This window comes from Ylistrum balloti, unplaced genomic scaffold, assembly GCF_031769215.1.
Source record: "Ylistrum balloti isolate Yb309-2 unplaced genomic scaffold, AGI_CSIRO_Ybal_v1 Utg371132, whole genome shotgun sequence".
NCBI classification, from domain to species: Eukaryota; Metazoa; Mollusca; class Bivalvia; order Pectinida; family Pectinidae; genus Ylistrum; species Ylistrum balloti.
The window spans coordinates 187,216-242,798 of record NW_026782621.1 but is presented as its reverse complement, the minus strand read 5'-3'; the positions used below and the strand labels follow the sequence as shown (position 1 = coordinate 242,798).

General features: G+C 34.1%; 3 protein-coding genes across 4 annotated transcripts; 2 read left to right on the top strand and 1 right to left on the bottom strand.

Moving 5' to 3' along the window:
- Positions 1-3,625: 3,625 nt before the first annotated feature.
- On the bottom strand, positions 3,626-28,294 carry LOC132560967 (cyclic nucleotide-gated channel rod photoreceptor subunit alpha-like). Its single transcript, XM_060225675.1, has 25 exons — positions 28,196-28,294; positions 24,616-24,690; positions 21,044-21,108; positions 14,163-14,334; positions 13,949-14,023; positions 13,384-13,461; positions 13,113-13,220; positions 12,388-12,493; positions 12,175-12,219; positions 11,948-12,029; positions 11,566-11,665; positions 10,299-10,363; positions 9,288-9,366; positions 8,916-9,034; positions 8,310-8,402; positions 7,521-7,617; positions 7,200-7,308; positions 6,884-6,921; positions 6,387-6,496; positions 6,177-6,246; positions 5,976-6,031; positions 5,664-5,815; positions 5,079-5,137; positions 4,634-4,669; positions 3,626-4,249 (listed from the first exon to the last, which is right to left on the bottom strand). Exons 1-25 carry the CDS (start codon positions 28,292-28,294, stop codon positions 3,626-3,628), a joined length of 2,712 nt encoding a protein of 903 aa, XP_060081658.1.
- Positions 28,295-33,495: 5,201 nt separating this feature from the next.
- Positions 33,496-35,511, top strand: LOC132560966 (uncharacterized). Its single transcript, XM_060225673.1, is given in 1 exon segment — positions 33,496-35,511. A coding segment is annotated over 1 exon segment (2,016 nt).
- Positions 35,512-39,100: 3,589 nt separating this feature from the next.
- LOC132560955 (uncharacterized) lies at positions 39,101-45,400 on the top strand. 2 transcript variants are annotated; one of them, XM_060225662.1, is made up of 3 exons: positions 39,101-39,194; positions 40,175-42,256; positions 44,340-45,400. In XM_060225662.1, exons 1-3 carry the CDS (start codon positions 39,170-39,172, stop codon positions 44,363-44,365), a joined length of 2,133 nt encoding a protein of 710 aa, XP_060081645.1. In that variant the 5' UTR covers positions 39,101-39,169; the 3' UTR covers positions 44,366-45,400. The 2 variants fall into 2 exon arrangements, with proteins under 2 accessions (XP_060081645.1, XP_060081644.1); XM_060225661.1 differs by lacking the exon at positions 44,340-45,400 and having other exon boundaries at positions 40,175-42,394.
- The last annotated feature ends 10,183 nt before the right edge of the window (positions 45,401-55,583 follow it).

Below are 55,583 nucleotides of genomic sequence, written 5' to 3'. Positions count from 1 at the left end.
CTAATTAATTCTAATTAGTGTAATGATCCTGATAAAAGTCATACACTGATGTAACATCGGATAGTTAGTCTTGTTGACCTTTGGTTTTGGTAAATTGTTACGATTTTTCCATTTTTCCAAATGTTTCTTTCATCATCATTATTTTTTGTTTTTCTAATTTGCGGTCATATGTTTATATAACGATTTATTTTTTTACGAAAGGAGACAAATTATAAATTGTTATCGTGTGGCTGATCGCATTGGTATATTTGCAAATAAAACATGTTTAAAACAATACCAACAAATACAATAAGAAATGCCTAGTAAATTATCTCTGCTCTATGACCAAAAAGTTCCGAGATCGAAACTTTATGAATTTTAATTCCAATTAATAGAAATTGGAAACGTCAATTTCAGATTTCCGTTTCGTTTATCGCATATGCATAATTATAAGAATCTGTTGGATGATTTTGCATCGTTGTAGCGCTAACAAGCATGAATATATGACAAAAGAATACGTATGATATATTTGAGATTTAAAAAAATGCACGTTATATTGTACACCAGTCCATTTAGCTAGTATATTCACGGCAATGGTACTGCAACAATATCACAGCAATGAAATTACACTCGAATTTTTACCAATTGCAAAACTAATTCTTATTTTACGCTCTTCAAAGTTTTGCTAGTGTGTTGGGGAGCTGATATACTTAATTGTCTGATACGACTCTTTTCAGATTTATACATGATAAAACATTGATTTTGTCACTGAACTTGTGGAAATAATCGTTTTGTTGAAAATTTGGTTAAACTTTATTATGACAACTTCAACTAAAAATGCAGAAACAATCTTCCTTTCAAACTATATATTTCCAAATGTTTATTAGTATTCATTAGCTATATGTGATACCTATGGTTCTTGTTGTACACGGATATTTATTCATATTTTCCCCCTCAAAAACAACGAATTATGTGGTCGAATATATTCTCTTTCCCAACCGGTGGTCGTCAATATGTCCAACCATAATATATATGTGTAAACGGCACACAAGCTCAAATCAGGTTGTAATGATGCGGTTCTTCCACGTCTTATTGAAACTTTTATCTCGTCATAAAATTCCAAACATACACATACATACCGAGGTGCAAAAGGAAGTGTACATGCGAAAAACATATTTCTTTTTTAAATTGAGAGAAAGATCGGTATAATTTATAAAACATGATATTCCTGACACAAAATCATGTTCTGAAATGAAAACAAACGAAAAACCATCCAAGCGTAAAAACGTCTTACCGAATGTTGCTGTTTTTCTAACTTTGCACGTGCAGTGCACGCTATCGGTGTGTATCTTGTTACCTGCGCTTACATCTGTACTACGGAGGTCCCCCGGCAATCCGCCATTGATAATTGACAAATACAGATATACCACGACTTACAAAGGAACAAAGAAACAGGGCAGTTGGAATGCTCCTAGTTAACGTCAGACAAACTGACGTTGCCTGAACATTCAATGTGACAAGACTGACAATCGTTAAATTGTGGAGAAAGTATAGGATTCACGGAACAAAAAAAGATCTTCTAAGAAGTGGTCGACCGCGTAAAATGTCCGCCAGAGAGGACAGGTACATCCACCTTTGTCATCTCGGGGATCGTTATTTGACGTCACGACGTTATTTTCGGAATCGTGTCAGTCCATGGACACTATGAAGATGGCTGAAAATCTTTTTGGTTGAAAGCTCGACGGCTATATAAAGGTTTGGTTCTGTCACAACGTCATCGATGTCAACGTCTTCGGTGGGCTCGCCAACGTCAATTTCATCACCAACGGGTCTAGAATCGTGTAGTTTTCACAGACAAATCGAGATTTTGTCTCGGCATGGACGATGGACGCTGTACGGTCTGGCGACGTCGCGGAGAACGTTTTCACGATAACTGTGTACAACAGTTCGACCGTTGGGGAAGGGTAAGTGTTATGGCGTGGGGAGGAATCAGACATAATGACAAAACAGATCTGATCACGATTCCGGGGAATCTTACTGCAACAAGGTACTGCGCCGAGGTACTGAACCGAGAGGTTTTACCATATTTCAGACGTCATGGCCCAAATTTGACGTAAATGCATGACAACGCCACCCCGCACATTGCGCGGGCAACAGAAAATTACCTGAGGACCAATAACATTAATGTGTTGCTGTGGCCATCAAAATCCCCGGATTTAAATCCGATAGAGCACATTTGGGACTTCTTAGGAACAGTATCCTACCAGGTCCATGAGGAGAAGAATCAACGCTGTGATTAACGCAAATGATGGTCACACGCGATATTAAATAGACTTTGTATTGGACGTTTCCATTAATGACCCCTAATGAAAATGAATGAAACTAATTAAATGAAGTTTCCAAAGATACATAATTTGTATTAGGTTGACATTTCTGCCTTAGAACGATTTTGTCCTAAACTCCAAATTTAAAGTGAACCGGTTAAAACTTCGGAAAAATTTGATTTTACTAACTGAATGACAAAATGGTTTTAACTCCATGTAAGGGACGTACACTGAAAAAGATTCAAGTTACAGATTTGAAGTGAATCAATTCGGTCACAGCATATTATTAACTGAAATGGCAAAATTGGCATAACTACATGAAAATAGTAAAGTACATATTAATACTACATGGAATTGAAATAAATTAGATTAAAGCTGTGGGAAAGATTAGGTTTTAACAACGGTCGGCAGGAGGATAACATTTCCTAATAGATCTAGATAACAAATTCCACTTCGTATATAACTTGAAGTGCCGTAATCCTATATCTGTGTGTTGATGGGATTTTAGTTTATGTTAAAAAAAATCTTTGCTAATTTTAGAAGGGAGAGCACTGTCCCACTTCCTCTGCACTTACGGATCACATAGCCATCCAAACATAACATCACTTACCCATGTCTGCTCCGAAATAAACTGATCGGACCTTGCATTCTTTCAATCTTTAGATGAATCTATTCACTCTCGACTTGAACGGGTCTTTTATTGGAACTCAAGTTAAGAAATTTATCGTTGTGATCTTACGATAAATATTCCTAGACACATTTTTAAAAACTTAAGCATAATAGAAACATATTTAGACTTAAAACTTCACGGTTATTCCAATAGTGACTTCAAAAATTAAAAAAAAGAACAGAAATAGTCTAAATGTTATAATGTATCCAGAAGTTCGTTTTAATTAAGATACAGTGACATTTGACCATAAATCAACTTGTGTTTGGTATACGTAGATAGTACTGTGTTGTTAGGTGTTCACCATCCGAAAGCCAGTTGTATTTATAAACAATTTTATTATTAAATCAAATGAAACATTTACACACAAGATCGGTATTTTTCTATCGTTTAACTGCAAATTCACTTTCTGTGAGTACGGAAATATTCGTGGTTTGTGTCGTTTTTTGTTGTGGAATTAATCATTTCTTGCATTCGTCTTTTGTAATATAAAAACCTGTGTACATATTCAGACTAACTAATGTATGGAAATTGAGAAAAGATATCCCACAGTTCCCCACAGTCTTGTTTCTTGATAATGCCATCAGTGACCACTGAGCTGTTATTGTATGTATTGTTCAAAGAATGAGGCGATTTTGTTTCGTTTTATGCATTACTAGACATTGGTCTCCTTGAAAAAAGATCGACGGCGTGTACTGTTAGCCTTTGGACTATTTGTCAAGTGTGTGAGCGGAATGCTGTTGCTAATGGAAACCGGCTCCCAGTCTGAATCTAGATCTCCATCAGTGGACACGCTTGAATCACAATTGCTTTCTGAATTTGTTTGTGATCGGTGGCGCAATCGCAGAGCACTACTGACGCGCAGCAGTGTTGCCATGGTCTCTGTATCACTTGAATAACCGCTACTCTGTTTCACCGGTTCCATGTTGTCGGAATGTGTTACGTTTAATTGTGACCTAGTCATCAGGGTCGAGATTTTGTTTGAACCTGGCTTTCCACGTTGTGACTGTCCAGGTTCTAAACCTGTGAACGGTTTCATCCCTCGACGTTCTAAGTAGTGTTCTGAAGCACATTTCTTTCTTATCGATAACTTGCAAGATCTATCCGAAACGGAAGAACGCGTGATTCTATTTTTAAACGGACTCTCTGTGTTCACGGCCCTGGACGGTCTTCCACAGGAGCAGGGCGACCTTAAAGCCACATGGAGTTCTTCTAACTTAGCGTTTGCCTTTCGAAGATTAATGTCGTACTGCTGTAATTTCAGTTCAAGTCGTTTGTTCTGAAAGGACAAAATTATGTCATGAATCGACAAAAAAGTACTGAATTGTCAACAAAACGCGTAATGCAAACTAAAATAAAAAACCTGAGGAAATATGAAGCAGATAAAGATTTACACGGAGGTCACCGTAGAATCAGAAAGATAATGGTATTCTGCGTGTCATGTAAATGTTCGTTCGTCAATCAAATAAGTATCATGTTCTTCAAACAAGGACATAGCAGATAAAATCCCCAAATCAATTAAATCGAAAAAAAGTTATTTGATATAATCTGCGATGTGTTAGTAGAATTATTGAAACGTGCATTTATATACATGTTTAAATTAACGAAAATTTAAGAAGAAAAATCAAATTTACTCCACCATGCTCTTCTAATGTATACAAACCTTTTCTACACAACGCGTATTGGTTTTTTCTTGAATCTACAATACAATGAATAGAATTAGCAAGATGATTATTACTCGATACAATTTCAGACACAAAAATCATTCAGCTGAGCCACTTTCAAGTTTATAACCTTGTTGAACCTCAACAAAATCTAGGAATTTGATTTTATAATGATTTCATTAAATTTTTTCAACATGTATGGATCACATATTTCATCATATCTATTCTTGGGAATGTTCATCAACCAATACTATGTAATACTTATTGTTTTCGTTTTGTAGATTAAATCCAGGCAAAATCTTCACAGAGGAGCATTCACAAAACTCCTTTTTGCGCTAACTAGGTGATTTGAAGTTTCCATGGATGTTATATAATAAATATATTTATGACATTGGTCGATTCAGATTTGAAGAGAGTTTTTTTTAAACACAACACGATACAGACCTGTGCTTGGTAATCCTTCAACTGGGCTATGATCGTCTTCAGTTCTAGCAACTCAGTGCCTATGTAAAAGTATCAAAATAATTTGAATCAGTTTATTTTTTATCTTATCTTAAACGAGTTTTCATTTCATATCAGAATTTATGAAACGAGTCTTAGACCTTTTGTCTTTGTCAGACTGGGCTATATACTGTTTATCACTCAGAAAAGTTTTAAAGTCAAAATGTTGATGATAAAAGCAGTTGGAGGCATCCTTTTTTGGCACCATTTTCAACTCATGACATAACGTCATTTTTCATATCATGACATCACAATCAATGTCTGACTGGCCCAGCCAATGAAAAACACTCCAGGGAATATAACACTAATGACATACGCTAAAATATTACCTGGGCGATCCAGCTGGATGTTTCTCCGTGTAGAAACGATAATAAATCATTTGAAGATAAAAACTTGGTTAATTATAAACGATATATATTACAAATATGACACCCGTGTAGGAATATAGAAAGAACCTAGTGGGATGAGATATTATATTGAATGCAACATGTCATTTATCCACATCAAAATGATAGCATATAATTTTACCTTTGCTCTCCACAAGTTTCTTAAATCCATCTGATTGGACAATTCCTGTGAGCCAGTCACGTTTTTTCCTAGAAGGTTCGTTTGTTTGCCGTTCTGAAGGAGGAGACGGTTCTTCCCCATTGGTATTTCGAATGACCATAGTTTCTTTCATTCTGAAAACGAAAAGTTGTAAAATAATTCAAATAATGCAGCATCTAAATAAGATAAACGTGTACTGTAGTAAATAACAAGAATTTTAAAGTATTTGTATCACTCTTTTACCGTATTCGATGTCACAAATGAGATGACATTTTCGTTGAGATAGTACTATACCTAAGCTTAGCCTGTGTTTCCAGTATCAGCTTTGCTTCAGGATATTCCACCAGTGCCTACAACAGTACACAATATGAAAATTTAATTAATTAAAAAGTAATAACAACTATTTTTTTCTTATTAAAGAAGAAACAATCTGAGTGTCATCAGTGAATGCTATGTAACGTATCAATATCCATGTTGTCCTACCACAACACTCACCGTAAGGAGATCCTTCCTGGAAAGCCGTAGCAGTTCCGAGTATCCAACGGACCGGACATCTGCGGTCCTCCTGCCATTATACGTTTAAAATGTCGTTTTAAAACTTCATTTTCACCAGCATTTTTTTACATGCATTGGAAAATACATAGATGCGTTTATCTAATTATTGCTGATATTTAATTTCACGAGCCTGCTTTCAGATCTTTTTACCTGTTTTGTCCGGAATCGAGTTTGAGCAAACTGATCTCCCCAAAGTAATTACCAGTTCCTAATGTTGCAACTCTCTGTTTCTGTCCTGTGTCGGCACAAGGAACTATGATCTAAAACAATATGAGTTCGGGAAAACTTTGTTATGAACGAGTGAAATCTAGAAAAGAAATCTTTGTTTTAACTCAAAGTCATGAAAAAAATAACAACGTTCAAAATATGGGAACACAAAACCCGTCGGAACATGTTTGAACAAATTCAAGATCTTAAATGATTTCTAACGAATAAGGATACCGAGAATTTCAGTCCTAGCGATGTAAATATTGATGATCAAAACGTATAGGTGCAAAACTGTCTTGAAATCTCATCCTGTGATCAACTGAGAGATCCCTGCATGCAAACTAGGAATGGGCGAGTCAGACTAATGAAACTTATATATCAATAGAACTAATGGTAAAGAAATCTTAACTTCAGATACCATCTATGAGGGACATTTGTACCTCTATCTTTCCATGGTTGATGATGTACATCTCTCGACCTGCAATACAATAAAAGTTAGGTAATTGTGAGTATATAACAAGTGATACTAAAGTCAGTCTTCAATTCACATTTACCTGAGCGAATGATTTAGATCGATCTATCGATTGACTAAACAGTCCCAATCCGTGATTAGAGTATGTAAATGAATTATCATATATGTTAATGTTAAGTGAATGAAACGAATGGAAAAATGCTTTTCAACTAAAAAAAAAGAGGGATATAGAGAAATGAGGAGTGAGAGGGTGATTTGTTTCCAGCTATCAACATTCCACACACCTATGTCTCCGATGTGACATATGTAATCACCAGGGGAAAAGATCTGTGGTCGAAGTTTCAACACCAACTCCCTCAAAAGTCCCTCCTCACATTCTTCGAAGATAGTGACCTAAAAACACAGTGACATTAAAAAAAACCATATTGTTATTTTCGAACATCACTGACGCGGCCTTTCACAAATTTATAGACTGATACTAACGCAAAGGATAATAATTGTAAAGTCAGAAGTCATTCCGTTTGAAGGAGTAAATTTAAAACTTAATAAAGGCAAATTATTGCCATTTTTCTTTTACTTAAGGTCGCATATGAGGTTTGTTATACTTTTTTGAGGGTATCTAGATGGACTTGTATGGCGATCTCCATCTGCAATCTCTCGGGTAACATCTGTAACAACTGAGGCTCATCCATGGCTTGATTCCTGTAATACACGTCGAAATAGAAGTAAGAATAGAATAAGTCCCTCGATCCTTCGTATATACTACTGTATTACTGCTGTTTTCTTTATCTCTTGCATAATCCGTTTCGTAAATATAGCAAAATGTCCTGTTATTGTTTTCCTTCAAGACACTTTTCTTTTTCTATTACAATTTATGCCAGGAAGTAATTCTCTAACTACCTTAGATTTCTCCTTTGTAAGCTATGCAGTATATGAAAACTGAAAACATTAAGTACTGCAACAAAACAAGTACAGTCAGCCTCTGGATACTGAAAACATTTAGTACCACGATTAAACAAGAAGGGCCAACATATGTGTACTGAAAACATTTTGTACAATTACTGATGAAGAACATCCAACATCTGGATACTGAGAACATTTAGTGCCGTATTGTTGCCAAACAAAAACAACATTTATATACAAGAAACCGGTAATGTATGGAGGGAGAGGTGGCGAGGATAGGAAGAAATCTACAAAACACTGTGATGTAAATATATTTCCATTATTGAGCAAAATGAAAGCAAATGTGCATTTGATCTTTGGGTTATCCGTTTTTAGGAGTCTAGTTTCAACGACGAGGACGTAAGTACATCATTGATTTACTTATGTTACAGTTATCCTACTTATTATTGTCAAATCATGGACCACTTCATTCCAAATTTATATAATCATACTTTGCCCATGTATAGTCGGCCCAACGTTTGACTCTGTTCTGTAAAGGTATAGGGACATTTCTGTGCCTCAGGTAAAACTTTATCTGGTCCATCCTGTGAAAACATGAACAGGTTGATTATTACGAAGTGATTGCCGAAAACGTCTTGCAACCGACAACTTCTATTTGTGTAAACAGTGTAACATTTTATAAAATGGAAAATACTTTCTTTGCAATAAGGAGATGTACATAAGAATGCGATCAGCGGTTTCACAGTAAATGAATCGCTACCGTACAGCTGGTAATTTTCAGGGGTCAAAATTTCGCAATTTTCTTCTATAACCATCGAATTTTATCTTAGAAAATTTATATTTCGTGATCTGGACATTAAAAGAACATGTTATAAGTACACATATTTCACTATTACGCAAATCATTTTTACGCGATCTCGTTAATGAATCGCGAAAGAGCGAAAATATTCCCGCGAAAATAACCGGCTATATGCTATGCAAGATATTGAACATCTTTGTAATGGATGACGAAACACAGGAAGTAAAATGCTATTCTTTACGTGAAATGCAAATTTCAATGCCAGTAGAGATATCATGATTTATATAGGGATCCTCACCTAGATTGAAATTCTTGTCTAGAAGCATTTAGATTACTGATCACATCGCCGACGTTACCGACAACGGCAGCAAATATAAAAACACCAATAACAAACGTCAATCCAGTAAACACGTGCTCCTGAAACAATTAATCTGAAATGTATGACTTCAAAGGAACAATAAATTTTTCGTACTTGATGATTAACTATGTTTATGTAAGATCATGTAGGAAGCACGTGTAACAATCAGAAGAAAAAAGAAAAAAATCGAGACTTGTTGAAATAAGACAACAATAAAATTATATTGGCAGAAAGTTTAAATGAAAATTAAAAAAGTGTGAAAACACCGAGATCATATAAAATCGCATCAATACTTCATTGGCAGTACCTTACCAAATTAGTCTGAGGCGGCGGTCTCTCCCCTATAGTGGTCAGTATCAAAAGCGACCAGTAAATACAGCAAATGTATTTCCTATGAAAGTAACAAAGGAAATTTTAACGGAATTGTAATTTAAATTGATAGTCAGTGAAGCGAGGTTAAGAGAGGCTCCAGAAAAAGGACGAGGAAAATAAGATCGGGTGCTGCTAAAGATTAAGCGTCTTCTGCTCCATGTTATTGTTCGTCAAAGTAAGCCCCATATGACAGTACAAAGACACAGTAACTTAAGACGCATTAGAGAATACTATACAACACTTGTCCACAAGTAAGGGACCATCAAATTCCGTATGGAAAGTGAAATCAAAACTTATTGTTACTTTTGAAAAAAGTTGTTCCACATTTTGATGCCCTCTATCGACAGGTCCGCCTATCCTAATTGATAACAATTCAACCACACAGAGCCCGCCTTGTATGAAACATGTTCTTATGGCATGCAATGTCATCAGATATGAGTGGGGTTATCTCAAACCCAAACTCAATGGACAAAAGAATTGTACCAGAAAAGTGGTAGCTTTACCCGAAGTTGATATTTTCAGACCCAACAGAACTAATTAATTGTTTAGGTAATTTGATGACGTATCTGTAAATAAGAGTTATATTAATTACAGTTATATTTTTCTATAATTTAGGATTGCTTTTTAAGCACGTCTTTATGAAAAGATGCAACACCTCTGGTTATGTGAATTTCGTTCCCTGTTGAATGTGTATCCTTCGTTAAATGCCGAAGAATCGTATGTATCCTGTTGAGTTGTCACTGAATAGTTTTCTTAAAGCCAAATCTAAGATATTGGTGGTTCCTTACTGAAGACTGAGTGTATATATATGATTTTTATACATATTTATTCGCTAAATCAAGTAAGAAATAAACACAAAATCAACATATCATTGTCTAAATGTGTCATCAGTTTATTAAAACATTTAGAAAAGTGACAAGTGTGGTAGTGATTGTGTCAGTGATGGGTTACCTTATGAAATTATCTGGGTAGTTTCCACTGGAGTAGGCCCATTCAGTAGACCCTATCCCCTCGTACTGTAATAGACATTGAAATGTCGTTTTGGTTTACAAGGCATATATTCAACAAGAACAATGTTTTAGGGCTGTGATCTTTAACAATTACGGATAATGCGTCTTTATCTATTGTGAGCGTGAATTAAAATTGTAAAGGAAACAGTTCTCGTTAAGGATTAATTAACGTATTCAGTTAATTGGTACGCTTGTTTATGATTCGTTAAAGATGTATCGATTATAACAGGACCATGCGTCATTTGGTTTGCAAATATAATCAATGTTGCTGCGATCATCCGCCTCGGTTGTAAGTGGTAAGTGAAACATACCCAATTTCTCAACATTCAGGTTCGAAAATATTTTGATTCTTTCCTTTTCATGCCACAACTGTTATACAACATAACTTGAAATTCTAGACATTGAAAGAAATATGCTTTTTTTACACAGGTGATCTATTATCAAATAGTGCATGGTACACTATACATCATACACAATATATGATACTATTTAACACCAATATATATCCTATTCTCTTCTATGACATTTTCATGTAAATTCACGAACACTTGTATGATTTTGTGTACGCCGGATTGGTATGCATAACCAAGCGTTTATCAGTAAGCTAGTCCTGTGCTCTTCCCGTAAGATATTAGTGGGTCTTGTGTTCAAGATGTCTATACGATCGATTTGCTTGTTATCAACATCATTGACATGAACGAATCAACACATACAAAATGTTGTCCAAGTCACGCAAAGACTGTGATGAGTGGAATAGGCATAACGTCGGAAGTAACTAGATACATTTTACAGGTTGATGGAATTCTTTGGTAAAAAGGCTATATACAGCGAGTGCCACACGCAGAGGAATGACGGGCTACACAGGAGACACGAAATGGAGGACCCATCACCCTTTTGTGACTAAGTTCTTGGTAACAATATATGCATTGGTACAATTATTCAATCTTGCAGAAATAATTTATTTGTAATGATATATTTTATTCAATATGCTAACATCATAGTATCTAAACAAAATAATGCGTAAGAAAGATTTCTGTAGGGATTAATAAGTCTTTCATAAGAAAAAAAAATTGTTTGAAAAGGTCTCAATTAAAATAGCTAGGGGTTATAATTAAATCTATTCATTAGATAGGTAAATCAAATTAACAACAATAATAATAAACAATATATCCTTTTCTGTAGCGTATCGTTAAACACATAATACTTACCAAGGATACGATGTAATATAGACACCCGATCCAGTGAATAACAAGTATTAAATACAAAGAGAGCTTGATCGCCCGGACACAGTTAGGGTTGGACGTGCGACTGCGAAATGTAAAACAAACAGGCAATATTATTCAAGAACAATTTTCACTTTCACAAAAATCGCTTGAAAGAGACTCTACCGGGTTTAGAAAAGCATGATCAATTTTTTTGGTGATATTTAAAGAAATAAAACAAATTTTAAACCATATCGATTTATATTTAGTTCTAAAGCTAAGGCCCTACCATCAGTGGACATTGGCGATGTATACTTTGATGAAGATTGAAAATCTAATAAAAACACTATGAACTCGTAAGGACGTGTATTATGTCAATTTTAACTACCTGTCAGTAATGTCGAAGAAACCGGAAACAGTGTGAGCTTTAAGTAACCTTGGTAACCGTGTCAAGGAAACGTAAACCCCTTCTGTCAAAGCCAAATAAAGATGTGTATTCATAAGTTTATTGTAGTAAACAGACAAAGATAATGTGTGTATAAAGTAAAACAGGCAGTAAGTTAGAATAAATAACACAATGTTTTGATAATGTTAGGAATGAAAACAAATACGTACGATATTTATCGAAGCCTATGTATATCTTTATGCACTTCAGCATTCCTGCAAAATAAGCAAACACCTCTTGGTTAATTGTATGTTTTCGATAGTAATGTGTTTACTCAAAAACTTCATATAAAGTTGTTTTGCGTTGTATACGATGCGACTGTACGTGCAATTCACACGTGTGTGTGTATAAACAAACATCGAGCGTCAGCAGGTGAAAGTTACCTTGACATACGAAGATGATGGTGTGAAGTGGAAGAATTGATAACACATCAAGCTTAAATCGTGGCCTACCCCAGTACTCCTCATACACCTTTTGAGTATCAGTTACCTATAAATGGCAAGACGATGTTAATTATTATCTTTTCTGAATTCATTTGTAATTTGATGTTTTATAAAGAAGTTTGAACCATTGCTGCGTTTCTGCATATGTCTTCAAACACATATATTAGCACATTTGAATCAGTCGTATGAAAATAATGCTGACATTTCGACAAAATCTTAATTCAAACACAAATTCGATGTAACCACGGCAAAAAAAAAAAAAAAAAAAAAAGCTTTACACAGAGACTCCTCATAAACGTGTAAGGAGAATAAGATTAAAGGTTCTGGAAAAGTAACACGTGTATAGGCTAGCCAATCCAAGTGAGTAATGTTACGTTCCCAATTGAGAGCAAGGTATACAACAAATAAACCACCAAATAAGATAGTAGACGGCCCATCAAAACGTACATTATACACTAAAACCTAAATGGCCATATAATGTAACTTAGAAACATCAAAGATTGTCTGACCAGTGCTGTGTTTGCCTGGTTTTGTAACGCCACAGTAAGTGATATTAATCATGTTGCACACAAACACAAAAATACGTGATAATACCATTACACTGCATATCAGTCTTAATTTACAACAAACAAGTTCTGACCGTTGATATATTTCAATGTTCTTACCAGACAGCCGTCCTCGTAGTAAGACATACGACTTTGTACTACCATGTCAAACAAGTATACCACATCACATCCAAGGTCAAGGACGGTAAATATCGTTCTTGGTAACACCTAATACGAAATATTATGATCAGACAATTATGCTTTACATAAAGAATCAATTCCATGCATAATTAGTACATGTGATTGTAACATAGAATAAACACTAAAATATTTAATAAAATGAAATAACGAATATTGTTAATATGGAAAATATGAATCCATCATTACTTACATGTTCCCTCATCTCTGTAAAGGCAAGCCGAAGTATGATGACAACTATGTTGTAAAGGGCTGCTGTGGTGATAATGATCTGGAAGAACAACGCAATGGAAATCAGTGAAATAGTAATGAATACTCGTTATTTAATGAATATTCATTATTTGTGACTAAATAGGAGAAACTCGAAGGATATGTCAGAAATTACCAAGTGATACGGTGAAGTATAACTATTTCGGATGCTTTGTTGTTGGAAACAACTAACAAAAGAGAAGACCGTTTCTAATGATATTTGGGAAGCTCAAGGGTCGTTCTAATGTACCGTCACGCTAAATGTTTACCTGGACATTACTTTACAGTTAGATATGCTGTCAGTTTGAAATACTGCCTAAAAGAAACCTATTGCACGGAGTGATTTTGATAAAATTGTCTAAACATAAAATGTTGCAAAGTTTTTTAAATGTATTCTTGAGCATACAGGGGAGAAATTATTACTTTGGTTAATGCATTTTATATTTGAAGGCGACACCAACATCAAATCATTCAGTCCTAAATGGTTTGTCTTTTATTGGAACACATACCATCCAGTTGTAGCAATTGTTTCCGTCGGGGTCCAAAACTCCACAGGACATTTCACTATGCTGTGATTTTGTTGACTGTAATAAATATTAATAGTTGAGTATTACTTACGGGAAGTTCAATTTATACACGAACTGAACGTTATTATTGTACTTATGTCACGCTCCCTCTGTATGACATTATGAACAATGAAACTCACTAACCCTAACCACATACCTTGTTTTCATGTGAAGCTATTGTGGTGTCCATGGTGCAACTTCCTTCCGGAAAACCTTCACCTGACCGCGCATGACGCCCGCTGTTATCATGGCAACGCTTTACAGGTGAATCAATGTTTTGGTATACGGTATCAGGCGTTTTGCAAGTCTCCATTAATCCTTCAATTCGTCTGCATGGCCAAACAATAAAATATTTCAGACATATATTTAATGGTTTAACTGCAATGATTAAAATATAGTATTATTTGTTGTCCAGTTAAATTCGCATTTTCGTAATATCTCAAATATAGTCTATCGAATAATTCTCATAAACACGCTTGGATAGATTCCTAAATTAATTACAAACATGACAGTTATGGTATGGCATGGTGCCCAGGCCTAATAGAAATATTGCAGTGTCAGCTGGTTTTAACGCTTCTAATAAATATCCGCACAAACTGAGTAGCCAGATTGATGCATATTGTATAACCACTAGTCGACAGACGATGGCCTTTAGTTCACAAATGCTTAGATTCTACGTAGATATATAGGACCTAAACACGAAAATCACATGGATGGAGACAAAAAATCTGTATATCCAACATGCTACAAAATCACCCATAAAACAAGATTTATTGGACACGTAATATGTTAGGGGGAGAAACAACCAGCGCAGAGCCATTCAACACACCCACAAACAAATTGATGCAAATAATGAATCTCATAAACGACGACCATTTAATGTACAGAATTCATAATATATTTGCGTGAAAAAAATCCGATTAAGCAAATTATTTATTTTACATTGCAGCAGTGTTTTGATTTCTTTAGTCGGCATCACCTAAGGAAGCTGTGTTAAAATGGTTTGTATTTTAGTTTATATATATATATAAAATAATTATTATGATGTGAAGAAGTAAAGAAATGAAATAGACAGAAATGCTATTTTCAATAGAGGCTGAATGCTTTTTCTTTAAGGTGCGGTATTATACACCAGCAAAGCAGTTATATTCAGGATTTACACCGCTCGCTGTAAAATACCACAGTATATACATAAGCTGTTTATATACTTTGTTTTCGGGATTTAGCAACCCTTGGACAGCCAAGGTCGTTTTTAAGGTTAAGTCTTTTCGTAATGGATGATGACTAAATCACTGAATACAATGCGGGAGTCCGTCCACAAACACAAACAGCCATGGACATGGGGGCGTCGAATCACGACCCTCAAATATATATCTGGGCATTCATAAGTCAACGCTTTACTAAGCTATCGCGGCCTTCAGTTTATAGATTAGTAATGTGCATACTCTTAATCGGCGTGTATTGTAGTGCTGACCACATATGTTCTTAAAATTGTAGCAAACCCAATGGAATTTCTATTTGTACTATCACAATGCCTTTAATCTGTCTACAATTTAAAAACATCAGACGTTGGAAGCATTTTATGAATGCAATTTGTCATGAACATAGTAATCTTTTAAAAGCTCAAACTTACAGACGAAATTCTATTGCATTTTGTTTTAAAATGAATTTTGACCTTTTTTTAAAATATGTTTCTTCTTTGACCTCAAATATTTATGGTAATATAAGTTTAAGAAAGTTCAGTATACCCAGTTGCTACAGACGAATAACCTTCAGCAATTCCGACTGTTCCGGCTTTTATATACAACGACAAGAAAAAGTAATGTGTCAAGGAACTACTGTTAGGTTGTATTTTGACAGTAACCGATATTCATAGTTGCACTTAGTGAACGTCTCTGACAAGTAATTCCAATATATTTCTACATTTACGGATTAGCAGACTCTAAATTTGTGTTAATTGTCCATGAACATCTGCCTCGAATCCTCCGTGTCTTGTTAAGGGTTTCACATTGACATCTGATACATTTATATTCTAAGTCATTTCTCCAGGGCACTCTAGAACTTTCATTAGACGCGAGAAACTTGGACAACGTGCCTAGACAGGTCAATAATGCAACGTATATCAGGCTGAAATAACATGAAATGATAAAAGCATGTTCAGTTTCAGGGATGAAGTTACACGAGACTAACTAGTATAATCTAGTGTATCAACTTCGACTTTTGTAAATTTCGATAAAAGACTAAACTATAATCGATTATGTATGAAAAGTTAATGAAGATTGCAATGCGTTTTGCCTAAACCCTCGTTATTGATTACGGAGTCAGAGGTATATGAGTAAGATAACATTTATAAGGAGTGAAAGCATCTGCTGTTATGTGTATTTAGGTAACGTCGTCACAAATTACAACCTTAACAAACGGATAACAACCAAGTGAAGGCAAGGTTCCTTTTGAACTTTGAAACGGTAAATGTAAAACTTATATTTTATTCAGTAACACATTGCTCCATTTCATTTATGTGTGCGAGTTGTTTTTATTTCGTGTATTTATCTTTTCTTAATCTGTGAGTAGTAGGCACTGATTTTAGTCACAGTTAAAGGACACGTCAGTGATGTTATGTCCTAAATGTTTTAAAAACATAGAAGGCGACTGAGAAAACTCCAAAGTGATCTACAGAAAAATCGAAATCTAGATGGAGAGGTGTACTAGAACTAAGAGACTTGCACATCTCGCCATCTAGATTTTGACATTCCTTTTAACTACTTTGGATGATCTAACATCAATACTGATTAGTAAATTCTTAAAGTCAATATTTTAAAATATGACTAACACATTATTTTGTTCAGAGAGCTCACAGTTTGAAATGCAATCTTTAATAATCACTTTTGTAAAAATCAATACGTAGTGACAACAGCAAATTTATATACACAACACGTAAGACTCGAATTGAAACATAGAGGAATATTAATCTATCATTACAGTTACATGATGATAATTCTATAGATAACTTCATACCGAATGTTTCTCTTTTTTCAACCAATCAAATTTAGATTCAAATGTTTTTAAAGATATAACCGAGGACATCATACGCGGGGTTGTTTTTGAAGAGGAGTGCTGATAATGGATACAATCATAGTCTCACAAATGGAAATAGCTCGAATTCAAATCCTAATATGGATCACATTGGTATCGGCAACGTGACAAATATAGTAGTTGTCGGATACACTGCAGACATCTAGGTCTAGCATTGATGGAACAGGCAGAACACATAGAAAAGCTTACCATAGTGTATCAACACGACAATGTATAATTGGTCTTTAGAACAATAGATTTGTGACGTCATCCGAATGTCACGTATAGTTTTGTATCTTTGTTCAGAATAACATTATGCACATTTGACCGTTTGGTTTTATAACGTCGAAACCAGATATAGTTCTTACTGTTGGAAACTATCCTACTGAAAGAATTGATAGAATAACAATAGACAGAGGACAATTCAATACTGTACTGAGATTTCGTATTTCACGAGAAACAACTGACGATAGCTTCAAATTATTAGCAATATACCAATATTTTGTATTGGTACTTGATGGATAACTATTACTCAAAGTTATTAGTTAATCAAGAACGAAACAACTAAATGACACAGTTTAATTCATTTTTTATATGTACCATATCTACTTTTAAATTTGTATTGAAATGTGCAAATCAGAATACACTCTTCTTTTTGGTTATAATCATGATGTCTGATACTGCTAAACGTAACCATTTTGTTAATTAAGACTGCACCACACTAAAGTTCGTTTAGAAAATGCCGAATTTTGACAAATATCTATCCCGCTAGATGAAAGAATTTATCTTAAAAACAATACGTCGAAAATTCATTGAAATTATCCTGTGTAGTTGAAATTATTAGATATTGCGATTAACTAAAACGACAGTTGCGTGAGGTGATTTAATAATGACAGGAAATCATTATGATAATGAAAACGAAGTTGAATGCTTAAATATCGGCAGAAGAGTAAGATTCCTAAATGTTGACGTCCTACATCAAAACAGTTTTCCTTATAGTCTGGCTTCCAAGCTTAAATAGGGAGAGTCTTTATTAGGTAGAAGGAAAGAAATCAAATAGAAATAACTATATTCTAAATTATGCACCTGTCATAATTTGTGTTTCATCAAATGTAATTCAATAAAGAAAGCTGACGTTTATTCAGCAGGCGCCGTCAAGAGATCATGAAAGATATGAATAATGTTATGTCTGGCTACTATAACCTCTTACAGCACCGGCATAATGGTGCAATGCACCAAACCAAAATGGTCGTGGTTTCCAGGCTCGCTTCATGCGTGATTGAAAGTCAATACAGCAATATCATATTTAGCTTGACCTCGGAGCATCATTGACGTTGAAAAGCAGCATATCGTTTGTTTGTATAAATGCATCCATTTGAAGTTATGCCGCACACGATATGCATTGCAACAAGCGATTATATTATAAATGGTATGTTGGCTGCTTAAACCAAGCTTTAGGGTATGCTGAAATTTCCCTTATATTCCCATCAATTGTCGAAATAACAGTGCAGCAGGATGTAAAACAGTATATATATTCGCCCAGAATACGCTCCACGACTGTCCTGCTTAGTTATTCATGAGACGCTAATGTGTACCAGTAAACACAAACTATTGCCTTTGCATTTAGGTCCGGCAACTTAATAGTACTTCGGTAGTCCAGATTACGAGAATGGCTCCAGATAAAGGAGAATGCAAATGATTGTGAAGTACCACGTCCTCACTGAATAATACTAAACAATTGCTTTGCTCGCTCTCCGTGACATACTTTCACTAACCATAAAGAAGATTGTACAAAAGGGACACGTGTGACTTACAGATTTTAGTACAAATTCAGAAAAGACTTAATCGGAGCTCCAACTCACCATCTCAAGATTACAACTCACATAAAAAACAAAATTAATAATGATAAAACATTATTGAATCAGTGGACTGCAAGAAACTAAGTTGACATTTGATATTACATAAAGCCAATGTCAGTAACAAAGGGGAAAATGGGAATAATAATGAACATTAAATATGGGCCATCAAGAGAATCAGAGGGTATATAAACAACCATTCAACTTTAGTATAAGGTGTTAAAGTCCTTTCATAATGATTCTGTTATTACCCGACGCATTGGCTCGGCGTTTATATAATCCTTGACGTACACATTTCATCATGATGTAATATCACGTGATAGTAATGGAAAACGTAGAACGCCAATCTGATTCTAACTCGTGATGAACCTATATAGATACATTGTGCTAACAGAACGAAGGAATTCATGAGTCGACTTGTATTAAAGAATGGTTATTCCACCAACGAATCTGTGAGTTCTTTATCCTGTATTAGTGCCGAGTAGCAAGGAGACAAACAACACATGCGCGCCGTGTCTTTAAGAATAAACGATTTTGTACTTGTGTTGTAATCCAGTAGATTGGTAATGGCATACTAGAGCGGAAAGTAATTTGCCGAGTGTATTCAAACTCCAAATGAATTGTATAGTGTTTCGAATCCAAAAATGTCGTTTCCAAGAAAAAACTTAGTTTCCACATTGTAAGATTGATTCTTAAAGTACATTCTAAGTACACCATTAAGTTATATTAAAGAAAATGCTTATTTTTAAATGTTGTATGATAAGAATAACAAAAAAAAAAAAAAAATGTGTATAATTCTTCAATTCAGACATTGCCATGTCTGATCTAGGCTCGTAAAAATTACACACAAAATATGATCGGTAGTAAAATTTGAGTTTCTAAATAAACAATGAAAGTTGTTTAATTTTACAACAACTGCAAAACTAATGTCAATAATTCTTGTTGTCCCGGTTGGAATCACTTTAAGGGTCTTACTGTGGAAGGAAACTGAACAGGGGAAGCCCAAGTGGGCGGGCAGGTGATACCTTACCTTTACACGTCCGTTATGGGAATTAAACCCCACATGATTGTTCAAGTGTATGGTGTGGAAATGAATCAAGTCTATTTTGGGGCTCCTGAAATAATTTTGAACATGGTCTCAACCGAGGACGCACTTACTGGCATAATCAAAATTCATAAACGGGATATAATATTAACACATTCACGTGTATTCAGACAGTGCCATTTAAAGACATATTTGCAAAGACATTTTGAAATTTTATTTTGATATAATGCTGTATCATATACAATAAAACATGCGATTCGATCGCGATACACCTGATTATGGACACGTTTTATCGTGTATTTTTCATATTCTCACTACACACTTGTTTATGTCATGAACTTGAGATTAATATGTTTTTTACCATACGCTGAGTACAGATATTTACAAACTTTTTCTATCAAGCTAATTAAATATTTACCAAGACATGAGACGTTATATAATTTCATTGTTCTCTTTATTTGGCAAGTCTAAAAGGGAATGGCGTAAATTTTACGTTTCGCGTCAGGACCTACTTACAAACTGTGATTTCAAGAGTACAACTCATGGTAAAAAACATTTTTTTTTTGAAAATTAAAAACAATCTGTGGCACACTAATTATTTTACTTTTATTGGATTGAACACACTAGTTTTCTATTACTTGGGTAGATGTTAAGTTACCATATCCCTCGATTAATGAACACAAATCATTATGATAGCAGATTCATTTATTTTGATTTTTAAACCAATAGTCAACATGTGTTTGCCATTTTTCTTCTGACGTGTACGAATAAATAGGCTAAATAAATAGATAAGATGTATTTGGTATATTGCACTGGTAATCACGCGGCTTCTGTTGCATATGACAGATACAAAACGATTGTTGAAATAAATCATAGTGACTATGAACTGATAGACATCTTGGTATATGTGGTACCAGTATTTGTCCATATTTGCCTTTTTTCCCCAAGTGAGTTTCGATTTCATACAAACGAATTAAATTATATACACAATCTTCAATGATGTATTTGTGACACGTATGAATAGCAACTCTGTTTGATATGGACATATTTATAAAATTGACATACCTTATTTTTGAATTAACAGTCTTGGTATCCTCAACGTCGTCTTCATCTTCAAATTCATCGTTACACTGCAACATATATAAATACTTTGTGTTTAGTCTATTCTCCTTAGTGTAATCCGGAACGTTTGTGTCTCGTCACACCGGTTCCGGCCTAACTGTTACTCTGCCCTTTGGTTTGTAGTGTGGACGCGTTGTGACAACATTAAGTATTGACAGTCCTCTTGATAGATAGTTCTACCAGTATTTGATCATACATGCCTTTAATTTTCTTTCCATGCGGATATCCTTTTTATATGAATAAATTAAGTAACTTATATATTAATCTGTGGTGAATTATTTATTTTAAAGATTTAACTGTTGACATAATAAAATCAAGCTAAATTGTCAACAGATCAATTCAAATTGTTGTATCTTAAAACGGTTTCTGAGCGATACAAATATACAGTTCCAATTTATTGCAAGAAGGAAAATGATTTCGCACGCCATAAACAGCGCCTGCCATATCTGTGGTCGATACTGGTCAAAGTAATACAGTCCCACTTGTATGCATATCATTGAAAACGCGACACTATTGTAATTTGCTTCAAGACCAGTAATTGGTAGAGAAGGTTGAGACCTTTGGTTTGACAAATGAGATATATTTCAGAGGGCAGCTACTTGACTATGATTACTCATACTAGTCCTCATATAGACAGGAGTGGTTTGATGGTGCAGGAATAACGAAATCGCCTTTCACCTAAGCCACAAGTGTGTAAAATATATAATTACATGACTTGTTTAGGAATTGTTGTTAAATCAATGAAGTTTCAACAATGCTTTTTTCAGAATCTAAGAATTCTGTATGTCATATTAATTGATTTAACTGCTTTTTTATAGTTCCAAAATCGGACCGAAATTCGCCTCGTATCAATAATAAAACCTGGGTGATAAAAATTTTCCAGATTATGATATTTTCTATCTTATTGTTTAATATAGAGTCCTAATGCTGAGAAACATTGTATATTTTATATGTAATCTTCAACTATAACAAATTGTGACATGTACAGGAAGATGCATTCCAGTGTCATTTCTGTCGGCTTTATTAACGTATATCGAAGGCTAGTTATTGTGGTTTGATACAAAACATAACATGAAAGCCATAAGTTTTTTCATCGTTATGAAGTTATTCAGCGTGAACAGGAGCCATTAAAAGTGAAGAGATTCGGTTTTGATATTTCCATAGGATATAAAATGACAAGTAATAGACACGGTATGCAAACACCAATAACAACCGCTAACAAGACAACGCTGGCCGATCAAGAAAGCCTGCATGAATTACCATTTGGACGATAATACGAACACCTAGTATATACTCTGCCTATGTTTGTAGAGGAGTTTATCACTTAGTGATGTGTTTATTGTCACTAGACGTATAACAAAGTACGCGGGATCGACATTAATCTCTTCCCCACAATGTAACGACATCTTCCTCGTTTCATGAATTGGTTAATGTAAATATTTGCCAAACCGTGATGAATCCAAATGGATTTATAATCGGTATTCGATCCAGCCATGTTACTTCAGTGGTTAGAAAATCATGCAAAATTTACCACGATATATATATTGTTGAAATGGTACTCATGAGCTTCATTGTGCTTCCTTTTGTGATTTTGTAAATAGATTGCAAATCGTGCAAAAGAATCAATCTTTCATTTCAATCATAGCAATCAGAACAAAAGGAAAACATACTTTTTGTGAAAGATTAAAATAAGAAATTATAGAGTGTCAACAGAAGATAACGAAGCGCAAACAGGTTGCATATCAGTGTGAAAAGAAATTAACGAACGATATATAGACATCTATTTTCACGATGATAATATACACGAAAGACAGGACGCTAGTAAGCATACTGGTTTGCTTACTTTTAACATTGGTCTCATTCTCGTTGAAAATTGTAGAATGTGCCATCACATTCTTGACTTTACCAAGATGAGCAGGGTGGATGCATTTACCATGTTTTGAACTCCTTGTACTTGTTTGAAGGTTTCTACATTAATCTTACGTATTCTGCCCTCGTTTTCTCTTTTTGACTATCATTAAGATTCTTTTGATAAGTCGATATTTTCTTCTTGTATTTGTGACAACCAAACCACACACTCTAACGAGAGACATGAAATGACATTCATGTCGGAAAGGAAATCAAAATGAGCCCAAATTTTGAGGTAGAACTATTTCTATACTGTCGATATTTCATTGATTTAAACACTAGGAATTGTAGACGTATTATGGTGTAACACTAAAACTGCGACGGAACCTGACTAACCTGGCCTCCCGCATTTCTTCTAAATAGACTGACAATAAATAAATAAATAAAAAAAGTAGAACTTACACGAGAAAAGTATAATTACATTTAACATTGCTCTTTGACATTCGATAGTAAATAAAGATAAAACTTAGAGACATGTTGTTAAAACTTATATGTTTGAAAAGTGTCGTGTCCATGGGACCTTATATCAAACAATGACAATATGTCAATGGCAGTTTTACCTGAATAAAAGGACATTGAAATGTTTTATATGTGTAAATGCAAAGCAAGTTCATGTCAAATTGTATGGACTTGCACTAAACTGTTTCTAAGAGTTGAAACGATAGTGTATGTTACTTCTGTGTACTCAGTACAAACAAATTTTCTCAGTTTTTGTCATTTTTTTTTCACAAAACTTGAGATTAATATTATGACATTAATTATCTAATCTAATTTTCAAGTATAGAATAATTAAGCTTAATCAAACATCCGACGGCATTTGAGAGTCACAGGATCAGTTTCAACACACCACTGACACTATAATGCGCCATCAGACACATGGGATGTTGATCGGGATTGATTTGTAGTAACGTCAAGATATAAGCCCCATTCTTTCCATTCTCTTAAAAAAGCAACGTGTGGACTTCCGATGATCAACAACAATCATCATCAATTCCCATCATAGTAAACATACACAGGTCAAACGTATTATAAATTATGTTGCAGAATTGGTTAAAGGATTGGGATAGCATTCCGAAATGAATAAATATTTGATTTTTAAATCAAAGGAGTCGGCATGAACTTCCACATATTTAGGTTTACTTCTGATTTCCTTTCAAAATATTGTTAGATTTAGATCAAATGGAGTAATAGATAGATCATATTCTAGTTATTAATAACATATTGCAAAATATTTAGTAAACATGCGTTCCGTATTTTTATATAAAAATGTTGAACATATAATTATAGATGTTTTGTATTGACTACCCGTCGAAGTATGTACATTTGTTTGCTAGTTATTCTATTATCAGTAGTTATAAAGTTTTGATCAGCGAATATAAAAAAAAAATATGCAGAATATCAAGACCATGAATATAAAGTCAATAGATATAAGTGGCCGTTTTATACTGATAGTTATCATGCTGGTGTCAGAATTTTGATACCAATTTCCTGAAAACAAAACAAAACAAACACCGTCTACAATTGTCTTAAAACTACTCACGATTATCTCTACATTGTCTACAATATGAACAATTTTTTGGCGATAACTATGCGTAAAAAAATCTCACCTTTGCCGAATGCAGAACAGGAGCCCATCGCCGAGGTATAAGTGTTGGCCTCCTGGAATTGAGCTTTTTCACCGGCTGAAACATTGTCACAAAAAGTCACACATTCCAACTTTAGTAGGAGGATATAGCACAGGAACACGCAACATGTCTCATTCAAATTGTAATACTCCAAGTAAGTCCATTATCCGCAAACTGACCATCATCCTTCTGTTTGACAAATTACATGCTTACAGTTTGTGATTTAGGACTTGATAAATATGTTTATAATATATTATTGATAGGGAGTCTTTTATGTATAGCAGTGTGTAGTAACGGCTAGCTCTGCCACATCTGTCCGTCTAGGGTAAATCCAGTAGCTAGTTGCAACACACAGTGTATGCCGATTTGTACATGCTGGATATAATAGGTAACTATAAACAGCTCTCTAGGGATCGTTATTTTACATAAATAGCTAGATTTGATTAACCGAAGCCATAAATAATTTAGATGATTGCATGTTTTTATCCGGAAATCCATTGACCATTTTATGATTCATATCTATATCTTCATGCTTGATTCTATAAGTGCAAGAAGGTCATGAACATGTTTTCAACTGTGGCGAGACATTTATCTATCTATGGGTTAAAGAAATGAAAATAAAATATTCATTAAATGCATAGAGATTTATCTACCTGTAATACACAGGTACCGTTTGTATTTGGAGTAAAGGGTTTAGCTACTCTCTGATTCATCAAAGATGTGATATTTTTAATTAGGATCTATAAGTTTGGATGGAATTGAAAAATCCGTAAAGCTATTTAAAGAAGGATTCACTTTGATGCAGTAAAATAGAGAGTGGTCACCTTAACATTTACATTGATAAAGAAATATCGGTCCTGTTAGATTGACATTTTAATGATAAAAGTATAATCGATGCTGTTTGTATAGTCTTTGATATATTACACCTGGATAAAAGAGTGTTTTGAAACGCAAAATGTAAAAAGGGATTATATTCTGTTATTCAAAATATAAAAATCTTTACAAATAAATGATTTTGGAGATTTTTTATGTTAATGTCAAGCTGACAAATCTGTTACTACATGATCGATAGATGTAGAAATTTATCCCCCGCTGTGTCGCTGTTTTGTATATATACGCCTCACTGCATAACAAACGAGTAAAAACCAAATAGGCGTAGTTAAAACCCGTCTGGAATTGATCTGATATTGAACTGTATATACGTGTCCCTTCTTCCTAATTTACAATGTATCGGAAGTAACAGAACAGATTGCGGTATGTAGACAAATATCTGCGTAAAACATCACGTAATGGAGTGCAATGGAGATAGATGGCAATTCCAATATACCATCACGAGCAGATCAGAAACACATCACTTTCAGTTACAAACATTTGCTTCTGTTACGTAAGCCGGTACGCATTCTTTCATCATCTTTCTTGCTGAACGATCTATGTCAAATAGTTTTTTTTAATTGTAAGAGATAAATAACACTATTACAAAGAATTAAGATGTGTGTTTGAAAGATTCTATCATCTACCTTCAAAATAATCAAATTTGATCGATGATGTTGCAGTATAGCTGTATTTCAAGAAATGTGTTTACTGGTTGATATACTCTGCGCTGCTTTATTTATGAATATATGAGGTATCAAAACTCTAATTGATATAATGATGTAAATTTCTCGATCCGTATTCAGTAATCAGAAAGTATTTGCGGCATCTTATTTCAATAATTTGGTAAAATAATCAATATAATATTTCGGTTTTACACAAGTGAAAAATCACATGAAATTAATTGATTTTTCGTAAAGTGTCTCTCCTCTTATATAATGACTTGTTTGAAGAGGATTTAGTTTGTTTTTATAAGGGCCTGTTCCGTTTATCGCGATTTTCGTGCAAGATGTCATCAAATGGCGGATAAATTCATAACAAAGTGTTTCAAAAGATGCAGATTGAGGAAAATTATGGAGATGTTTTACAGTCGTCATAGAGATCTCATTAGAAATGTTCTATTTTTGTAAGATATGAAACTGGACGTGTTTGATGTGCGTTTTCCCGTTGTTTCCGCTGTTGTTTACCTTGTCCTCATTTGAGAACGTGGCATTTCTTACTTGGATTGACCATTGTTTCATATCGGGTGTCTTCGATTTAGGACGCTTACTCTCCCGGAACACTTCGTCTTATTCTTCTTGTACTTTTTCAAGTCTCCGTGTAAGTCTTTCTTTCGTTTTTATAAAACTCGTATTTTATTGAATTTGAGTATGGGTATGGATAATGATTATGTTGACATTTTTGTTTGTTTGTTTATTTTTCTTACTTCCTTTCCTGATATATCTTAGCGCCTAGTTTCACCGAAGAATGCTCAAAACCGAAATATCTGTGTGATACAATAAATATGAATTAACTAGTAGGAGACATTGTGTTTTATTTAGATATTCAAAAGTACATTCACAAAACAAAACCACCACCACCGAAACAACAACATCAAAACGATGCTGAATTTAATCAATGACAAATGATTAAAGCATGTTGGCAAGATTTTTTACATACACTATTCAGCAGTAAATTGGAACAACAACTATATCTGAATTCTGAAACGATTTGGTGACAAGATTAAATTTGTTCTGGAGCAGTTCACTCATTTAGTACTGCCAAAAATGTAACAACCCCCCCCCCCCCCCCCCCAAAAAAAAAAAAAAAAAAACACACACTTACACACACAGAAAAACAAAAATAAATAATAATAATAAAAAAAAACGTGCCCTATCATACTGCCTGAAGGTAAGGGTAAACAGGTGAAAGAAATAGGCCGATGAAACTATGATACTGACTTGTTGGTGAAGGAATAAAGTCCACTTCTGTAAATGGATTAAAGAGACTAAAAACATGTTACTCAAAATTTGTAACACCGACAAAAGGCCCGGGTGAAAGGTTTCTTGAACCCTATGAAACTGTCCGAAAGAGACGGAATCATGTTACTTGAAATCTATAACATTGACTAAAAGTGAGGAAAACAGAGTGATTTCAATAATTTAACATATCCTGAGATTGAGAGGGAAAAGGTAATTTGAAACCTATGATACTAACTAAAGGTGAGGAAAACAGGTCACATAAACCCTATGATACTAATTAAACCTTATAACACTGACAAAATGTGATGGAAAGCGAATCACATTATAATACTGACTAACGATAATGGAAAATATCTCACTTTAACTCAGTAATACTGCTGGAACAGGAAGGAAATAAGATTAGTTCGGACATATTTCACCAGATTCGATTGATATGAATCTGTTGTTTATTTACAATCGCAGATTAATTTGTTCATGTTGTTTTTTCCTTTCACGGACATATAATTAATTGCACAAAAATTGATCTGGCATATCCACATCATTGTTAATATCCGTGGCTGTCTTCGATATATTTTATATTTAATATCAGAAGAGTTACTTCCCTTCATCAATAAATTGATTTGGAGGATTTCAAGAACAGTTCAAATGTAATAATTAATAGACGGAATATAAACATATTAGTGTCCCTTACTGTCTATCTGTTATTCTCTGGCATTCCCCACACTTTTTACCTTATTCTTTTTTCGTCCTTTTTTCTTCGTCCCCTCCGTTATTCGACCTTCTTTCATTGGAGATCCTACAGCGGGTGTTGGATTTCGCACTGAACACATCGGGTCCCGTCTATGCTTTGTATTACTTCCTGATGTCTAGCAGGTGAAGTAATCCAATAACTATTATTTTTAAGAAATTTTCCGGTAGTGATTCTTCCCAAATTCAAACCTACAATTCGGAATATCATTAACGTAATATCATAATCATGTTAATTGTAAGACAACATTACAATGTATTTTAATAGTATAAATAATTTTTAACAAATTGTATTAATTTTCTACTTACATTTTTATCAGTATAATGTATGACTCTGTCAGGTATTTGCTGCATTGTAATTACAGAGTTAATGTTCGATAATCCACTCGCATTTATAGCGACATATCACATATCACATATCGCCGATAAACAAGCATCATTTGATAGCGTTCAAGTAGCCGGATAACACGTGTGAATTTCGGAGATAATATAGATACAGGAAAAGGTCCTTGTGTCCGTACTTATAAATAAACGTGGATTCCTGTTGTATGACCGTAGATATATCTTATATCTACATGATATAAAATCATTTATCTTACAAGTATATCATGGAAGGCTAGAAGTGTGCTCTATTTGGACAATGATTTAATATTTTCACTAGATGATAAACTATATATTTCTTGTAGTATTTTCTTTCGGAGTTTGCTAATAAACGTTCTTATGTTAATGGTATGGTGACAAAAAGAAAAAAAAATCCACAACAAACATTAACCAGTTCAGCATTTGTCTAATTGGATGATGTTGTCAGTGATGCTTTCGAATTTGCAGCTCTAGAAATAAAACGCTGCAACTTTTCCCATATTGGCAATTTATCTATTAGATTATTTAATACTTCTGGCGTGTAAAATCAGTCATGGCACGTTTTATTTAAAGCCTCCATACAAATCGAGTTGTTTGAGATAAAAAAATACAGCTGATATCAATGTCTATACTGATAAATATATCCTTTCTACTGATAATGTGACTTACCTACCAGTGGCTGTATATATATATAGTAATGAAGTCATATTGGTAGAGAAAGAAGACGGATGGTGTTACTGAAGGAAAACATCGACAATGATTAGGAAGGAGAAAGATTCGCTGTCGTCTGTATAAGAATTGCTAAAAGGTGAGGGAAATCGGTTTACTAGCAATTATACCTACACTATAACGGATATAATAATACCCGATGTAGTTAACGAAAAAGATGAAATGGATATCTTATCAACATCCTCAATACTCCGTTGTCTTTCCGTCGTCCTGCTTACAATTCCTGTTTATTTCTTGCAAAGCACTCGACGTATCTTTATCGCACATATGATGTAGGACGGCCTTGATGCCTGGATGTGCCAGGTTGATTTAAATATTGGTCTGGATAGCCTTTTTCGTATTTGACATCGTATTTGACAGATAAAGTTTGTTATAAATTTCTTAACATGGAGTCCTACATGGGTCGTTCTCAAATATCACCTGTAGTTTTCCTTGAGCATCTGGTTGTAACAGCAGGCTAGTACGAATGCTTTCATTCTGAAAGGTAAGTGATATTTCTGAAGAATAGCAGGATGAAGTATTTCAAAACTTTAATTGCATGTGTACTTGTTGTCTTATTACGTCGGTTGTATTTTGAGGCAGGTAGCCATATTAGATTTTTACGCTTTCAGTTTGTAATCGTTTCTACTTGAAGCAATCTGAATTTATGTTTCTGGATATCTGAAGAGTTACTTCCCTTCCCTGATACAAGTGATTTTGAGAGTACATTAAATATTACAACCCTTCACACAATGGTAATACATTAATAAAGATATTACATTACCTATGATGTGTCAAATCAATGCACATAATGCTGTTAGGTTTTCCGGGGGAGCATATAGTCGCCGCCTTTTTCGTCCGTCCTTCCATTCATGTCCAGAGTATAAATCTGCCCTTATTTAAGCAAAGATCATGAATTTATACATTGGACATACTAAAGGGATGTGTATTGTACCAAATTCAGGGGCCTTGTTCCCTCAATACATGTCCGCAGCATCATTTTGCTTTATTTAATTTAGATAACGAAACTTGGTATATATATTGATCATATTAAGACGATGTGTAGTATACCAAATTCAAGGCCCGCAACCCCTTGATTCAGAGATATTGCCCTTTCTTAAAAACTGGTGAGTAGAGCGCATCATATTACTTGCATCTAAAATTGGTAAATAAGCTTTGTAGATACTGCAACTCCCTAATTACAGAATTATTACCCTTTGTCAAAATTTTGTGTCCAATAAAGCAGTTTTCGGGAGCATTCATCAGTGTGATGCTCTTGTAAACAGTTGTGTGTGCATTGTATATTTAGATCTGCACTGCATATTCGACAACCCGATCACAAGTATAGCGACAAAACCGAAAACTGAAACAAAAATGATTTTTATACGAGTATCTAAAGGCGGACGGGAGTAATAGTATTGGTGGCTTTACATATACTATTGTGGTAACAATGACACCCCCCCCCCCCCTTGTTAATCCAGTTAATGAAATGGATAGCCTATCAACACGGCTTGTGGCTCGTTATCTCTCTGTCGTTCTACTGCAAACAAAAGATTATTGCTATAGCAATATATCTAAACAAACATATTTATCTCAAACGTAACACGTAGGTTCTCCCTGTTGACTGGCTTTAAAAAATTACAGGTCGCACGGCCAATTCTAGCCACTTACATTATGATTTTAGTGGGGTTTTTTTTAGAAAAAAATCATGTAGAATTGTTTTCAGTATGTTATTTAGTTGTATGTTATCAAAACATAATAATTTAAGAAGCACGTTATGCGGATTGAGTCCACTACGAAGTTACGAGAAATTACTTTAAGAATGATGTGCTGGACTGAGAGTAGATGTATTTTGCCACAGTTTGTCTTATGAAGTAATAATTACATTACAGTTAACCTTATTGTAATAAATCATGTGTTTATAACAATAAGCGTTGTTGACCGTAATATATTTCAGCTTATTGCAATTCCTTAATGTAATAACTTTAACAATAAATAATTTATTACAATAAGTTTGCAACAATGGTACTTTGGAAGTCACAACGACTTCTTGCAAAACATGCCATGTTATATGAAGTAATAATAAATATTGTCGATAAGTCACATCATAGCATTAAAGCAATAGTGTTGCAAAAACGTCCTCTCCACGAACATGATATCGTCATGATTTTAAACGCTACATAATAAAGAGAATAATTCAGCTATTCTTGTAGGGTCCCTATGGCGAGAGGAGCGGGGCCCAATGGGCCTCTTGTTTACTTTCAATCTGCAAATAGGAACATAATCAACTTCAGACATAGATTATCAGTACAGCTTATTTATCAGTATAAATGATATGTTTATCAAGTGATACAAAGTTGTTATGATATTTTATCTCTACAAACTCATTGAACATCGATAACCCAACCACATCAAATACACCTGAAAACCCTTAATTGATGTCTAAGGGCAAACACTACCACTTCACGTGTGGTGTGATATCAATGTTATTTATAACGGAATGTTTAACCATTAACATTATATCAAACAGAAACATTTTTGGAAACGTCAATTAAATGTATCTATAGCTGTTCGAATTCTAATATGTCATCTAAAAGGCTTTCTGTAATCTCTTTTATGTGATTTACATCGTCAAAATATATATTGATATCAAATGAATAAATCTTTCGCTTTTGAATACACTCGCTTTTATCATGCCGTTTGGGTTTGTTTTTCACTAAAATGGGAAACGTACATACCTCAGATGTAAATGTAGAGATTGTACAAAACACACAAAAGTGAATAACTATATAATATCTTTATTTTTTATTATATAAAACATGTACTAGCAGAAGAGCTCCTTGTATTGTAAAGTTGGAGTTGAGAATTGCTTAGGTTAATAGTGGTTCGTCGCTCTAACGCGTGCATTGTATTCACTTCATTGTGAAGCATTTTTGAACCAATGTCAGAAGGAATTATACCAGTTAAAAGCCGCTCCTTCCTTTGTATTGAAATCTAGTCTATTTAAACAAATAAAACAGTATAATAGACTACGTGAACCCAGCATAGTGTCTTTATCTGTTTGCATTTAAATGTATGTTTAGTTCTGGAAAAAATCCTTCCACGTCTAACAATAAAACGAAGTTATCTACGACTGACTTGTGCATAAATAAATAAAGAGCATATGACTAGAGATCAGTAGGGTACATGTTGCTGGTTTTTTAAAATTATGAACAACTGAATGTAATACACATTTAATAGAGCTATTGCACGATCGGGTAATGCTAACAAGGAAAGAGAATAGGCATTATGCAGCAGTTAATGTCAAGAGGTGCATTCGTGGAACCTACACTGAAGGGGAGGTGGTTGGTCTTACAAATAGGCTAAAAATAGCAAATTATGTGATCAATTCTCCTTTGTGCCAAAGCAAAACGGCACTGAAGGAAGAGGGACAGATATATGGTTTATCGGATTAGAAGGTAAGGTGTCATCACTTATGTATATTAGAAGTAAAGACAATTAAAATTTACTTAAAAATGATAATACTTAGTACAATGTAAATAACGTAAACACAGGTGACTCCGTTTCACAGTGTAATCGATCGGCAGAAACCTGCATAGCGTATGAAAGATAGCCAGAAAGCAAAAATTCGCGATAACACATTTCTGTACAAATTCAGAATAAGGTACAAGGACGCAAAAATAATCCAGATTCAAATCCTTATTTTTTGTTTTCTGAGATCTCTAACATATTGATAAAATTTGTCTACAAATGTTAACCTTGACGTTGATTTGCGGTTCGCTTTCCAATTTATTTCAAAGCTAAGTGTTTTGATTATGAATACACGAAGTTGAATTGAGACTATTTATGACTTAGCTAAATTTTGTATTCCTCAGCTTGTGTGGGTTTTTTTTAAATCCGTGATAAAATCTCATCGTTGACAATATCAAAACTCCTACTGCTGACATCAAAAGGAAAATATCTTAGAATTAAAGAGACAACAACAAAACTTCTTTGATTTGAATATAAAACCGTTGTTAATTTGAATTACTTTCTTCTTTCTTATTTTAAAGAAAATTATATTATTAGATATGCATTATTCTGATATAAAACATTCATGCACTAGATGTTGTAATGTGTTATGCAAAGCAGTTGTATTCAGAGATTACAGTAATAAATGCTTATATCATTACGCTTAAATTACAAACATATCATTGTTTTAGGTTTGCTGAAGAAAATGTACAACAACCAAAAGGAAATCCTTCAAAAGAACCATGTTGCTTTGGTGAATGAGCTGGATCCAAACGACATATTTGATCAATTACAACAAGACGGATTATTTACAGAGAGTGATCATGAACTTATCAATACGGGTAAAACCAGAAAGGAAAGATGTTTTATGCTACTAGCAATTCTTCCCAGGCGTGGCCCGTGTGCGTATGATTCACTTAAGAAAGCATTAACACATAATTATTCTCATTTGGAAAAATTGCTTCCTGAAACGTCTTCAAATAATAGCACGATAAATGACTTACGTGTAAACGTCTCCTACAAAGCAAATTACCGACAAGAATCGGAAAATTGTCGAAACAACGGAATATGCCACAGGTGTCAACCGTACCTGCCAGCTACCTTTAGCAACACAGGTTTAGATAATGTCATACAGAAACATTGTTGTTTGATATTAGAAAATGTAGAAGCGAACGATTTAATACATTTGTTTTATCAAGAAAATATTATAGATATGAACGACTGTGAATGGATCAGATCGAGGAACACCCGAAGAGACAGATGTATTGCGTTCTTACAGAAACTATCAAAACGCGTAAATTGTAAGATGCTGAATGTTTTCAAAGAGTCATTGAAGAGAAAATATGCCTTCATAGCCGATAGGATTGACATAGTCAGTGAAGAAGTCACGGAAGTGCATGTATCTTCAGCGAATGCTAAAAGGAATGACCGGAAATCATATTTCATTCTCCCTAAAGTAATGCCGGGAGAAACATCGGACTTTCCAGTGCCTGAAAGGATTTCCTCTCCGTTGCCTGAATGTGTTTTAACAGACACCACAGACGAATGTAACGATAGTTTTGATGAACTTGACTTAACGGAAAAGCTCGATAGAAAACTCTCTATCAAAACTCGATTTTGGAACTCAACATATTCTCATTCGAACTGTCGTGTCCCATCAACGTTTTCAGCTGACATTTTAGAGAACAACTGTGGAAACAACAATGCATGTCGATCCCATGAGACACTAAAAAGTCGGAAAAGAAATGGAACTTCATTATCCTCGCATGTTATTACAAAATATATACATTTAAGCACATCACATTGCCAACTTTTCACTCAGCCTTGTGATCCACTTAACACAAAAGAAGATTTAGTTTTCAATCACCTCAGTACATTAGTAAACCAAGGTTCTTACAAAGAGTTTGAGGCATGCGCCCTGGGTATCCAACAAAGGCAGAGTAGCAATATCGGCATGATTTGCACTATAGAATATCTATTCGCCTGTAGGTTTTTAAATACTGCTGATGTAGATTCTGCTAAAGCATATATAAAGTCTGGATTCAAATTAGCACAAAAAACATGTAATCCTAAGTATTTTACTCTAGAATTTTTCACTTGTCAAACGCGAATGTTGATAATAAAGAAAAAACACGGCAAACTTCAGAACGCACTAGATGATGCAAAAATGATCATAGAAGCCGATCCTAACAGTTGTACAGGGCGAGCTGCGGGCTGGTTATATATGAATGATGTAAAAAAAATAATGATTCGAATGTTTTTGTTAAACCCCAAAAGATCATATTACTCATCCTTGTACGAACATTTGTACAAGCAGGCCATGGATAGCTGTCAGAAATCATTAGATCATTTTAAACGTGACAAAAGTAAAGATGGGCCTTTCGGGTTTGGCTTTGCTTTGTGCCGACTGGTCACCTTGTTACTTCGGTGTGGGGATAAGGGTCAGTATGAGGACAGTACAGCGCCAGATCATGAGATCGAAATCGCTGGAAAACATCTGCAGGAGCTCGAAGATTCCGATATTCCAATTACCACTTTTCTTAAGGTGCCTGTCCTCCTAGCAAAGAGTGACTATCATTATCGGCGTAAACACACACAAAGGGCTCTGGAATACGCAGGAGATGCTCTACGGTTGACTTAAAACAACATTTTGGAATTCAAGGAACAGGCTCAAAACCGGGTGAGTTTCCTCAGTGCACAGCTGAACTTGACAATAACATAAAATCAATGATTGGGACCATCATGATGATACGACGCAATAGCCAATCGTGCTAAACACTTTGTTACGTTATGTGGTGTAGGACGAGTGTTTTACTCTGCATCGTCGCGTACAGTTAATACGGTATACATTCCATTCGTGGTTTCAATCTTCCTTGATGATATTTTGAATTATAACAGAACTGATTGAAGATCAGAGAATTCTAATTACCTGTATGCATATGAAAATAGTCTGTATTAATCTGGGGCATTTCAGATCTGTATCAAGTAATATACTACCAATTGTGGAATACAAAATAAACAACGTTGTTACGTGGAAGAAGATCACATTCAACATACGACACGCACTATATATAGCGTTTTATGTGTGATTAGTTACGTGTTGTATTGGAAATACCGAACTGTTACACATACAGCCACTGTCTGTAATATGAACAGTATGCATACGTAGAGATTGTATATTGACATAAACAGTTAAAATTAACCAGTATTCAATTAAAGTATCGTTATTGATATTTATTATGCTGCACTCCGTTGATGAACTCAATAAAAGGACATGTATATGATTACCAAGAAAATAGGTGTGGAAATGTACATAATTTATGTACTACTACAGTCATACATGCTTAAAGATTGTACACAAGTGAATAGCACCTTTTCATAATTTAGAGTGAGATAGAGTAGAGCCAAACAATGAGCTAAACAGCTATTGTTGTTCATGAAAAATATCTATAAATGCCAATGATTTCGGGACCTTATGTTGTACATATTATGGTCATATTATCTTTATATAAAGACTACTTGCTTATCAAGGTAACTTATTTCTGCTTCATTGCGTGGCGTCTATAGGCAAGTTTGACTGCATTATGCTTATAAAAATAAACAATGATTAAAACAAGAACAACAGTCCAATTACAGCTCGGATGAAACATACAGCAAAAGACCACACCCGCGGCTTTCGTCCGAAACATGCGCAATTACATCGAATACATCATTTTTTTCTGTCATTCTTTGTGTATAATAGATATATCACAATTCTTCTTACCCGAGACAATTCATCTACAACTGCATGTGGGTTGAAATTCCAGAACTTGCCCTTTCCTAGAGTGTGCAATCCTACAATTGCTGGTAGACGAGGATCTTAATCCAACAGTAAATTCGACCCTGCCGTAGAGCACATTATAAAATGTATACATCGTGAGATTTATATGGTTATTGATATAAATAGCGATAGTAACAACCACAAGTGTGATTTATTGGCATGGTGGTAAGATCAGCCAGTGTTTTGTGTTCTGTTTTTTTCAAGGTTAATCTATCGAGCCTTTTTGATATTCTGCACATAAATGAAGAGATAGACATATTGAACAAATTGTTTGATAATACTGAAAAGATAATCTAGCAAAGCTATGCCTGTTTACGTTCACATTGTCTTTTTGTTTGGATAAATTTGGGAAGGAACTGTTATAAGATAAATCTTAAACACATAAATAAGTATCAAAGCCATGGCTGACAGGATCATATTGATCGGATTTAAATTTCCTTATGATACATGTCGTAAGAAATAATGAGGGAAAACAAATATAAAGCAAACAAAACAGAAATATAGATACATGTATCAAGTACCAATATAAAACCATGAAACACCAGGATAGAAATCACCTCTAACCAAAAACATTGATTATTGGATCTATTACAACAGGTATCATTTAAATAATAGCTGTCTACGTTAGCCGAAGACATTATACAGACCCTAATTTTGTATAATCGAACATGCTTTGTTTATTTTGACTTACTTTTTGCTAATTCTAAACAATAAAGAGTTTCTTCAAACTCCCTTTATATGACTGATACATTTCCACTTCAGAAGATGTTTGATATATCGTTTATGCAGGGGCAATATGACCAATCTGTCTACCTATAATTATTCGTTGTAAAAAAAGAATATTAACTTTTTTATGATACGAAATGTTTTAGTGAAGTCATACTAGTTTCTAGTGACTAATTATGCCGTTTGGGGTTTTCTGTGTAATGTGTAATCGCTTAAAATAGAATTGTGAATTTACAGGATATGAACTGGGAACCGATTCGTGAACGATGATAAAAGTAGAGTTAGATTAGTTTGACAAGAAATTTTCCGGCGCCCTCTTTCAAATATGAAATAAGACACGAATCAAAAGTGTACTGTAAGCGAATGAACGTCGCGAGAGAAAACTAAATGTGTCCCAAATCGTTAGTAGTCATACCAAGAATATGATTTTTTCTTCAAACTGGGTATTTCCAGTAAAAATATTTATAGTTTAAAATATTAATTAAGCCACATAAAAATAAATTAACAAACAATATGTATGTAAGCATATCTAATCATTAATAATAACAGATGATATTACACGCGTGTTTTACATACCATGTTAAATAAAATATCAGCGAAATAAATTTCGTAGTCAGTAATGAATAACGCGACCACTGGTCCGTAACTGTTTACGTCACGCTTACAATAGTCTGGGATCGGCCTCATCTATGTGTATACGCATCAAAATAAATTTCTGTAAATCCCACTACACGTGGTTAACAATGAAAGCTTGAACCTGTTTGGACTACTTACATTTAAAGGTATGACTGTGCATCGTAGGCTTTAAATCTGAGCTTCAATGTTTGACAAGATAACCAGAGAAATGGAACTAGCACAATAGTAAGTAAGTGACTGATTAGTCTAACACTGAGGTTGAATCGCGTACATGTAATGATTCAGATCGCTGCTAGATGACTGTCCGACTAACACAAATTTGACAATTAAAATATATATGATGAAATCTAGCGATAACTCAAAGGCATTTTATATAGTGAATTATATATCAAATTGAAGAAAAGGTATTTGTTTGTCGATTCAGAGCACTCCCAGCGAGAAATATTAAGTGGTTTAGCAATGATAATCCTTCCTAAATTAGGTCGCTTCGGAAGGCCGGTAGAGTTACGTACCTTCAATTGTATATACATGTATGTGTATTTACAGACGAGGTTAGTGACTGTAGTACAATAACATCGAGACACTCTATTTCATAAAAGTTCGATTAGAAAGACCGATATTAATTACTGTCGACAGAAATACATGCTGTTCGTTTCTGTTATAGTTATCGATTTTTGTTTTTCTTCAGACATGTTTATCTGACACTGCATTAAAGTGAAAGATCTTGTATGAGGCCATCACATAATACACATGTGTGTTAAACAGTAACACAATCCCTGGTGTTAACTGCTGCCGGTTGCCTCTGTAATGTGATAACCACACATATACTTTTGATAGAGTGTAAACCTCTTTGTTAGCCACCCATATGTGTCATTTTCTCAATCTCCGCCATCTTTCCTTTTAAAGTCACTTTTCTGTATGCCCATACTGTTTTATTGCTGGTATGTATTGTTATCACATAACCGGCATATCGATCGCCATGTTAAAATGTAATTTTCAGAGTATTTGCACATATAAGCAAGTATCCATAAGTTAGCTAACTTCCGTCCTCTCATTACTACAGTGTTAAACGACATAAGCTGTGCTGTAATCGCTACGGTAATGCAGGCGGATGTAGACCAACTGTAACATTCAACTTCGGGCTACGAATTTAGAAATTTTCTACGTAGTCATCTCTAATGTAGAGCAACTCTGTTACATGAAGTTTTCTGGTGAAAGTACAGGTAGGATATCATAATATGTTGCTTACAACGTCTGTCTTTTTGTTTTGTTTTTTGTTTTTTTAGTATAAATACAATGTTTTTTTTCAAATTTGATGTCTTAAAACTATATTCCAGTTTCCATGCATATTGTTTCATACTGTACATCATATGTAGTAGATATAATGGCGAAGCTATGTGTATAGTGTACCCTCAAATTTGATTTGGTACGAGTTTTAACATATACAACAACATGTAGTGGTAAACTAGAGAAAGTAACATTTTAACGGCTGAATGTATCTTTCTTATGTGATGATGGCTGTGTCTCCTGTATTTGAGAGGACGTATATACTTAGATACACGTAGGTCGGTGACATGTATATATGTAGGTAGTATTTAACAAGTATGAAGATATGTACAAGAGATAGTTGTAAGACATTCAGACATGGAGATAGCTGTATGGCTTTTTTCATGAATTCATCGAGACATTAAGGTATGAAGACATTTTTGTTGATCAAAACATTAACATATGAAGAAAACTGTATGACTTATTTGTGACTTTTGTTATGAAGACATGAAGATATGTAGATTTGGGAATGGAGTTTTTGTGTTCATCAGGATATGTAGATGTGTAGATGTTTCTGTTCACAAAGACGTGGAGATATGCAGAAAATTGTATGTCTTTTCTTTGTTGTATTCGTCGAAATATGAAGATAAATAGACAGTGCATAACATATTCCTATTGATATCAGGGAATTCATATATGATAATGTCAATGGCATCTAATCCATGATAATGAGCGACAGTTTGTCAGGTACATTTTGACAAATATCTGGATGAAGATATTTCGAGGGAAGATGCAAATATTCACTATTGTTATAACGATGTGAAATGTCACTTTGTATTACTTTTTTAATTTTAAAGACACGGTATATCTAATTTTGATGCATTGTTACTATGTACCAGTTGTGGTAAAATTTATGGTAACTATCTTATCTTTGCAGGTTTGTTGATAATGTACGACGAACAGCAGAAAATCCTTCGAAGAAATTATGTCACTCTGGTAGACGAGCTGGATCCGAATGAAGTTTTTGATTATTTACAACAAGATGGAATATTTACTGAAAGTGACCATGAACTTATCAATACGGGTAAAACAAGAAAGGAAAGATGTCGGAAGCTGCTGGGAATTCTTCCTACTCGTGGTCCAGACGCGTATTATTCTTTTAAGAATGCTTTAAAACAGAGCTGTTCACATCTAGAAGAATTATTGCACGGAACGGAAAGTACTGTGGCCAGATATGAATGTGTCGATGGCTGCGAGAGTATAAGAAACAGTCCCCCTTCAAAAGAAAGAAAACATAAAGTATGTTTGAATTGTCAGCCGTTTATTCCAGTTTACATTGTCGACCCAAGTTTGAGAACAGCAATACAAGAAAACTGTTGTTTGATATTACAAAATGTAGAAGTGAACGACCTCTTAGATTTGTTGTACCAAGAATCCATTTTAGAAGGACATGACTATGAATCGATAAAATCAGAGAAAACCCGAAGAGACAGATGCATTGCCCTGTTAAAGAAGCTATCAACATGTGGCCATGACAACGTTTTTAACATTTTTAGAGAGTCACTACGACAAAAGTATGGTTACATAGCACAAAGACTTAGGGAAATAAAAGTAGAGATTCCAGTCGTTCCTAAGCATTCAGAAGAAGAGATTGGTGAGGAATGTTCTCATCCAATTCTCCTTGAAGTGATGCGTAGGGGTCTTGGAGTCAGTAAAGTGAAAACACCTACATCAGTGTCAACACTTTTGATCCCAAATCTGGATATGTCTTTCTTAACGAATTCTGAAGCAAAAGGCGTCTACAATACCGACAATTTAGATTTTAGGGTCACAACTAACGTCGAATTATCGAGTTATGATCGGTATTTTCACACAACCAAATACCCTGGAAACTATTCTTCTCGATCATTGAAGAACACGCAGTGTCATCAAACAACAATTTATTCGGATACATCCGAAGAGGACATTGCGAGAAATATAGTACATAAAAAGCAGGAGGAAAGGATTAAGCGTCAAAGAAAAAAACTATCTTCTAAGTCCAAATTTACGGAAAGTATGTCATTAGTTCCGACTCATTTCAATGTGTTACCACAGTCAAGAAATTTACATAAAAGAGGTCACGAAATTGTGTTCAACTCTCTAAGTACATTAATAAATCAAGGACGGTATGATCAATTTGAGAAGTGTGCGGTGGAAATTCGACTAAAACAAGGCAGTGATAAGGATATATCGTGTACTCTTGATTACCTGTTCGCTAGCCGGTTCTTGCATTCAGTGGATGTGGATTCTGCTAAAAGATACATAAAAACTGGGTTTAAATTAGCACGACAAACAAATAATCCAAAATATTTTACTTTAGAATTACTAACATCTCAAACGCGAATGTTAAGTATCAAGAAAAAGTTTGAAAAACTACAGAGAACTCTAGATGATGCCAAAATGATGATTGAGGCAGATCCTACCAGTTGTACAGGACGAGCGGCTGGCTGGTTGTATATGAATGACGTTAAACATATTATGGTACAAATATCAATGTTGAACACCCAAAGATCAACCTATCCATCCGTGTACGAACATCTTTACAAAATAGCCAAGAAAAGCTGTGAGAAATCCTTGGATAATTTTAAGCGGGAAGAAGGAAATGACGGACCATTTGGGTTCGGTTTTGCTTTGTGCCGACTCATCATTTTGTTACTTCGCTGTGGAGACAGGGGCCTGTATAGAGAAGACGTACTGCCAAGTGTTGAAGATATTGAACTTGCTGGAAAGTATCTGCGTCAACTGGAAGATTCTGACATTCCGATTACAGCATTTTTAAAAGTCCCTCTCCTCTTAGCAAAGAGTGACTATCATTATCGTCGGAAACATGTACTCAGGGCTTTAGAATATGCCGAAGAAGCATTCCTTCTTGCAGTTAACAACAGTATTTTAGAATTCAAGGAACAAGCTCAAAATAGAATAACTTTCCTGCATTCAAAGATGGATGCCGAATTGCTCACAGATTCAATTGATCTTTCAGGTAATATTTATTTAAGAGGTAACACTGCATTCAGTTGAAGGCACATTTGCTTTCGATTATATTCTTAAATGGATTTTATTGTACAATCATAAATATTTCATTGACAGAAAATGGACGACATCGTCACTTTAATCTGAATACGTTGGTCATATTAAAAGTGATGGCAGATATTTGGATATAACTGAAATGTTTCAAATTCTCATTGATTATTGTGTCCCATATATTAGTAAATTTGTGTTTAAATGTATTGGTGATTTTTATTACTTGAAAACTATATAATAAATTAGTTTCGTTGTAGTGTTGCAGTAATTACTTAATTTTTGTTCATCAGGTAGTTTTACAGTGTTGTCAGGATTGCGAACTATGTAGCTACGGCACCGTAGTTTTATCGACTATTTGTATTCCACAAAACATAAACAGCCTATAAATAACCCGGGTACATACTCGGTATTTGAGGAAAAAGTAGCCGATCAGTTTAAAATGTTTTCAAGGTTCTTTGTTTGAAATTATACAGCTACGGCACCATGCATTTATCGACTGTTTGCTCAAAAATACATTAGCTATAAGTCTACAAATAATCCAGTAGTTGGCTACTTCAGGAAAAAGTAGTCAGTCAATCAATAATTGGAATTTTGCAATAGTGATTTAAACAAATGGCGACTGATGAACGAGTAGGCGCCTTAAACTGGGATTCGATGCCGTAGTTTACGGCAAGTAAACCGTATACTATATCCCCGTGTGGATCAAACATCTGATTTAGTCTAGATATACTCGGAACAGTTGTTGTATAGTAACTACGGTCATTAATATAAATATTTGTAGTATTATATAAATACTTATTTAATAATTCTTCCGAAGTTTGTGGACTCCTAATCATTTTGATCGGTAAGAAACAGGTTCAATAGTCCATGTAGTATGCTGTAGGGATGTATCTGGAGTTGTCAATGCCACTTTTTAAAAGTATGTAAAAAATTCAGTTAAAACCTCTGAAACAGACATGATTTGCACAGAGTTCGTGCAATTATATTTTTGTAGACGATTTCTATCAATTCTTATCCCATTACATGTTAATACAAAATATTTCAAATAAAAAAAATCTCGCTGTTGGGTCATTTTTAAAATTTGTTTTGATCTTTCGAAATCGCTGACAATTTATTAAAACTTGTTAAATACCTATATTAATCGCTTTAGTTTAGTTTAAGTTTCCAAGATGTCCTCTGCCATTTAGTGACAAAAAAAAACAAAACAAAAAAAAAAACAAAAAAAAAAACAAAAAAAGCAAAAACAAAAACAAAAAAGCAAAAACAAAAAAATTGCCGCAATCCATCTTTGGATATGTATATGTTATATAGGATCACAAGAAAATAACATTTATTTTCAGGAAATAATTTTTGTTACATGCCAACTTTCGGTTTTTGGCAGGGGTCAAAGTACAAATTATAAATTTAATTTACTCATTCTCATATTCTACAAGGCGCAAAGGCTAAAAAATTACATGTTATTGGCTTTCAATTTTGGTAATATAAATGACCTCGACCCACGTTCAAGGTAACAGGTGTCTTTGAAAGGCATCTTCTCAAGTTCCGGGTAGGATTCAGCTGAATCTTTGTCGACATTATCTTGAAATTGTCCTAAACAAATGTTATGATAGCAGAATTGGCAGCAATACCTGACCTTATAGTAATCTTAACTTGATACTTCCCCTTACATTGGGTGTTTTTGTAACATTTCCCAGTGCTGGACACCTTTCCGTCTTAGCGAATTATGAAGTCCCCCCACTCCCCTAAAAACCTTCATTCCTCTTCAAGCTGATGATGTCTGTCGCGAAGAGGTTATGTTAATTCACTCCTAGAATTTACATTCATTCATTCGGGGGATCTAATCATGACCATTAAGGAAATATCTTAAAAGAACGCAAAGTCTCTCTAAACAAATAGACTTTCGGAACGTGCTCTCATTATTATTCACATCACATAAACAATACGCGTCCTGTGTTCAGTTGGTTCGTCGTGGAATATCATCTGATGTTTCGTTGAAATCCTTATTTTTGCACCATGAAAAATAATATGTTTCCTTGTTTCAGCTGAAATGGATTGCTCTAGTGGATGATGTAGATCCCAAAGATGTATGTAATCATTTGAAAGAAGACGACGTACTCAAACCAACTGATTGTGAACGAAGAAACACAGGAGAAAAAGGAAAGAACGATGTTAATTGTTACTAGAAATCCTTCCACGCCAAGGTGGAAGTATTTATTTGATAGAACAGCTGTGTTAATGTCGCAATAATGTGGTATTTCCCGTTCTCAAGGAGTCACTTATTAGGAGATATAAACATCTATTCCACAGACTACAGGAAACTACTAAAACATATAACTATATCTGTAATAAAGGCGAAGTGAATCACTAGGGTGATGGTGGAAAAATGGAGAAGTTACCAACATTCCAGGACATACAATTAGCCCAAATGACTCTCGGTTTAGTCACTTTACCAAGTCTTACTCAAAGAAATGATTTCCAACAGCATATATACAGTTTGGTGAAGAAAAGTTTGTCCAAACACTATTAAAAGGGACTGTGATTCTTGTTAAAAGTATTGCTTAACGAAAGAACAAGAAAAGTTTGAAACCAAAAAGTTACAGATACAAGATTTTAACCAAATATATGAATTAAATACATTTAAACTCTTCATACTGTCAAGTATTTGCCAAACATTACAAGCTGCGCAGTAGATATCAAGTGACGGACTCCAACAACCTGAGTAATTTCATCAACCAAGGACTTTACATCGAGTGTGAGGCAAACGCAATGGAAATTCGACAAAGACAGGGGCTTGAATTGGACATGGTGTGTATTCTTGACTATCTGCAAGCCTCAAGTTTCCACAAACAGCAGATATAGAATCTGGTAAGAAATACATCAAATCTGTATTGACTATTCCAGGAAACAAGTTATCCTGCGTATTTTCCATTGGAATTACTCACCTCATGGAAACTCCGGAGCATACTAGCTGACGTTGAAATGACTATAGAATCTAATCCTACATTTTGTACTGGGCAAGCTACATTGACAATGTTCTGTTTGTAATAGTTATTGACAATGTTCTGTTTGTAATAGTTATTGACAATGTTCTGTTTGTGATAGTCAGTGACAATGTTCTGTTTGTGAAGTCATTGCCAAATGTTCTGTTTGTAATAGTTATTGACAATGTTCTGTTTGTAATAGTTATTGACAATGTTCTGTTTGTGACAGTCAGTGACAATGTCCTATTTGTAAAAGTCATTGCCGAATGTTCTGTTTGTAATAGTCATTGACAATGTTCTGTTTGTGATAGTCAGACAATGTTCTGTTTGTAATAGTCATTGACAATGTTCTGTTTGTGATAGTCAGACAATGTTCTGTTTGTAATAGTTATTGACAATGTTCTGTTTGTGAAAGTCATTGCCGAATGTTCTGTTTGTAATAGTTATTGACAATGTTCTGTTTTTGATAGTCAGTGACAATGTCCTATTTGTGATAGTCAGACAATGTTCTGTTTGTAATATTTATTGACAATGTTCTGTTTTTGATAGCCATTGAAAAAGTTCTACTTGTGATAGTTATTGATAATGTTTTATTAGTGATAGTCAATGACATTGTTCTGTTTTTGATAGCCATTGAAAAAGTCCTACTTGTGATAGTTATTGATAATGTTTTATTAGTGATAGTCGTTGACAATGTTCTGTTAGTTATATACATTGAAAATGTTCTGTTTGTGATAGTCGTTGACAATGTTCTGTTTGTGATAGTCGTTGACAATGTTCTGTTTTTGGATATGATCTTAACAAACAGGTCATAAGACGAATGACATGACCATGGAATTCAACTGTTTACAGAGGCACCATATCATACATAACACGTGATATGAAGTAAGAATAAACCAAATCATCAATGTTCATTACTTAAAATTATTTGAAATCCGTTTTTGTTTTATCTACTGGACAAAATCAATCTTCTTGGAAATCGACATAACACGAGGGAATTGCGTCGAGATATTGTATTTGTATTCGTCATATCGTGTGTTGTTAACAGGTATTACACGTGCTGAAAACGTATTTATGAAAGCCGCATGAATACATCAACATATCAAGACATTATTTTTTTATGTTTTCTGATCTTATTAAGATACAGATAGTCATATACATACTATGTATATTTTATCGAAACAACAACGTAAATGTTAGTCATGTTCACAGGCAATTATTTCCCTTTTATAAATTTAACAATGATGGTGTCACGAGACGTCATATAGGAAATTGTGTCAATGATGTCCTTCCTGTTTACTCTTGTAAAGCGGATATACCAGACGTTCGTTTTCACTGGTCTTGTTAACTTTAAAATTCGTTGCAATAGGCAAATTATGTCTTTCTAGAGTAGAATAATTTATTCTAAAACTTTAAAGGCATACAAATAGTTTCCCTAGTTCAGTTTCAGAAAGCAAATGCACCGACACGTTCAAATTCGGATAAAGTTTAAAAGAATTCCCCATTTTTACGATGAATTGTAAATCTTATACTACTTCAATGTCTCGGTATTTAATTTTTAAGTCGTCTTAGTGGAAATAGTTTTGAATGAAGTATACACTAATGAATCCAGTGATCTCAAATTAATTTCCCTGTTGAACTCTAAAGTTATAGCTACATACATTATACAATTACGTAATAAAGACACCAACATGTGGACATTAAGTAAATTAACATGTTGTCGTGACGACACGGCCTGCAGTAAATCAGTCTTCAAAGATATTGATATTACTTAGATATTTTCAAAAGTATGATAGAGAATGTCCTTTGGTCACATTTGTGTTTACTCTAAAATGTACTTTAGATATCTAGATATTTTGAATATCTACTGCAATATATTAAAAGTAAGAACTAAATTCGTGGATTTTTTTTTGTTTCTAATATTTTCCTTAGATTTCAATAACACGGGCTTTTTAACAGAACAATTTTGCTAGAACCGTGAATGTTGCTGTGTTATGACAATACTTAAATAATTCAATTCTAAAATGTTTAAAGAGCCATTTAAAAAGTATATATATTGAACAAAATATATTATATATTCTTATTAATTTGGACACTGGTTATAAATGTTAAACCATTATCCATTTGTCTGTCAATCAAAATAAGTTCAGTTGATCGTTTAATTTCATGTTACTAATATACCAAGGACGAAACAATTGAATTCTCATATACAGTCGATCATCTTTAGTGTATAAGAGTTATCGCCCCTCTGCCAATAAAATGCTGTAAACAGAGAAATGGTCGGTATCTTCAAACCTAAGCAGTATTTTAATAAGAGTGAAGAAAGACAAAGGAGGCGAGCATTTAGTTAGCCATATTTGTATTTCTCTTCCGAGACAAAATGTAGCTTGTATTTTAAACACTGACCGTGTTTTTATTTTATTTTATTTTTCCTGTGACATTTATTGAAAATTTAGGCTATTGAAAACTTCAACAGTTTGTTTTCTTTTTTTATTATTGCGCCAAAATAATTGTTTAGCGCGGAAAAATGATTCCAAACTTAACGATACAACGGAACTTTATTTCTTATCATTTATTTTCGGATATAAAATCATTTGTTTCAACAAATTAAATCTCAAACTTCCTTCAGATTTTATAGTAATTCGTAAGTGTGAAGTTTGATGAAAATCCCCAAATAAAGGAAGCTGCTAGAGTGCTTACAGTGATTTCCTATAAACAATGATATTGACGTTGAGCCTATAACTCTGCAACGACTTGTCCGAGATATAATGGTCCTTTATAAGTGTGTAAACTTTATTTGAAATCCCCCGAGAAACGAAGCCAGAAAAGTACTGCCAAGGATTTCTGAAAAAAATCACAATGACCTTTACTTTAATCCACTAACCCTGACAAGGAAAATCCTCCAAGATATACATCATAATTCTTCATAGGTGTGTGAAGTTTGATTAAAATTCATCGCTAAATGAAGTCGCTATAGTGTTGACAAGGTTTGATCGAAATTGTTTTAGGGATGAAGTCGCTAGTGGGCTGACAAGAAAGTGTAACATACTTACGTAGGTCCTTTATCCCTAAAACTTCGTTTGCGAAGAGATAAGATATGATAATCTTTACATCCATATATTCATCAATTGATAATCACGAAAAAGAATATGAGTCTAAATGTTTCACATGTAAACCAATCAATGAGCCAAATCAAGAAATTGACTTCGTATCTAGATGCACCAATGGTCCGAAACTGATTCCGAATCCAAATTCTGTAACGACAAATGTATGATAACTATGGTTTTCTCAGAAACGTTCCTAAGGATTAAAAAAGAACAACACTACCATAATGAAGCTGAAACCAAAGCTTCTTTTTTTTTTTTTTTTTTTTTACAAATTTGATAGTTGTCTTAGAATATTCTCCATACCTTCAAGAACACAAAGGCATTCGGTGGTAACCTGGTGTTTCATTTTAGCCTGTGGCTGATTTTGTTCTTGTCTTTTTGGTTTTGCCGCATTTTAATTTTTTTTACTGTACCATAACACATTCATATACATATTTTTCCTGTCACCATATTTTCTGCTGTGTTTTATTTTGCTCTCGACATACTTTATGTCCTTGTTTTGTCTCCATAGTGTTTTTTTTTGTTGTTGTTGTCATCGTATTTTATTTTATCGTTTTTTTTTCTGACGCCATGTGCGTCTTTTGCTATCACCAAAAATTCATTTTCTTAGTATTCCATATGCGTTGTTCGTTGTTATTATATTTTATGTTGTATTTGTTTCGCTGTCACCAAAGTTTGTTTTGTTGTCATCAAAGGTTGTAATTTTTGTCGTTTTTTGTGTTTATTGCTGTCAGCTGTATTTTGTCTACCATTTTTTAACAGTATTTAAAATGTTTATCGGAAATAATATACATTTGTGTCATTCCCCTTCTCCCAGCATCCTAGAAGTAGTTAACGACATAAAAAAATATCACAAGCGGGATTTTAAATCGGGTGTTTTAAAAACAAATTTTCGAACGATTGTTGCAATATTCTAAGTAGCAAATATCTAGTAATGTTTAAGTGCTTTGCGGACTAGGTAAACTAGCTAGAAAATGAATAGTAGCATATAATTAACCACCATCAGTCGATATTTTATGTCAGATGACATTGTCAGTTCCTCAGAGCAAATTAAAACTTGGAAACTTAAATTAATGATAAATTAATAATGTAAAAGTTGATTATGTACATATAATATATTAAATACAGAAAGTTCAGTTAAGCTTTTTCTTTGATTTTAGAGCTATTAGTATTCAATAAGCAAACTTTCCAACAGTCCTATCCTAAAACCATAAAATATATCCTGCTCGGAAGAATTGTGGTCAATTAGCCTTAAGTTTACTCTCAGTAACCTTTGACCTTTGTACACCCTAATTTGACCTTACCCTGATCCGACCTCATCTCATAGGGGCATCAGGTACAGAACGGTTAATTTGCCCCTATAGTGAAATACATATGTCGGTACTGAGACAGGAAGTCTCATTATAAAATACAATGTACTGAAATATATACGCTATTTACCCTACGTTTGACTTCGAGTAGCTCTGAAAATGGAGAAGTTTTCAAACAAATCCCGAAACTCAGGATTCTGTTTTGATATGGTTATATTCGGCTAGTCTTCCATCTTGAAAAGGTCTCAGATAAAGATTGCCGCATTGTCATAGCTTTATGAACGTGTCACATTATTTGAAATATGAAAATGATGCTTACGAGCTTGAACAATGAGTAGATTTACATATGTTAGAATGTCCAATGAAATTTAGCTTTTAAAACGGCTTTAGAGATGATGAAATAGACAGTCGGTACAGAGTCCTTAATGCATATAGAGCACTGCTGTAAATTACTCTTTTTATAGTATTAATTGGTATGATATTCTCTTAAGCATATGTGAGAAGTGCATTAATATTCGTGTGTCTTACGTTAAAAAAGAAAATATGAAAATTATCATGGTTGTTGAAACTATCTATGATTATGTTTCATAAACGATACATTAAGTATAATTTGAGAACATGAAAGGACAAACAATGCAGAACAGATGAACAGTAAAGGCAAATTTGTTTACAAATTATCCCTATGAAGCGAACTTTACAGCTCAAATCTGCTACATTTTCGAATTGAGTGCTAGATCTATATTAATCTTAGAAAGTTAGTCTCCTTAATAAGTGAAAAATTATTCCAAAAGAAAAACTAAATTCTGTGAATCAGTATTATGACGCAAATGACGGTATCCATTCTTTTGGATTATCAGTATGTCAATTAACGAAAGCTGCTATCGGTCAAGTTGTTGTTATTTTCCTTTGGTCACGTGACATATGACGTATGATCTTTATCGTTGTTAGTGGTGGGTCTGTGGCTACTACTGTTTTCCCTATCTTTCGCTATCTGTGTTTGTAATTGAATAATCTGACGGGATCAAGTATCTGGCCACATGCTCTTTCCGTTTTGTCTTATAATCCGCCTAGAGACACTGCAATGGCGGACGGCAATAAAACTGTCGTACATCAGACGCAGCCTCATCACAGTCGTCTACTTCCGCCGGCCATTCACCGCCTAGGCTCCTGCCCCACTGCTCTATAATTTCAATCAAAATTAAGATAAAACTTAACAAAGAGATGCAATGTCAAAGGTGAAGTATATACCAATGAATCGAGCTTAAAAAAGTGTAGAATTTTATTTACGGAAATAATTAGAATTTCCTTTGAAACATACCGCGCTGTGATTCACTGAACACTACATAACAGAATTAAAAGAGGACTGAATTTTGGTCAAGACAATTAATAACTTTATCGCAAGATTACTCAAACAAAGTTCAATGTCTTATCGGCAGTCAGAGATGAACCACTTTGTAACCTACAACACTTAAATACACATTTACTTTGATACCTAAATTTAGGGATAATTCTGGGACTTTTTTAAGTACGAGCCCAATGTCAGGCCGACGTTTCCATAGAGGACGAGGTATACTAGTAACGAGAAAAGTTACAAACATAGTAGAAAGTATGGATATTTCATAATGTTGGATATGATGAAATTAACATTTGACGATGTTTTATAATATGATCTATAACTTGTATGCAGACTTCTTCAGGGCAGGGGTATAACGTTAAGTACATGTGATTTATTCTAAACAAGAGAAAAGCAAATTCATAACAAAGAGCAGAAGATTGATCGTCACTAATTGTATTCGTTTTAAGAAACAAAAATACTTTTATATATCATTTTAAAGGCTGGCAAAGAGTGCTATTTTCTTTCTTTTTAATTCTCATGGTGTGATTCGATGTTTTCCTTCTTGATTTTAAACATGTACGTATTTTTACCTCGTCTGTGTAACGGCAGCTAAGTTTTTGTAACGAAGTATCAACCTTGTATACTTCCACTCGTGTATATTCGCTTCGTTTGAAACTTTTAAAAGACGTAGTCAAGAAAGCAACATTTTTAGTTTATTATTATTTTTTTTCACAAAAACAAGAATTTAAAGAGAGAGGTAGATTTTGCTGTACAATGCTGCATAATTAATACAAATGCATAGGTAAGATGTGCTTGCAAGACATAATCATAGGTTATCGGTGATGTACCTTCATATGATCAGAATTCGGCCATTTATACTTGGCCCACTAAAAACTCGAGAAACAGGTGGCGAGCAGCCAATGGAAGCAGGTAAGTCTGTCACAGAGAAACACTAACCAGACGCCCTCGTTACTCAACAGTGCCCCCGAGGGCCTCCTGCCGGATCCTCCTCCAATGGCCACACTCCTCTGCCGTCCCTGATACACAATAAAGAGAGTAAAGCCTGCCCATCTCTCGTCAAGGGTCACAAGTTTTGATATTCCCTGCCACAAGAAAATACAGGATACGTTTTTCACACAAGAACATTTTTAATCTTATACATAGCCATCTGAAATCTTATCAAGATCTCTGAATCCCTGCGATGGAAGTTATTTCTCTCAGAAAATGGTGTTTTGCTTTTCTAAATTTGGTTTATAGATTTATCACCAGTAATGTTTTTTTCCGTCTCAGTGAAATGTTTCCCCAACGTGTTGGTTCCTAAAGATAACACATATAGTACTGTACAGTGCGAAATAGTATTACAGATAGATTGTAAATAAAAGACATTTTGTCGTGATGCCAGTGTATCACGTGACAAGAATAGTGATTAGTGATGTATGTTAAATTATTTGTTTCCATTTAACACTTGCAGGCCCCAGTGGTTACAATGAAGGATAACGTCGGCTATGGGCCGTGTCCAGGTCTGCACGGGACCGCTCGCTGTACGGAGCACGGCGTGACCCGAATAACGACCGTTGCGGTCCGGATCAGCGACAACAACGCAAGCTATGCTATTGATTCTAATGGGATCCGATTTACATGTCTACGGATCACAAATCTGTGTAATGTATTTCTTTCCAGACTCACCTGGGAGAAGAGATAGTACTGTTAACCTCAGGTGTTTTATAACTGTTCTATGGTTAGGTGTGCGTACTGTTGAATGTGTATTAAATGGCCACAGGTGAAGACCGTACAGTGTTGGTGCATTAGAAATGGTACATCAGTTCTTGTAGGTATATATGGTAATAAGATAACACGACAGCGCTATACTTTATCTAAAATAAATTCTTAAAGCGACTAGAGAACTTGTGCAGTCTTGTTCGTCATTGCAATATAGGACCCAAATATTTCTCCAATTATGAATATTAAAATGCAACAGTGGGACATAGGTGAAGGAATACATGAATTTTGGCAAGGTGTGCCCTAGCTGTATTGTTATGTATAATGAGATGCATCAGATAGAAAAAAGACGACAAATAACAGAAATGTTAAAAAGTATGCTGTTTATATTTGGTTCCAGTTCTAGTCAGTGGCACATGGCTAAATTAACAGTGTTTTTTCTCGCTGATATAATTGTCTTCTTGGAATCCAGTGCTTTAAAACATATTTCTAGGGGTATAAGCTAAAGATATCTTAAACAGATATTTGTATTTAAAAAGAAAATTAAAATGATACAGGTCTTCCAACGAAATGTCTTCTGAAAGCATTTCATTGGTATAATTTAGTCTTTCTAAATCATCACTTACGGTGATATTCAAGTCTTGCTCAATAAGAAGGTCAACCGCATTTGTATCAGGACAGAATTCTGGGTGGTAAGTTGGAATAATTCGTTATTTCAAGGATTTGGTTCATCTAGTAAAATGTTACACATAGTGTCATATAGCAAACGTTATGAGCTACACTGATGATGTAACAATACTATAATGTGACGTCACAGAGTCAACAGAAAAAAATCATTTTCCACGTCATATCGTTGTTACGTAGTTCCGTATTTTTGACATAAATTACTTTCAACTCCATTATCCAGTTTATCTCCCTTTACGTTAATAAATACACAACGATCGAGAGTATTTTTAGAAATTTTAATTAAAACATTATTTATTTAATGCCATGGTAACGACTATTTTTTCTGCAACATAATGTCATTGAATTGTTTCATTCTACAACATACAACAAGATCACTTTCCTGAATAATTCCATTTAAATATTTAAAGTGATTAATAACATGTCTTGTGAGTATTAAATGTTTAAAAATAGATTTTTGTCAATTATTTAAACAACTGCATTTGTAACAGGACCGCATGTGGTATTGGATCATCCCACCGGGATTTACCTCTAACGTTAACATCATCATGTACGACTGAAAAAGGGGTTGATGATCAAAGCAAAAGAAAGTTCATAATCATTATAAAATAACAATGATTTAGAACAAGAGAATATTGCCATGTTTTTCCTGTTGACAGTTTTAGTTTTGATGAGGCCAAGATCGTTACACTAATAATTATAACATCTTTTACTTTTAAACTTTACACGTCAGTGTTCTGGGCAATTATTTATAATGCCTTTTACTGATTAACTTTACATGTCTATGTTATTTGTTATTAATCATAACATACTTTTAAACTTTACACATCTATGTTATGGTTATTAATTATAACACCTTTTAATTTTAGACTTTACACGTCTATGTTATGGTTATTAATTATAACACCTTTTAATTTTAAACTTTACTCATCTATGTTATGGTTATTAATTATAACACCTTTTACTTTTAAACTTTACACGTCTATGTTATGGTTATTAATTATAACACCTTTTAATTTTAAACTTTACACATCTATGTTATGGTTATTAATTATAACACCTTTTACTTTTAAACTTTACACATCTATGTTATGGTTATTAATTATAACACCTTTTACTTTTAAACTTTACATGTTTATATTCAGAGTTATGATAATGTTTGTGTAATTATTTCATAAAAAGTTCATAAAAGAGAACATCGTACGATTAAACACTATAACGAACAACAACATTACGTCATCATTTTCACCATACTTTGATGATAGAAGAAGGTGGGAGAAAAAATAATCGTTTTTGTGCCACAGGTAAACAGATTTTATCGATTTAGCTATTAACCTTCATGCAAAACAATCATGTACCATCGGGTTACGTGTCGTTTTAAACAACATCCAAATCTTTCAAAAGATCATCCAGTGATGTAACGGCGAAAGTCTGTCTTAATTATCACTTACAATTATCTTTAGTCTTTCTCCTATTTTAACGTAAATCATTGTAGAATGAAAAAGTAAATATAGAATATTGCACCATTAAAAGTCACTGCAACAATCAACAGATTTACGTCATCATTTTGGCATATTTCGATAGTGGAAGAGTGCAACGGGTTCACCATATCTTATCAGAATGACAAAACCTTAAAGTACTAAATATCGAAATATCAACAGTTCATTTCAAATATAGATTGTTATTGGGGAAATGTACAAGCAAACTGTAACAAAGGAAATGATAATTTATTTTGTTAACGGATGTTGTTTCCTATTCTTTTCCATATAACACATATTACGTCCTCATGTAAACATATTTCTGTTAAGTATACTGGCCCTCATATTTAATCAAAAATTGCACATTGTATGTTTTTCCCTATAAATATTTTAAGAATATTTTTTCATATGGCATTTTGGTTTGCTATACACTGTCGTCTATACCTAGCTGTTTAGGTCATTAATTTATCTTGGACTATGATATTGCTGTATATGTTATGGAATGTTATTTCTTGAACGAATTCAAATTATTACTTTTAATCACATTTGCGGCCTGTTATCCATTTAATGCATTATAGTTATACTTTTGCGTATGTGGACGTTTTTAAGTATGAACAATGCCATGAATTTAAAATGATGTAACAAAATGGCAGTTTTAGTTTGTTTTTGTC

What these genes read in the sequence shown, in the direction of transcription:
- LOC132560967 (XM_060225675.1), bottom strand. Translation starts at nt 28,294, where the DNA reads ATGTGTTCAGTGCGAAATCCAACACCCGCTGTAGGATCTCCAATGAAA. An exon ending in TTACAGAGATGAGGGAACAT is followed by an intron (nt 13,221 to 13,383) that starts GTAAGTAATGAT and finishes ATTTCGTATTAG; the next exon opens with GTGTTACCAAGAACGATATT. An exon ending in TCAACCATGGAAAGATAGAG is followed by an intron (nt 6,497 to 6,883) that starts GTACAAATGTCC and finishes ATATTGTTTTAG; the next exon opens with ATCATAGTTCCTTGTGCCGA.
- LOC132560955 (XM_060225661.1), top strand. Translation starts at nt 39,170, where the DNA reads ATGAAGTTTTCTGGTGAAAGTACAG. An exon ending in GTTTTCTGGTGAAAGTACAG is followed by an intron (nt 39,195 to 40,174) that starts GTAGGATATCAT and finishes TTATCTTTGCAG; the next exon opens with GTTTGTTGATAATGTACGAC.